We start from the raw sequence: 72089 nt of genomic DNA on the forward strand, positions 1-72089 counted from the left end.
GGACCTCTCCTACAACTGTCATTCTCTAATGAGCCCATTGATCAAGATTGTATAGAATGGTGACTCATCTCTCCCCAACTTCAGATTCTAAATGGCAGGAACTGCTCCTTAGCTAAACTGTATCAATCTCCTGCTCTGTACACTGCAGTTCTTCAATGCATGTCAGCTAAGGTAAACTGTATTGACAAGATAACACCAACTTGATTAAGGACATGAAATCTTGCCAAGAGACCCAGACCCAAAGCCAGGACCAGATCACGGCAGGGGTCAGGGTCAATATTCTAATCCCTCTCTTCCAAATCTCAACATCTGTGATTCAGTGAGTCCCTGTTCTGTTTCCTCTTAGCACTGTGGTTTTGAACAAGTCATTTCATCCCCATAGACCTGAGCTTCCTCCTCAATGACTGCTTAGATTCATTCTCATTAAATCTATGTGTGGTCTGATGTACAATCTATATGGGAACTACAATCAGATAGGAAAAACAGACAAAGAATCATGAGGGGAATTTGGAAGATGAAATATGTATGGGGGTATGATTTGAATGTGGCGTCATGATCTGGGTTTGGGATTGTTTGTCTCCTTGGTATAGGGGACTTCCTATACCAGTGAAATTGGCATGTTCACTGAGGTTGCCAGTTTTAGAGAGTTGGCTTAGACACAGTGGTCCATTGATTTGCACAGGGTCACACAGTCAGGATGTGTCAAATCCAAGTCTTCTTGACTTAAACCTGGCTCTCCACCTAACATGCCACCCTGCTGCAAGCTGTAAAATCAGTTTACTGACATGGAATTGGTTGTTCTATATTCTGGTTGAGTGTATTCATGCTCAAGGATCTTTCAAACTAAAATTTTTAGTTAATGTCTGAAACTACCATAGAAGCAGCCGGAGCCTCCTAAACCCACAAGAAATCAAGCTGAACACAGAGGTTCTGGTATGGTGGTCCCAGATGAACTCTCAAGTGATGACTTTCCTGTCCATCAACCAAAAGTCCTTTGAGTTTATCAGGAGTTTCCTATCCAATCTTGGGAGAAGAAGAATGGGTCTATTTGTTAGAACCAAAGAGAACAAACCTAATTAAATTACCCTTATCACAAATGACAAAGTTTACCAAGGCTTTAAGATCTAACTCAATATATTGTTGTCTTCACCTATATCACTAGAAATAACCCCATAACAAATCTCCAAATTAGCTCATATATGAATATAACCTTAGATGAAGTAGGCTTAAAAATGCAGATTGTCTTTAGATGAAACAAACTTGTGAATTACATTCCATATTTTGTGCAAAGATTTTCTCTTTTCTAAGTAGAAATCCTGCAACACAGGAACTCTTGATAATTACTTATGATGAATTGTTCTAAAAATGTCTACTCTTTTTCTTGGAATACAAGATTTTCTTTGTAACTCAGTGAACAAGTTTATGAGTTTCATAAGTCAAAGTCAAATTGCTTAATATGTTTCCTTTTAATGTAGACAAAATTTTGAAGTATATAATTTCTTGACCCACTCATTCTTTTTGTTTTTAACAGTACAATGAGAAATTTCCCAATGATTAGTTTATAAAAGACTTTATTGTTACGAATAATCATAGTTGATATAATTATTTGACAAATTTCACAGAATCAGTCTGCTTTGATGCGGGAACACAGGCTATTCTAATGGCCCCGCTGCCTGGACTGTTTCAGGAGCTGGCATGCTGCCCTGAGAGATAAGGTGAGCCAGAGTCTTTGGGAGCTGGTCATTCTGCCCCACAGCCCAAGGGCACAGGACATAGCTGTATTTTACCACCTCCCCCGTAACATACCCCCTTATCCTGAATGCAAGATGTTGCACATAGACCTGCTTTGCATTCCCTCAGTTTTCTTTGTTCTACCCTGGAAACCCCAAACAGTATATATGTAGAAGCTAAGAAGTAATAAATTTGAGCTGGAGGCATAAGGCAGTGGGACTTGACTCCTTATTCTCAGCTCCTCTCTGGGAGGATGGTCATCACTGTTAGGGCCCCAAGGTGAAGCAAGCTGCAACACTTTGATACCATAAACAGAATTGTTCCTTTTAAAACTTGAAAAGTCCGTAATTTAGTTAAATACATTTTCCTAATGATCTTGCAGAAAAAACAAATTACGAAATTAATAGTGACCCATGAATTACACGAAGTCTTATTGTGTAAGAGAAATGATGACAAAATCAGAAAAAAATGGAAAGCCATATGTGCAATGATGCATCTCATAGTAAATATGTACATAATAATTTATCTAGTAATAAAACAATAAAAATAAGTCTTTAAAGGTTTTTTCCTCTAAAGGCTTCAGAACTCAGACTAGGTCAGTGATAAAACCAGGAGGCCCAAAGAAGGACGATTCAAGGCATCATTCACCTTTTTATAAAGAGATGAATGTAAAAGAATGGGAAAAAAACAAGAGACATGTAAATCACAGTGAACAAAAGAAGGAGGATGAAAAAGACCAGGTGTATTTTGAATTAATATACAACTGATAGGAAAAAAAGGATGGGGTGGGGGAAGAGGAAAAGAATCAGATACCTAATTACAAGGAAGGAGGAATAAGCAATCATTGAGGAAAACTCTAAAATTTAATGGTGGAAGAGAAACAGTTGAAAGAGGAGATCCAGAGGGCGGAGCCAAGATGGCGACAGAAGAAGAGCCTCTCTTAGTTGCTCTCTCTATAATATTTCAAAAATCATAAAATTAAGATTCTAACTAAATTTTTGAGAGACAGAACCCACAGAAAGATGCAGTGAGACTGTTCTCCAGACCAAGGTAACCTGGAAAATAGTAGAAAGGCCCCACTCCACAGGGTGAGAGGGGTGGCCTGTCAGAGTGAAGGTAACTCAAACTCCTGGAGGCAGCTTCAGGGTGCCTGGGAACCTTGGCTCACAGCAGTGGGGGAAGTTTCCTGACCTTTACCCCAGGGAGCATTGGGCACAACTTGGAAGATCAGTGGAGCCTTCTGCCAGAGCAAGTGAGTGAAACCTAGCCCTCAGTGCACTCATCGAACATCTGTGGCTGAGGCAGCTCAGATTCAGGAAACTGAAGCAGGCAGAACCAGTAGGCAGAAGGCCCCAGGCAGCTGAGCCTTGAGTGCTTAGCCTACCAGAGGTAGGAGAGTGGAGAGAGACTTCCAAAGCCTGTCCTCTGTACTTGGAACAGGACTCTGGGGATCTGACCACATTCAGATACTAATCACAGTCTTGGTCCCCCATAGAACCGCAACCCCCCCCCCCCCCCCCACCTCAGCCCTGTGGCAGAGGGGGTGCACTTATGGTCATTAACAGACCAGGAGGGAAGACAGAGCTTCATACACTGAGATCCTTGTAGGGCTGGGTGTCCCAATAATATTCAAAAGATCAGGAATCGCCCCAAAACCAGGCACAGACTGGGGAAATAAGTAAAAAATGGAAAAAAGAGGAGCACCATTGAGAAGTACATTGTCTATAATCCCAAGAAGGATCAAAATATTCAATCTGAAGATGAGGAAGTACAAGATCCTGCATTTAAAGACTCCAAGAAAAATGGAAATTGGGCTGAAACTATGACAGAGCTCAAAAAAGATTTTGAAAATCCAGTAAGGGAGATAGAAGAAACATTGGGAAAAGAAATGAGAAAGATGCAGGAAAAACATGAAAAAGAAGTTAGCAGGTTAGTCAAGGAGATCCAAAAAAAATGCTGAAGAAAATAACATGTGAAAAACAAGCATAGGTCAAATGGATAAAACAGTTCAAGAAGTTATTGAGGAGAAGAATGCTTTAAAAAGCAGAATCAGTCAGATTGAAATAGAGATAAGAAAGTTCTCTGAGGAAATCAAATCCTTCAGATGTAGAATGGAGCTAAAGGAAACTTCTGACTTTATGAGAAGTCAGGATACAATGCTTCAACACCAAAACAATGAAAAAATTAGAAGAAAATGTGAAACATTGCATTTAAAAAATAACTGATCTGAAAAACAGATTCAGGAAATGTAATTTAAAAATTATTGGGATACCTGAAAGTCATGATAAGGAAAAGAGCCTTAACTTCATTTTAAAAGAATTCCTACAGGAAAATTGCCCAGATATCCTAGAACAGAGGGCAAAATAGAAATTGACAGAATCCACCAATCTCCCTGGGAAAGAGATCAAAAAAAAAAGACCAACCCCTAGGAATATTACAACCAAGTTCCAGAACTCCCAAGTCAAAGAGAAAATATTGCAAGCAGCCAGAAGGACACAATTCAAATATCGTGCAATCAGTCAGGATCACACGGGACTTAGCAGCAATTACATTAAGGGCTCATAGGGCTTTGAAAATAATATTCCAGAAGGCAAAAGAGCTCGGAATGCAACTGAGAATCAACTACTCACCAAAACTGAACATCTCTTCCAGGGGAAAAGATGGACTTTCAATGAGGGGAATTTCAATTGTTCCTGTTGAAACAACCAGAGCTGAGCAGAAAGTTTGATCTTCCAATAAAGGACTCAGGTGAAGGATGGAGAGTGAAGAAGGTTAAAATATGAGGGGCTTGATGATGATGAACTGCATGTATTCCTGCATAGAAAAATGATACTGATGATACTCATATGAAACTTCTCATTTAATAGAGCAGGTAGAAGGAGCTTTTATAGATGAAGCACAGGAGAGAGATGAATTTGAAGATATAATATATTGTAAAAATGTAGTCAATGGCTGAAAAGGAAATGTAATGGGAGTAAGAGAAAGGAGAGGTGGAATAGGCTAAGATATTTCATATAATAAGTTTTTTATTGCAATGAGCTATTGCAATTATATGGAGGGGAGAGGTGAGGGAGAATGAGTGAACGTTCGCTCTCATCAGAGGTGGCTCAGAGAGAAAAGAGCATATATACTCAATGGGGTAATAGATATTTAGAGTAAGGAGGAGAGAAGGCAGACAGGGGGAAGGGGGGATTTGAGTGATGAGGAGAGGGTGGACTGTGAGGGAGAGTGGTCAGATATAACACATTTTCTTTTTTATTTCTTGCAAGGGGTTGGGATTAGATGGCCTGTCTGGGACCACAGGGCTGAGTGGTTGCTGGGTCTTAGGGGGTGGTATGTGTGCTTGGAGTCCCTTTGCCCAAGGGCCAGTGATCAGTCTTTTGCACCACTCAGCTTCCCTACAGCACATTTAAGAAGGGGGCAGAGTGAAAGGAGAGAGAAAATGTAGTGTACGGTAGTGGGGAAATATGAATGAAGGGAGTTGTGATCAACAATGGCAATGGTGGAAAAATATGAAAGTAGCTTTTGTGAAGGACTTATAATAAAGAATGTGATCCACCCACGACAGAGCTGATGGGTTGGAACACAGACTGAAGCATGCTTTTTAAAATTATTTTTATTATTTTTATTTATTTCTCTTTACTTTACTTTATTGCTCAGGGTCTATATTTTTTGGGGGGGAGTATTATGCTTACTCTTAAACAAGAATATTTCAGTAATGTTATAAAAATATTATTGGTATAAAAATAAAAAATAAATATAATAAAAAGGAACAAAATGTCTTCAAAGGGAATTAAGGGCATTCAATTAGAAAAATAGTATAAAAGGGAAGTAATTGATTCTTTGGGAATTTGAAGAAGGAAAGAGAAAGCAGGATGAAAGGAAAAATATACTAGTGTAGAAATAAGGAAGGGGGGTGGAATTTTATATTTATCATAATTTTTCACAATTTGAGTGGGTGAGAATAAAACTATATAAACGTAAAGAAAGCAGTGGGAGTGTTCATCAGATGAACCTCACTCATATGAAGCAGATCAACAAGTGTTGAATGCACACAAACACAAATTAATGAAGATGCATCAAACTCAACAGGAAAACATGAAGAAAGGATAAGAATATAAGAAGGGAGATAATATTGAATTTGAAATAATTTCAAGAAATAGTGATGCTGTTTTTACAAGGCTATTGATTTTGAAGTGTCAATTAGGAAATTCCTAAGGAATCACAGGTGATCTGAACAGTTTTGAAAGTAATATATGGAATTTATTGCATACTTTCTTTTATTAAAGCAAATGATATAAAGTGGAAATTCATGGTTACATACACATTGCTCTTTTGTTCTTCTGTAAATGTGAAATTGTTCTCTTTTTTGATATTTAACTTCTGAATAAAAAATTAAAATTAAAAAAAAGAAATGGGAGGTCCATGGGAGTAATGCCTCCTCAATGGATATTATGCAATAATGCTTGGGAGGCTAGGTGTTGTCTCAAAAACATAAGGGGAATCAAAAATTCTAATTCAGAAAAATACTAAAGACACTAACATTGAAAATATCTACCAAATTTGGCTAATTTTACATATCACTGGATTAAAATATGCAGCAACATGAATCAGAGTGACACTTTGTAAAATTAAAATCAGATTTGAATAATTGAAGGAATACTAATTATTCATGGGTAGACAGGGCAAAAATAATTTAAAATTATAATTTTACTCTAATTTATATGTTATATGTCATCCTAATGGAATTATTAGAAAATTGTTTTATATAATGAGAAAAAATATTAATAAAATTCACTTGGAACAACAAAAAGTCAAGAATGATAAAAGAACTAATGAAAGCAATTTATCAAAGAAGAAGGTTTAGCAGTATCAGATCTTGAACTCTATTATAAGGCAGTAATAATCAAAACTAAATGATACTGGCTAATAATTAGAAAGATGGATCAATGGAACAGAATATAAATATACTTAAAACAGCAAATAAATGTAGCAGCCTTCCATTTGATAAGAATAAAGAATTACGGTTTGGGGATAAGAATGTATCATTTTATAAAAATTGCTGGGAAAATCAGAAATTCATCTGGCAGAAATTGAGCATGCAAATATATCTTACACATTTATCAAGATAAGATCTTAATGAATATATGACTTATATATGAAAAGATATATCACTAGAAAATGTGAAGAACAGGGAACGTATTACCAGAATTGTTGATAGGCAAAGACTTTATAAAAAAAAAAAAGATAGTAGAGTGAGGTATAAAATGGATAACTTCAGTTATATTAAATTTAAAAAAAGGTTTGACCAAACAAATATAGTCATGATCAAAAGAAAAGAGGGGGAAGAGAATTTCATGGATAAAAATCTGATGTTTAAAATGTACAAAAAAATTTGACCAATCTGTAAGAATATGAACTCATTTCCAAATTGATAAATTGTCAAAGGATGTGAACAGAAAGATTTCCAATGAAGAAATCAAAATAATTTATAATCTTATGGAAAAAATGGTATAAATCACTTTTGGTTAGGGAAATGCAAATTAAAACAGCCTTGAGGTCTCACTTGATATCTAATCAAATTGGTGAAAATTATTGAAGAGGAAAACAATATTTAGAAGAGAGGAAAAAGAATCCTGTCCTTCCAGGTAAAGAGATATCCCAGCTCCAGTTTGTGTTTCTTCCCTACTACAGGAACAAAAAGAGATTGGTGGACAGCTGAGTCTGAGGAGATGAGGGGGACCTAGAGGTTACTCACTTGTAGACATTTTAGGGTCAGTCCTGAAACTAAGCTAAGCAATTCACCAGCCCTGATCCCCTTGTGAACATATGAATACACATGTTGCCTAATACACATATACACATATGTGAACATGAATACACATATACACATATGTGAACATGAATACACATATATACATATTGTCTAAATCATTAATTCTAATAAAAAATTTCTCATCCTCTAACTTAAGAATTATAAATCTGAATATTGTCTGTTTTAAAAAAGTGTCAAGACCTTTTTCCTATATCAGAATGTTGACTTGACCTGTGCCAAAACTACCTGATCAGCTTTGTAATATCCCCAATATATTCCTTTACCCCTGAGTCAACAAAATACAAAATAAAAGACATCTTGAATGAAGACAGAGAAATATTATGTTTGTTGTTAACACTACTTCTACAGTCGAAGTGGAATTCTTATCAATAACTTGGAAACAAATATAACTTATGAGAGGATCATAAGGCAGATCTATGTCATCTTTATGAAATCGCATAGATTATCTAACTCAGTTTTATGATTCTTTGTGCTTTCTGTATAAAATGCCCCCCAAATTTTATGTCATGGTGTTATTTTTTAATGATACCATCCATGCGTGGTTTTGATAAGATAGTAAAGAATAAAATTTTATGGGTAAAATGAACTTTTTATTTTATTTTTAGCCTAAGAAAATTTTTAACAAATATGCATACACATATATATTTGTATTTTAAACTTTCATTTCTTATTAAAGTCTGCTTCACTCTAATAATAAAAAATTATAAATTCAAATATAGAGATGACAGCTCATTATGTTAAAATATCATCTTCCTCTTGAGAAAACAAGAAACTTATTCTAATAAAACCTATGAATTTTCCATTTGGAAGAAGATAGAGAATCCCATGTTTTAGAAGCTTGTATAAAACATTCTCCTTCTCCCGGATGGACTTCTGTTTATCAGGACATGAGGCAGACAACCCAACTCAGGGAGGAAGACTATAATATTTATTCTTATATCTTTATGAAAGATTATGAAATTTCATTGGTTGCAGTTATAATTTTATGGTTATTTGTGTTCATTCCTATAAAAGTACCGACCTATTTTCTTACTTCAGATCCAGTTTGCAACTGACTTCCCATTTTAAAGTGAATTGTTATTCATAGAGAACAACAAACTCCCATGTGTGCCTAATTGATGTTTGTCTTATTTGAGAGCAAATTCTCAAGTTTCACACTCTGAAGAGTTTGGCTTCTCCTCCAGTTTTCATATAGTCTCCTCTGTGACAAAAATGAATCATCCTCTCCACATTCTCTGAGGTGATTCCAAGCTCCCAACAATACTTCTAAGAATGCCATTTTTCTCTCTATTTCAAACTTTCCCTTACAAGACCCGATTTCTCTTAAAGTCAATAATTTCTTCACCTCTACCCTGTGTGATTCAGAATAAGCCAGAAAGATACCTTCCTCTTTCTGCAGACACTGAGCCATTTCACAGAGAAAGAAAGGCTAGTATGATACCCTACAGGGCTCAGACTTAGGCTAGATAGAAAAGGATAAAGAAAAAAGAGTAGAAAGCAGGGGGAAGAATTGGAACAATGAGAAATTGGGCCAGAGGTGGGGGGGGTGGACTATTAATTATGAGGAAAGGATGAAAAAAAGTTTGGGTCCTGGATTTCCCAAGACTTCCTGAGTCCTACTCTGTAATTCCCCAAAAGGGAGAAGTTGGAAGGGAGATGCTGGAGGTTGTATGGGACTTGAAATGTTCCTCAGGGTTCTGGGTAAGGCTCAGCTGTTGCTTCCTTCCCAGCCCCACCGCAATGAGCTGGTGATGGAGATCTGCCCTTCCCAATACCTTCTCTTTTCATGTAATAGTCAAAATTCCCTCTGGCTCCAGAGTTTGAAACACATTCTCACAAGCACTACAAATGTCCAGAACAATCAAAGTATATAGGATTTTTAAAAGTTCTTTATAAAGCCAAATACCCTCATGACAAAACAAAAAAAAAACCTTTTGCACCTCTCAACCGTAGATAGGAACTTTTTGCCTATATAGTATATCTCATATTTATACCTCTCTCCACTTACAGAGTCTAATTCTTGGTCTCACCACTCTTCCCTGATGAACTGGCTAACTGATTTCCCTGCATCTGACTCTCCCTTTCTTTAATCCATTCTTCACACAGATAGCAAATTTATATTTCTAAAGTACAGGTATGATTATGTTACTTCCTTGCTCAAAAACCTTCAATGATTCCTATAATGGCCTTGGAGGGGAGGGACATCAACCTTCTTCCAGCTCAGTACCATGGAGTCTCAGTTTCCCTTCCTGGGATTGTGGGAAGTCTCTTCCTTTCAGACAGGGTCCTGTCCGCATCTCCCCAACTATTTTCCCTTCATTCTCCTTGTACCTCCGAGGATCTCATTTGGGCACACTCACTCTCCCAGTAAAATGGAGGCTCTGCAAGGGCAGGGACTATTTCCCTTTTGCCCTTGAACAACTCCATTATTTTACAGCTTTATAAAGAACTTCTAAACTTCATAAAATAAACAAGAAAGAAGTTAAGGAGGTAAATAGATTGTTAGAAAACCTAGCTATGATAGACTTATGGAGGAGATTGAATGGAGATAGAAAGGAATATACATTTTCTTTGCAGTACATGGCACTTATACAAAAATTGACCATGGGCATAAAAACCTAATAATAAATTGCAAAAAGGCAGAAATAGTAAATATATCTCAGATCACAATGCAATAAAAATCATATCCAATATTGGGCCAGGGAGATATAGACCCAGAATTAATTGGAAACTGAATAACTTCATTTTAAAGAATGAGGGGATCAAACAAAAAATTATATAAGGAATTAATTCTTTTATCCTAGATAATGACAATAATGAAGCAACATATACCAAAACCTATGGGATTCACTCAAAGGGGCTGTCAGGGGATATATTATATCTTTAAATGCTTACATGAATAAATTAGAGAAAAAGGAAATCAATGAACTAAATATGCAACTAAAACATTAGAGGAAAGAACAAATTAACCCCCCCCCCCAAATAAATACAAATTAGAAATTCTAAAAATTAAAGGAGGAAATTAATAAAAGCAAAAGCAAAAAACTATTAAATTAATAAATAAAACCAAGAGTTGGTTTTATGAAAAAAACCAAGAAAATTTATAAACCTCTCGTCAAATTGATTTCAAAAAAAAAAAGGAAAGAAGAAAACCAAATTGCTAGTATCATAAATGAAAATGGTGAACTCACCACCAATGAGGAGGAAATTAAAGTATTATTTCAGAATTATTTTTCCCAGTTCTATAACAATAAATTTGACAATCTAAATGAAATGGATGGATATTTACAAAAATATAAGTTGCCCAGGTTAGATGAAGAGGAGATTAAATACCTAAATGACCCTATCTCAGAAAAAAAAAATTCAAGAAGCCATCATTGAACTGCCTAAGAAAAAATCTCCAGGGTCTGATGGATTCACAAGTGAATTCTACCAAACATTTAAGGAACAATTGGTTCCAATTCTATATAAACTTTTTGGAAAAATAGGGGAAGATGGAACTCTGCCTCTTTCTATGAAACCAATATAGTGTTGACACCTAAACCAGGAAGAGTTAAAACAGAGAAAGAAAATTATAAACCTATCTCCCTGATGAATATAGATGCAAAAATCTTAAATAAAATCTTAGCAAAATGATTTCAGCAAGTTATCACTGGGATAACACATTTTGACCAAATAGGATTTATCCCAGGAATGCAGGGTTGGTTCAATATTAGGAAAACTGTTAGTATAATTAATTATATCAATAACATGCCTATCAGAAATCATTTGATCATATCGATAGATTGTAGAGTGCCAGCCCCAGGGAGTGATATTCACATATCTTTGGTGATCTTCTTCATCAAAGATATGTATGGATCATTGCTCATTTTATGGATCCATTGGCTCACCAGTGAACCCTGACCTAGGATAATAAAGTCTGAGTTTCCAAAAATAAAGTTGGTAGATTTTCACTTCCCACCCTTTTGTGTTTGGATATGGTTGTCTACCCTACCTGACTCTCAGAAATTCATGTCCAGAACCACACCAGAGCTATTGTGGGTGATAGCTGGTGCCTGACCAAAGACTGAAGGATGGATGAACTGACAGATGGACAGACTGTCTGTCGGACAGTCGCACCTGGAGAGGACTCAATCTTGAAAGGAAAGATTAAAGTCTGGACACCTGCAGGTCAAAAGAGAGCTCATAAAGGGACAGCAGGCAATTAAGGTTATTAAGGTAAATATTTTTTTCATCAGATCTAAAACAAAGAGCATTAAAATGGGACAGGGACAGTCTAAGGATAGAGGACATTATTTGAAAGTGCTAAAGCAGATAAAGAGTTTTGTTAATAACAACAAAACAAGTGGAAAAATTTATTGAATGTGTACAAAAATGTCCTTGGTTTCCAGAAGAAGGAGTACTAAATACTGAAAAATGGGAAACTGTGGGGAAATAGGTGAGTGAACATTTTAAACAGGAAGGTCAGGAGACATTCCCTATAGGAGTCTTTTCATTGGAGAATATTGTAAAAATCTCCCTGACTCCACCTGGAGATGTTCCTTTGGTTCAGAGGATATTAAAAGTTGATGTAGGTGTTCAAACTATTCAGCTTTGGAAGATAAGAGTAAAAATGAGTGGTGGCTTTTACCTCCAACACCACCTCCAGACCGTGCCTGCATCTGGGTGGAAGGAGGGGTGTGGATGCCAAAGCCACAGGGCTGTACCTTCCCAGGAGAATCCTCCTTCTAGCTCCAGCTTTAGGAACTTGCACCAGAGATTCTCTGGGATGCCGGGCCCCACCCGCTCAGGCTGCCACAGTGGCTGCTGCTCCTGAGCTTCTGGAGGTGGTGGCTCCCCAGCCAGCTCCACCTCCTCCTCCTACCTCTAATAACCCACCTTCTGCTCCTTTAGGGTATAAAGAAGAAAATGCTATCAAAGATAAGGGGCATATGAATATTGTTCAAAATAGCGGCCCAAAAAGCAATAGATAAGGGAGAGGAGATTCCATGGGACATGAGAGAGTTATTGTTCTCTTTTCCCATACTTGAGAGACCTGATCCAAAGATTCCAGGGATTGTTTTGAGAGAATACAATAATTTAGATTTTTAAAAAATTTAGAGAATTAAAATCAGCAACAAGCACGTATGGTAACACGAGTCCATATGTTTTGAAGAAAATAGAAATATTAGGTAGACAAATATTAGCCCAAGAAGATTGGACCATGATAGCAAAAACTACTCTTATACTGGGAGATTACTTAATATGGAAAACTGAATTTTTTGAGAATTGCACTATTCAGGCTAAAAGAAATGAAGCAGCAGGGTTAAGAATAACATTTGAAATACTCTCTAGCACTGGTCCATGGACAGGAATAAATAATCAAACTGGGTATTGTTTACAGGCACAGGAACAGGCATGACTAAAATTGCCTGAAAAAAAAAAGCAGACAATGGGTGTGAGAGATCAGATAGTTTATTTGCTCATGGCTCACTTATCTAGATCTTGAAGTTAACTGAGAGAGGAATTAAGAAAAAGCAGTAGATAAGAGAGAGAGACAGAGAGAGAGAGAGAGAGAGAGAGAGAGAGAGTTGTTTCATGAAGACTTGATAAAATAAAATGTTGAATTAAAAATGCTATTTAATTTCAAAAAGACAAGATAATCAGATTCATTTTAAAATATGCAATTTGATTATTACAAAAAATAATAGGACAATTAAGGATCTAAAAAAAAAAAAAGACTCCCCTCCCAGAAAAGATTTAGGGCTGTTGAAGTTAATTGATCCACTCTAAGCTGATGGTGGACAGGGGATATTCCAATTAGGCTGAGGGATTTTTGAGTGACTGCTTGCCTTATCAGAGGTTATAGTTATTTATTGTTAAAATCAAGAAGTGTTAGATATCAAAACCTTTGAATGGAAAAATGTATTGTGAAAAATGGAAGGTTCTCTCCATTTTTTCTCTGGTTTCTCAGAAGATTTGTCACCTTTGGTGGTGTTATCGTGTTGTTTTTTGTCGTTGTGTAATGTTTAAAGGGACCCTCTAGTGTGAGAGCAGAGTGAGATTTCCCTGGATTTGGAGGGCCTCTGGTTCTAAATGCTCTGACTCTCTTTATGTGTCTATGTGTGTTTGTTTTAAAATATAGGCATAGAGAAGCTCTCAGCTTTCTCTTAGGCCTGCTGTTCTGTGTGTTCTGACTGGCCAATCTTCTTTCCATTCTTTCTTTTCAAAATTAGATTTTTTTTCCCCAGAACTCATGATTGGTGCCAAAAAAAGGAGATTTTCCTGAGAATCATGTTGTTTTTGGAGGAGAAGGGGTTCTATTATTTTCTTTTATTTTCTAATGTCTCTTTTCTAGTCTGATAGACTAATAGGATTTTATTTGCTGATTTGTAAAATTATACTTATAAGGAACCTAGGAGAAATTGAAATTGTCCCTAAAATTATTTTTGGACTGGTCTTAATTAGCATGTTTTAAAAAATATTTACATAATAAAAAAGGGGGGTGTGAACAAGGAATGATAAACAGTAAAGGTAAATACTACCTTGATATCTCAAAATGTGAGGAATCTTCAATTCCCAGAATATCAGCTTGTCAGTGAGGATAGAAAGCTCTTTTAAGTTAGAGCATTGAGAAGTTAGAATAGCATTGATACAGATAAGAAGGATTTGCAAACTTTTATATTTTGAAAAGGAAAATAATTTAAGTTAATCTGAATATGAGTTTGGAATTTATATTATTAAGAGAACTTTAAAGAAAATCTTATAATAATAAAAAAGGGATTTTAGAAACATAGTCTCAAGAAATTTTTATATATTACAGTGTTTTAGGGAGCAAAGGGAATATACATTAAATTGAAATGTGTTATGTATAATTAGTAAATTTTAAGAACAGATTCAGACAAATTTCTGAAATTTTAATAATTTGTGTTACAATAACAAACAATGAATGAAGTATCATTCATCACCTTTGTAAAGATTTGTTGTAAGAAAACTTGAGAATACTTTGCCAACAAGATTATATTTCTCAAGGTCTTTTGGCTCAGAGATTTGAAAAAGCTGTGCTCTTCCACCTTGTGTTTCCTAAAGGGAATATTTATATGTAAGATCAAAGTACCTTATTTAATGTTATTTAAGAAGAAAATATGTATAATGTAACACTGACAATGGTAAAGTTTTACATTGGATTTTTTGAAATTACATATATATATATATAAAGTAAATTCATAGAGAATCTTTTCTTTTTGAAAATAGGAGTGTATTTGAACAAGAGGAAAATAAGTTTATAACACAAAGATGTGAAAGAAATTTTTATGTAACAGATATTTAGTTATAAAATTACCTTTAAGAGAATGAGATGTTAGCATGGAAACATTATGTTTCATTCAGGTTAAGAATTTAATGTTTAATTTTTAAAAAAAAAGCAAAAATGATAACCTTTGATGAAGGTTATATAAGAAATTGGGAAGTTACAGCTTAACTGCAATTATTTCCAATAATACTGAATGAATGTGAGAGGCTTTGAAAAATGAGAGATTGAAAATTATGTAACCCATAGTTAGGTAATTTACTGATGAGCAAGATGTTGAAAAGCTATATGGTCTAGTTGTATCAGTATAAGCTATTTTACTGTAATGATGTCAAAGCCTGGAGTTAATGATTGATTGCTCTGTAGAGGTTATAAGGGAAAATATCTGAAGTTATGCCATTCTAGGTTTCCTGAAATTTTTAAACAATGTGATAGACCTTATTATAGACCTATAGGTCCAAGCATAAATGTAACCAAAAAAATTTTTTAGGCAAAACAAAAGAATGAATTATATGCCCAATTAATGATATTAATAGAACAGCTACAAACTCTTAACATTTTTATAGATCGTAAGTATAGTTATCATATGGTCAGATACATAGAAACAGCTTTTATTAAACATGGCACTGATGAAAAATTATATCAACTCTTTAAAGAGTTATGAGAAGTTATAAGAGATAGATATGATCCTTTTTGGAATATATACATTCCCACACTGCATTGCCTGGGTTCATATATGAAGCCAATCATAGGGCTGATAAATTAACCCTTCCACTTCTTAGAAGTTTAGTAGAAGAGCAAGCTAGGGAGTGTCAAAAAAAAAATTTCACTATAATGCCTGTTCATTAAGGAAAGAATTTAAAATCACCAGAGAGCAAGCAAGGAATAAAGTAATATCCTGTCAATTAAGCATCCCATATTTACCTGTCTCTCCAAATTCTAAGAATCCTAGAAGCCAAGTTCCTAATGAATTGTGGCAGATGGATGTGACTCATGATACATCTTTTAGAAAAATGAAATTCATTCATGTTACTGTAGATACGTTTGGTTCATGTGCAATGGCAACAGCACATAGTTCAGAGGCTACACAAGGTGTGATTGATCATTTATTCCATTGTTTTGCTATTGTAGGGATACTAGAATCCACAAAAACAGATAATGGCCCTGGATATAATTCTGTATCATTTAAATAACTCTGCCTATATTGCAATATAAAACATATTACAGGTATTCCCTGTAACCTCATTGGTCAAGGTTTAGTAGAAAGAAAACATAAAGAACTTAGCTTTCTGGAAGTGCAAAAGAAGGGGGGATATATAGGGACAAATGGGAAACAAGGAAGGAGAGTAAATCTCACCTTATATAGCATGAATTTTTTAACATTGAATGATAAACAACTAACACCTGCAGAAAGATTTTTTAAGGATATGTAACATGAATAGAATGGCATGGTTACATGGAAGGATCCTAAGGCATCAACAATGAAAATTACCGGATCCATTATTAACCTGGGGTTGGGGGTATGCTTCTTTTTTGTCCACAGATGGAGAAACTATCAGAGTGCCAGAAAGAAACATTATACCATGCAGAGAAGATGAATCAAGTAATACAGAAAATGAGTAATTTACACTTAAGAAATTGAAAAGGAAAAGATGAGAGGAGAACACGTCATGAACTTAAGGGGCACTTTATGATGCTTACATTACTCAAGAACAATTTGGGGACTGTAAAAGGAATTGAATATTGGACATATGTTCAAAACCCTCCATGAGTCACTACAATGGGGAGAGAGTGTATGACTGAAATTGTATTAATTGGGGAAGCTGCAGATTATTTGGGATATTAAAAAAGTTCCTACTGGAGATTTCAAAGAAGAGATGCTGAGAAGAAAAGTTAGGCATGATTTTTCAGGTTTAAATACTGTGACAATACATGTTATTATAATATTGAACCATGTGTTAAATTAAGTAAAATTCATCATTCAACTCATCCAAATATTTATTACATGGGAGCATTTAGGACCTTAGAAATATCAGGAATTCCATTTGTAGAAAGTATTGAAGGAAGAAAGATATTTTCTACAGAATCTCCTTGTTTAAAATTACATGCTTGGGACTCCAAACATAAATGATTTCCACCCTGGGTTACCTGTCATACCCCAGATAGAAGAATTTACAATCATTCTATTTTGCTACAAGTGTGGAATTCTCCTGATAGAGTTGTTCCATGGGGTATTCCAGGCTATATTAAACCAATTATATACCCAGAAATAGGGTTAGCTAATTCAGAGATATGGAAGGCTATGACAGCTATAGATGAGATAAGGTATATAAAATGGAATAAGACGGACAAAATATCTTATTCAGAAAAGAAATTGTCTGAGACTGCATGCACAGGACCAGATATTGCCTTCATGATAGGAACTTTCAGAGATGTCAATATAATGTTAACTGTTACAATTACACTATTCAAACATGTATAAATAAGGAAGTGATGGATGATGATGTTGTTTTCATGATAAGACAACCAAAATTTGCTATAATATCTACCAAGGTAGAAGGCTGGTATATGACTCCTGCTGTTGAGTTCTTAGAAAAAACATTAAAGAAAATTAGGCAAAAGAGATGTGTTAGTTGTATTGTGTTTGTGATATTAAGTATTGTGCCTGCCGTAGCAGCCACTTCAGTGACTATTTCTGTACAAGTAGGGAATAAGGAATTAATAGAAGCCAAATATACTCGAGTTATCTAAAAATGTTACTAGATCATTGGAGGTTCATGAGAGAATTAATGAAGATCTTTGTCATTTGATTAATGCATTACAAACCTCTATAATGAAAAATTGCAATGTGTTTATAGATTTTATGCTATTTGTGTTACTCTTTTAAAATATAACACTTCACTTATTCCATGGGATAATATAAAGGTTATTTGAATGGAATATGGTGTAATGATTCTATAACTATGGATAAGAATCAGTTGCATAAAATTGTTAATGATATTGCATTGGCACCTAGAATGGAAATGTATTCAAATATTGATAATTTGTTTAACCTTTGTTAATAGGTTTCATCCTATTCATTTTAAGAGCCTGTTAGAGAGCATGCTTCCTGGTATCTTTGCATTATTGTTGATATTGTGTATTATACCCATTTGTATTAAAAATCTTTGTCACTGTGACAAAACCTAGATGTCCTAACACACCTAAAGCTGCAGCATGCCTATGAAGGGGGAATCTGTAGAGGGATAGCACCAGGAAATGATATTCACATATCCTTGTTGATCTTCTTCATCAAAGATATGTATGAATTATTGCTCATTGTATGGATCTGTTGGCTCACCAGTGAACCCTGAACTAGGATAATCTGTGGCTCCAGAGGTGGTTGTAAAATGTTTGATAGAGAAGTATGCAGATCAGATTTCTAAGAACAAATATTGTAAATTTACCCAGGAAATTGTAAAACTGGTTCTCTTTAACGCATTCTTGAGATAAGTTTTTGCTATTAAAAAGTCTGAGTTTCCAAAAATAAAGTTGGTAGATTTTCACTTCCCAACCTTTCGTGTTTGGATATGTTTATCTACCCAACCTGACTCTCAGAATTTCATGTCCAGACACACACCAGAGCTATTGCAGGGCGATAATAGATGATGAAAAAGATTTTGATAAAAATACAGCACCCATTACTAATAAAAACACTAGAAAAGTGTAGGAATAAATGGACTTTTCCTTAGAATAATATTCAGTATCTATCTGAAACCATAAACAAACATTATATGCAAGTGAGATTTACTTGGGGCATTACCAATAAAATCAGGGGTAAAACAAGGATGTCCATTATCACCACTACTATTCAATATTGTATTAGAAATGTTAGGCTCAGCAATAAGAGAAGAAAAAGAAATTTAAGGAATTAGGGTAGGGAAGAAGGAGACAAAACTCTCACTCTTTGCAGATGACATGATGGTATACCTAGAGAATCCCAAAAAGTCATCTAAAAAACTCCTAGAAGTAATTAGCAACTTTAGCAAAGTAGCAGGATATAAAATAAACCTTCATAAATCCTCAACATTTATATATATATATATATATATATATATATATATATATATATATATATATATATATATATATATATATATATATATATATATATATATATATGACCAGCAAGATACAATAGAAAGAGCTAAAAAGAGAAATCCCATTCAAAGTATCCCCAGACAAATTAAAATACCTGGAAGTCTACCTGCCAAGGTAGACTCAAAAACTTTTTGAAAACAATTACAAAACTCTTCTCATGCAAATAAAATCAGATTTAAATACCTGAGCAAACATCAGCTGCTCATGGATAGGTTGAGCTAATATAATAAAAATGACAATTCTATCAAAAATAAACCACTTGTTTAGCACCGTGCCAATCAAAATTCCAAAAAATTAATGAGTTAGAAAAAGTTATAAGTAAATTCATATGGAGAAATAAAAAGTCAATAATTTCCAGGGATTCAATGGAAAAAAGTGCAAAAGAAGGTGACTTAGTCTTACCAGATATAAAATTATATTATAAGCCATCGGTCCTCAAATCTGTATGGTTTTGGCTAAGAAATAGAGTCGTGGATCAGTGGAATAGACTAGGTGCAATGGCAGGAAGTGATTATAGTAATCTGCTGTTTGATAAGCCAAAAGATTCCAGCTATTGGGATAAAAACTCTCTCCAATAAAAATTGTTGGCAAAATTGGAAATTAGTATGGAAGAAACTTAGATTAGACCAACACCTCACACCCTATACCAAGATAAGTTCCAAATGGATAAAGGACTTAGACAAAAAAATATTTTAAGCAAATTAGAAGATCAAAGAGTAGTTTACCTGTCAGATCTATAGAAAGGGAAACAGTTTATGACCAAAGAAGAGATGGAGTATATTACTAAAAACAAACTAGATGATTTTCATTAAATTAAAAAGCTTTTGCACAGAAAAAAACCACTGCAAGCAAGATTAAAAGAAATGTAGTAAACTAGGAAACAATCTTTACAACTAATGCTTCTGACAAAGGACTCATTTCTAAAATATACAGAGAACTGATTCAAATTTAAAAAAACCAAGTCATTCCCCAATTGACAAATGGTCAAATGATATGGAAAGGCAATTTACAGATGAGATCAAAACAATCCATTGTCATATGAAAAATTGCTCTAAATAATTATTAGAGAAATACAAATTAAAGCTTCTCTGAGGTACCACCTCACACCTCGCAGACTGGTCAATTTGACCAGAAAGGATAATGATCATTGTTGGAATTGTTGTGGGAAATCTGGAACACTATTACATTGTTGGTGGAGCTGTAAACTTGCCCTTTCTGGAGAACAATTTGGGATTATGCCCAAAGGGCAACAAAAATGAGCATACCTTTTGACTCAGCAATACCACTGTTGGGTCTATACCCTGAAGAGATGATGAAAAAGGGTAAAAACATCATTTGTACAAAAATATTCAAAGTAGCCCTGTTTGTGGTGGCAAAGAATTGGAAATAAAGTAAATTTCCTTCAATTGGAGACTGGCTTAGCAAACTGTGATATATGTATGTCATGGCACACTAGAAATCAGGAGGGACGGGAATTCAGGGAAACCTGGAGGGATTGAACTGATTCTGAGTGAAATGAGCAGAACCAGAAAAACACAGTACATCCTAACAGCAATATAAGGGCATGGACTCACTCAGTCCATCAGTGCAATGATCAGGGACAATTTGGGGCTGTCGGCAATGGAGAATACTATCCTGTATCCAGAGAAGGAATTGTGGAGTTTGAACAAAGAACAAGGACTATTACCTTTATTTTAGAAAAAAAAACTGATATCTTATTGTCTGATTCTGCTATCTCTTGTACTTTTTGTTTCTTACTTAAGGATATGATTTCCCTCTCATCACATTCAATTTGGATCAATGTATATAAAGGAAACAATGTAAATACTGGCAAATTGCCTTCTGTGGTGGGTGGGGAGAGGGAAGTAAGATTAGGGGAAAAATTGTAAAACCCAAAATAAATAAAATCTTTAAGTAATAAAAAAGAAGGGTAGATAGTAGCAAAAGTCCTATTAGTTCACATGTAGAATATAAATTTTACTAAATGTAATACTTTTATTCTTCAATAAATTATTTTTAAAGGAAAAAAAAAGAGTAAGCCTGGGAACAGGACTCTTCCTCCAAAGCCTGCTATCATTCCTCATTGGGTTTGTGGGGAGTTTTAGACTGCTTGTGAGGAAGGTTCTAGACTGCAGGGGTCTTACCTTTATTTAACAATTTTTATTAATTATGGATCTAAGAGCCACTGGATTTGAGGTGTTGAGTCCCCAGTTCAGGAGACCTTGTGGGGTTTTTTTTCCTAGGGTCTGGTCTGGGGTTGGGGAGCATGATTACACAATCTGTGATTTCCTCTGGCACAAGGGGTAAGGGACACATTCCTTTCGCAAAGTGAGTTGGGTTAAGTTCTCATGCCAAGTCATCAAACAGGTTTTCCATTTAGTTTGGAGGGACAATAGTGGTTAGAGTCACAAACTTGGCTTAGAAACTGGAACTTGAAATCTCTCCTTGGTCACTCTTCTGACCAGGGTAGTCACTCTTCTGACCAGGGATTGTTTTATTCTTTGGTAATTCCACCCTGAATCAGATGTCTGGCACAGAAGAGGTGGTATACCAATACTTGTAGATAAGGTGTTCAAACTCTCTGAAACTCAATGCCCTTGCCTGTGAAATGCGGGTGGGGTGGCTTTTCACCTTCTGGAATTTCTATGAGAATCCAGTGAGATCCCAGAACTCTCTAAGCCTATTCCTGTGAATACTGTTGCTGTACTTCAGATTGGCCTCCTTGTTGGGGTTGGGCAAGTGATTCTCAAGGCAGAGTCCCTGGATTCTCTGGATTTTCCTGTGCCTTACCTGATGACAACTGCTCTGGCACCTCAGGTAGACTGGGCCTGTACCTAGGACCCTTGCCTAGGACTGACAAGGCCCCATCTCAGAGATCAGCCCTGGGAGTCCACCACATCAGCAGCATGCTCTATACCTTCTTCTAGCTGGGTGGCACCTGCCCATCCCAGAAGGGAATAAACCAAGAGGAGGAGGGAAGGGGAACATGAGAGATTCTCATGGTCAGAATAACAGCTGAGCGAAAGCAGACAGGAGGCCCATTGGGGATAACTGTGGGCCCAGGTGCTAAGCCAGGCTGAGCTTGTTCTTGTGAGCCATAGGCCTGGGCTCCAGGCCAGGCTGAGCCCTTCCTCTTTACTTGGGGGACCCATCAGTTGTCTGCTGGCTTTCTAGGGCTGGGCTATCAGCCCTCCATCTCCTCCTGACTTTCCCCTTCTGTAAGGGCCTTCAGAACAGGGGCAGATTCCTTCTTGTCTCTTCCGTTGGGTAGCAGACGTTGGTGGAGCATGTACTATAAAACAGACATTGATTCCACAACACCAGGCAATGCCTGGCCCCACCCTGAAGCTCTCTGGCCATGTTGGCTTGATCTAAGCAGGTGTTGGTCCAGGAGTGCATGCTGAATCATGCCCAATCAAGGTTCCGGAATTTCCCTGAGAGTGGCAGTTGGCCCTTCCATTTTCCTTCCAACTGCCTTTGGACAATGGGGCCATTTCTGGGGGCAAAGCTTCTGCTGGGACCGCTCTCACTGTGCCTTGCTTTCCCAGCAAACTGAAGCCTTATTCCAGTGCTGAGGACAATCAAGAGCTGATGGACAAGTGTCCAGTATGTATTTCCTCTCCCTCCTCCAAAAGAGAATAATGTTCATGTCCAGGTGAGTTCTGATCCCTGGACTCCTCCTCTGTTCCATGGTTAATATTTGGGCTGAGCTTGGTCCTATATCCAATATCCACTGTGTTTCTCAGACCTAGCCTAGGTCATGTTCCTTAACCAGGGAGAAGGGCTGAGCGGGTATTACTCAGTTTATAGCCATTGTTGACCTTGTGACCAGTCCTTGGGGGCACTCTGTGCCTATGATCAACCAGTGACCATTTCTAGCAATGAACAAACCCTTCTGTGAGGAGCTCAGCTCAAGAGAGCCACATAGGGAGATGCCTCAAGTGCCCTGGCCTGTCATAGGGAGAGCCCCTACTCCTCTCTTAGAGTTCCAGCAGAAGAGCATGACCAGAGCTTACCAGACCAGACTCTCTGGTTATGGCAATGAAAGTGAACCTGGCTCAGATCTCTCCTTCTAGCTTCTCCTCTATGTCTGCTCCTGTAGTTTGTCAGACCAAGAAAAATCTCTTGGTAATATGTTAGGCATCACCCACTACAGTGGGCCTCAGATTACTGGGTCATAACCTGAGAGATATCATCTCATCTGACCCCTTCATTCAACAGGGGAAGAAACAGAGACCTCCAACTTTTAAAGGACTCCCCTCGGGAACCTCCCCTCAATCCCACTGCTGTTCTTCCTCATATCAGGCAGAAGAGGGGATCCTGAGATTTTGACACCTGCTGATAGATGTCATGAACCCCATGCATTTCTTCTCTTGGTCTCAGATGCTGTACAAGAATATCATGACTTTATAATGATGAAGCTGATGCAAAGAAATCTTTTCAAAGACATCGACCACAAGGGTATTTAGTAGACATGTGATGTGTCTGGAGAGAGTTCTGAGACCCTCTCTCCACTGACCAAAGAAACTGCCCTCCATGATGGTCAGGATTGGGGCATCATGGAACATGGCCAGACTCCTCCAAACCTCTCTGGCCTTCTAGATGGATTTTCATAGCTCCTGAGCATGGAGAGAGCTTGCCAACATGGAGAATCTGAAGGCCCTTTATGGGCAAGTGAGAAGGGGATTACCTTGGGCTCTGAGGGGCCTCTCCCCCTGAAAAGGCTAGGGAGCTCCCCCCTGGGAGGGAAAGGAGTACCAGGTCCTCCATGCTTCCTCACCTCCTTCCCTCACCAGTTCCTTGAAGGAGATGCAGTCAATGAAGGAATGGGGGAGAGAGAGAGAGAGAGAGAGAGAGAGAGAGAGAGAGAGAGAGAGAGATCAAGCTGAGCCTTCATTTACTTTTGAGTTTACACCCTCCTGATGAGTACAGGTGACCTCTAGAAGCAGGCAAACCCATAGCCCTGCAGCTGAACTGGCATTAATGAGCCCCCATTAACAAGTCACCATTGATGAGGCCCCCATTGGGATTTGGTGTGATCATGCATGAGCTCACAGAATGGATCTTAGCTCATTGAGAACAGGGATCAAGGGCTGGGCTCCCACCTAAGTCACATTGATTGTGCTTATTTTTAAAGAAAAGTAAAAAAAAACATTTTCCCAATTAACATTTATTTTCTTTCTCCTTTTGGGCAACAAATGAAAATAAAACATGATAATAAAAGTTCCCTCCCGGGCCATGCATTGAGACAGTTGCCTCATGACTTAGCTGAAATCTCTCACACATTTCTCTGGGGTTGAGGAGTACTCTTCGGTCCTGGGTCAGCATCATTCTCTTTGTCCTTTGGTGTCCCTCACCCCATCCTGTATCATTTTCTTTCCTTTATCATTTCCTCTAGAATTGTTCCATTTCAGCATGGTTCCTATATGCCACATGTTGATACTCCTGGGGACACTGGCACCCCTTAGTTTCCAGGTTTGGGGATAATTCAAGCTTGCACAATCTGGTTTAAGATTTGTCTGAACGTTGATGGGTGTCCAGAAAATACTCATCATAAGCTGAGCCACAGGCTAATATATCCATTCTGAAGATGAGGAGACTGAACTAGGGGAAACAGCTCACCCTGGGTTCCAGAGTCAGTCTAAGGCAGCATTCTAACTTGGATCTTCCTGGCTCTCTCCTCATATCACTGAGATCATGCTGCTCAATCCAAAGGGGTTTAGGGAGACAAGTTTTTGAAAAAATAGATGGATTTCTTTGAGTGTCATCATGGAGTAGTGGATAGGTGGCTGGTCTGAAAGCAATAGACTTGGGCTCCAGGGTTTGTGGAGCTGGTGCTTATTAGCTCTGAAGGTCTGATTGTTAAATTTTCAGTGTGAACCTTGTAGATCAGCAAATGCTACACTACAAAGCAGAGTATGTTATTTATTGTTGATGTTTAGACTTCAAAAAGCAATGGTTATGTAAAATGTCAGTAATTCAGATTCATCTTAGAATTGTATTTTACCCCCAAAGATTCAATTATTATACACTTTACAAGCATACAGCTGTACTGGATTCGAATATTGTTGCTGGTGTGACCCTGGGTGCAACCCTTCCCCTCTCAGTGTTAAGGAAGACCTTAAGATTTTTAGTAACAGCTCTGAATTGATAGAGAGCATTTTTTCTTTGGAAGTCCTCTAGGCCAATGAAGGGGCAGGTTTGATCCATTAAACTTTATTTTCTGATTGCCTAATGTTGTGAGAACTCCCTGGTCCTTTGCCCTCAATGGAACTCTGCCTTATAACAAAACCCAGAGATACTTAGAAAAAGTCAGCTGTCCTTGGTGTGTCCTAATGGTGTACGAACCGCTAGACATTCCCAGTCCTCACCTTCCTGTTGACAGGAGGAAGAAATGTTTCCCATTAAGTTTTCTAGCAATAATCTGAATTGTCTGTGGTTCAACATCTGAGCCTGGGTGTGAGTGCAATGAAAGTGTCTGTGTCTATATGCGCATGTGAGAGAGCAGAGACAGACACAGAGACAGAAAGAGACAGGAAGAGATACAGGGAGAAAGAAAGAGGTATGCAAAATGTTTCTAATTAGACCAGTTATTTGCCTTTGTATCAGAAACAGATATCCCTGAAACATGATCAGTTTATCACACTGGTTTCCTGACTCCATATGCCTGTGACTCCTAGTTGAGGACCCAGCAGTCCACTGTTAATGTCATCTTCTGCCTTTTAGACCTGCATGGTAAGAAGACAAGAAATCAGTCTCCTTCTACACTATTCAATTTGGGGCAGGTGGTGAGTCAACAAAGATTTGTTAGATGTTCACTTTACCCTTATAGAGATTACACTAAGGAAAAGCAATGAACCATACATAGGTAATAGACTTTAATTTTTCCCACTTTAAGTTACCCTCAGTTGCATGTAAATTTTTAACATTAATTTTTAATAATTTTGAGTTCCAAATGCTTTCTCTCCTTTCCTCCCTTCTTGTGAAAACAGGCAATTTGATATAGTTTATACATGTGTGATCATTTCTGTATTAACAATAATTGTGAAAGAAAACATACAAAATACACTATAAAAAGTCTGCTTTGATCTGCTTTCAAACTCTTAGTTTTTTTCTCTGAAAGTAAATAGCATTTTTCACCATGAAATTTTTGGAATTTTATTGTATCATTGTAATGCTATCAATAGCTAAGTCATTTACAGCTAGTCATTTTACAATATTGCTGTTACTGTGAACAAGCTTCTCCTGTTTCTGTTCACTTTTGCTACAGGACATGTAAGTGATCCCAGGTTTTACTGATTTTTATCCTGCTCATCATTTCTTAAAGCACAATTGTATTCCATTACCATCAAATACCACAACTTGTTCATCCACTCCCCAATTGTTGGACATCTCTTCAATTTCTAATTCTTGGTCACCACAAAAAGAACTATTAAAGTTAGTTCTGTCCATAAAGGTCCCTTTCTATTTTTTTGTTTTAATTTCCAACCTAGTAGCAGTAGTATTGGTTCAAAGGGTATGCATAGAGTTCTGACATCATTCCAAATTGCTCTCCATAAAGGTTAAATCAATTCATAAGTCCAGCAACAATCCATTAGTGTCTCAATTTTTCCACATCCCCACTATCATTTGGCATTTTCCTTTTCTGTCATATTAGCCATTCTGATAGGTGTGGAGTATTACATCAAAGTTGTTTTAATTTGCATTTATCTACTCAACAGATTTAGAGCCCTTTTTTCATATGATATAGGTGGCTTTGAATTCTTCTGAAAATTCCCTCTTCATATCTTATGACCATTTAATCATTGGGGAATGACTTATGTTCTTATAAATTTGACTCAGTTCTCTGTATATTTGAGAGTTGAGGCCTTTATCAGAGAAACTGACTATAGATTTTCCCAGTTTCTGCTTTCCTTCTAATCTTGGCTGCATTGGTTTTGTTTGTGCAAAATCCTTTTAATTAAATGTAATCAAAATTATCCATTTTATATCCTGTGATGCTCTCTGTATCTTGTTTGGTCATACATTCTTCCTTTATCCATAAATCCGACAGATGAAAAGTTCCATCCTCCCACACTTCACTTCTGATGTGCCCCTTTTCATTGAAATCATGTGTCCATTTTGATCTTATAGTGAATGGGTGGGTATGAGATGTTGGTCAAAACTAGTTTCCACCAAACTTCTTTTATTGAATTTTGCAAAGGCAATAAAAAACACTGGTATTCAGAAGAAGGGAATTCTCATCAGGGGCAGCTGTGGGGAAGCTGAGAAGTAAACTCTTTGCATCCCTTTAAACACTTCTCTTTGTACAGTTTATTTTGTTAGTTATTGTTGTCTTAAGGCAGTCAGTGAGTCAATCAAAGATTGATTAATTCCCCACTATAGAAGATCCTGGGGATAGGAAGAAGAAGATAGACATCAATTCCCACCCTCCAGGAGCTCCTATGTCCTCTGGGAATGGAGGTACAACAGGTCAGTGTTCTCTGAGAGTCTGAACAAGGAGGAGAGCCCTGGACACTAAAGGGGAGGAGGAACATCATGAGCTGAGGCTCTGATGGGGTTGTGAGTCCAGGGTGGGGAGGGGTCCAGGAGAAGTCTCCCAACTCAGAGGCTGTAGTGCAGAGTGCTGGGAAGCTTCTGGGGATGACACGCCAATATCCTAATAAACTTATGGGGAACACTGGGAAGCAGACTCTCCTTGTGCAGAGTTATCATGGTCCTTTCAAATTGCAGCCCAACTGGGGTCCATATGTGATCCTATCACCAAGAAGATTCTAATGAACATAAAATAAAAGCTGGAGACCAAGGATGAGAAGATGATTTAGTCCCCATCCTTCAAAATCACCAAGGTGACTGAGGCAGTAGCCTGAACTTGGAGTGGTGTCTGACCCAGGTCCCAGACAGCAGAGTATTCTTTGCCCACTGCTCTTCTCAGACAAATTGAGTTGGCAAACTTGTGTGCTGGAAGGCAGAAGGTGGGGAGGGTGGGAGGCTCCTTGATCTTACTGGGGGGGTCCCTGACTCTACCAGCACTAGCAACACCAGCACCCCCCACTACTACTTCCACTATTACTATCATTATTACAACTATTAGTACTACTACTACCATTGCTATTACTAGTTAGTATTTATCTATCATGTTAAGCTTTGTAAAACACTTTACTTCTCTTTACTCATTTGACCCTTGTAGTTCTAAAAGGTTTACTACAGTATGATCTCCATGAAGCAGCTGGAGGTGGAGTCTTTTTTCCAGGGTTACACATTTAGCCAATGCTGTGGTAGGATTTATACTCAAGCCTTTCTGACTGCAGATCCCAGGCTCTGTCTACTCAATCACCATGCTGCCATGACAGACCAAAAGGCCTCCCCCATCTAGGCTATTTATCCCCATACTGTGTAAGAACCTCCTTCATCAGTCAGCTTCTCACTGGGGAACTCAGAGGACTTTTGTCTAATGGACTAGAAGGGCATCACTTGAGATTTTGTCTGGCACTACCATTCCAGGACCACACTTTATGCTTAACTTGATTGCTTGAGGATTTGGGAGGCTTCTGCTTCTGGGTTGGGCATCAGAGAACTAGTAGAGACAGTTAGAGAGGACTGAGTTGGATCCTTAGAAGTCAGCCATTTAGAAGTCAGTTGAGAGGACCAGTGAGATTTCTGGTAGTAGGTAGTGTCCAGATACAGGGAGCTGGTAGTCCGGCTCTCCCCTTCCTTAAACCTCATCAGAATTCAAGGTGCCATATTTGAGAAAGTACATTAGGTAAACTGGAGATTGTACTCAGGAGGGCCACTAAGATGGGAAAATTCTCTAGGGCCCCCACTATATGAAGATCAATTGAAGCAACTAGAGATGTATAGCCTGGAGAAGAGAAGGCTCAGGAGAATGGGAAGGAGCAGGGAGAGGTGCCATATCCTAGTTGTCTCTATGTTCAGGGCTGTCACATGGCTGGCAGGCCTAGAAACTATGAGCAAAAATTGCCAAGAGGTCAATTCAGGCTTGATTATGGGAAAAACTTCCCCACAATGAACTCTGTCCCAAAGTAGGGCTTTGCTGTCATTGAAGATTCTGGGCTTACTGAGGTTCCTTGCAGCCCCAAGATACTGCCTTTTCTTAGTAGATCTGAGGACAGTGGGCCTCTTCAAAAGGATCACATACCTCTAGACAAAGGCTCTTGACCTTTTCTGAATCTTGGACCCCTTGGGCAGCTGGGGTCCATAGACCAACCCTTCTCAGAAGACAGGGTTTAAATGTGTAAAACAAAATACAGATCCAAATTAGACCAATGATAATTAAAGACACTTAAAAGCCAAGCTGGCCCATCTAGGTAAAGAACCTCTGCTCTGGGTTCCATTCTATGGGTGGGTAGGCATGAGACAATGGCCTTTACCTCTGGGTTCCATTGGTTTGGTTCCTAGGTGATTAGCACCAAAGCATGAAGAGTGGAGCTCATCTTTCATCTTTGGAGCACCTGAAGAGCCTGGGGGCCACCAATCTCACCCATGACAAAACAACCATTGTGGTTCAACACTTTCCTCAGGCTGCAGGAGCATGGACTGGAATTCAAGGTAGAGTGGGTGGGGTGGGTCTTGTCATTGTCTGCCCAGCTGGAAGATGGACAAAGAGTAAGGGGTGGCTGCCACTTTCAGAGTGGCTGTCACTGATGGCTCTCTTAGAGCACTGACTTTTGCTAGGGTCATGGTCTCTGTCTTTCACAGGTGCCAGAGATCTTGAGCACCTCTGTGCTTCATCTGGAAGTGCAGTGAGCCATGGTGGAAGCTGTCATCCTGCTGTTCATTCCTACCAGAAGGTCTTCCTTACTTTCCTCCTTAGGCAGCCACAGCCTATGAACAAGTAGGTAGATGTTGGCTGGGAGGCTCAGGCCCTAGTCTGGAATCTGGGTAATGGAGCTCATTTTCCCCCACATCCATAACAAAACATTTTAATTAGAAACATTCTGCAGCATCAATATACTCAACCACAATGATGGAGCCACCAGTCCTACTTTAGAAAACTGATTTCACATCTTACAAGCCCGGAAGCATGTTGGATGGAGGGGTGGCTTGTGAAAAGTCAGGAAGACCTGGGTTTGAGTCCTATCTCTGACACATCTTGACTCTGTCACCGTGGGCAAGTCAATGGACCACTGTGTGTCCAAGTCAAAAGAGAAGGTACCAACTGCACTGGTAGAAGAAGTTCTCTATGCTGACAAGACCAAAGGTCCCAAATCCAAAGCATGATCCCACATATATTTCATTCTTCCAAGTCCCCCTCAGGATTCTTTGTTCTTCCTATGTGTTTGTAGTTCCCATGTAGGCCATACATAATACCATCCATAAATTTAATTAGAAGGAATCTCAGCAGTCATTGAGGAAGAAGCTCAGGCCCAAAGGATGAAAAGACTTATTTTAAAGTCATACCAGCAGGAGGAAGCTGAACACAGATGTTGAGATTTGGAAGGGAGGGGTTAGAACATTGCCCCTGACCTCTACTTCTGCCTAGCCCTGATTTGGGGGATGGGCCCCTGGGTGAGGTCTCATCTCCTAAATGATCAGATTGGTTATTTTTTGTCAATTCATTTGACTTCAGTTGACATGTATTGAAGACCTCCTGGTTGCAGAGCTTTCTGCTAGCCACCAGAGGAGATTGATAGCAATTTAGCTAAGAGGCAGTTCCTGGCCACATAGAATCTGAATTTGGGGAGGGATGAGACACCCAAAGAACCATTCTACACAGTCTTCCTCAATGAACACATTAGAGAATGGCAGAGTTGTTGGAGAGGTTCCCAGCGAGGATCCAGGAGTATGGATGGATCCAATTGAGTTGGACTGGAAATGGAATGTGAGTCAAGGAAATGATGTGAGATCAAGGCAATGGAGTGGAGTAGTCTTAGTTAGTGGAGGGTGATGAATGTCAGGCAGAACTTAGCTAATGAGTGATGGGAAACCACTGATGTTTTCATTACATAGATATTGTTAAGGTATGGGAAGTTCTGGCAGAAGATTCTGCCTTTGGTGAAAAGATTCTAAGAGCTAGAATCCAAGAAAGGAAAGCTTTCAGTAGCAACCCATCCTGCATAGAGGACAGCTGGTGCCTGGTGGCTGTGGACCCCATTGTGGTAAGCAAGCATGGGGTGATTGGGGTTAAGGTCAGCCTCTTTTGTGTGCATATGTGGGGTGCAGCATTAGGCAGGAGCCTCGATGTGGGGGAGGTGCTTTCCTTCCCCAGATGATATATGGTCTGCTCAATATTACCAAGATTTTGGACAGAAAGAGGAAACTACAGGCTAGCTTTCTGCATGGTCCTCCAGAAGTTGAGGAGCAACACCCTGCCCTGACAGAACTCATCAACTTCAGACAACTGGGAATATCTTCTGACTGGAGACCTGCAGAAAGAGATTATGCCCCACAGGTACAATTTACTGGCTTGCTTCCAGGCTTTTGGAGGATGACAATTTTACTTTATCTACAACTCCTTGACTTATATCTTCAACTCAAGTCTGCATCCTTTTCAGATATGGGCAGTTCCCCCCCCCACCCCCGGAGAGACCCCTGTCCACTTGGGGCAAGCCAAGAACAAAAGCATTTCTGCTCTTCATCAATCCATCTATAAGGATGCATTTCTATAAAGGACTTAGCATGTATCAGAGTCTGATTGGGGGAGAAAACAGGAAAAAAATGGGAGTCACCCCATCTTCTAAACATTGTCATGCTGAGGCTGCTCCCCTCCTCTCCTGGGACTACTGATTTCCCTGGCCTCCTGAAAGGTCCACTCTAAAATCCCACATCTCCCAGAAGCTCACCCCAGCCCCTCCCACCACTGCCCATTGCTTGTTTGCAGGGTGTCTACCCTTTGACTAGCAGTCCCTTTCTCTGTTATTTAGAGCTGTGCTAATGAACTGATGGATGGATATCTTTTCTAGACTCAACCAACAGAATTTTCCAGGAGGTGCTGAGTTGAGTTGGGAGGCAGAAGATGCTTCAGAACCTGAGGCACCAGAAGGTGTGGACCCTCCTGGAGTACCCAAAGACTGATATGGGGTGAGTGGCTCTCCTGACTGGATAGCTTGGGCCACCTTCTGCTCCCTTGTAGGCTTAGCATGAAGAAGAAAAAAATGGGCCTCAGGGTGGACTGTGAGGGTGTCTGGTTAAAGGGATCGAAGAAACCTAACCATGTCCATGCTGGGATATGAGGAGTCCCTGGGATTGTTGGGAAGGTCTTCCCTCTCAGTGATTTCATCCTGCCTTGAGAAAGTCCTTTAGAGTGGGGATGGGCAGGGAGGAGCCTCTCATGAGGAAACTGAGTCTCTAAGGGACAGTCAATATCTGGTGCGATTTGGTACTGGTTCTTCATGACTGAACCTGGAGAGCTTCCCTGGGTTAAGCAGTACCTCCTGAGGTCCTGGTTCAGCTTAGTGAACAGTTTAGAATTACCATGGTAGGTGGGCAGAATCAACCAGTTAATCAGCAACCATGGCCTAAGCACCTACTTTGGGCAGTCACAGTTGGCAAGGCAAAAGTGAAGTATTTCCCACCTTCTAGAAGCTCAGATGCTAGCTGGAGGAGAAAACAGCAACCACTGTGGGCATATACTGAATAGATCCAAGATAATGGGGAAGTGGGAGGCAGCAGGACCAGCTTTCCACAGAAGGTGGTGCTGGTATCTATAGGCATATGAAAAAATTGCTCTCAATCATTATTGATTAGAGAAATGCAAATTATCTCTGAAGTACTACTTCACACCTCTCAGATTGGCCAATATGATTAGAAAGGAAAATGTTCAATGTTGGTGAGAATGTGTGGGAAAACTGGGACACTCATGCATTCTTGGTGGATTTGTGAACTGATCCAACCCTTCTGGAGAACAATTTGGAGTTTTGTCCAAAGGCCAATAAAAATGGGCTTACCCTTTGTTCCAGAATTGCCACTACTGGGTTTGTATCCTGAAGATACCATGAAAAAGGGTAAAAATCCTACATGTAGAAAAATATTCATAGCAGCTCTGTTTGTAGTGGCAAAGAACTGGAAATTGAGGGAATGCTGAATGGCTAAACAAATTGAGGTATATGTATGTGATGGAACACTAATTGTTCTATAAGAAATCATGAGGGACAGATTTCAGAAAAGCCTGAAAAGACTTGCATGAATTGATGCTGAGGGAAATGAGCAGAACTACAGAACATTCTACACACTTAACAACAAGGGATAATGGTCAACCATGTTAGACTTGTTCATATCAACAATACAATAATCAAAGTCGATTTTAAAAGATTTGCTATGGATAATACCATCCATATTGAGAGAAGGAAGTAGGGAATTTAAATGAAGACCAAAGTCTATTATCTTCAATTTTAAAAAGTTGTCTTCTGTATTATGTCATTTGTTTCTTTAACATTTTCTTTCATCCATTTAGATCTGATTCTTCTCCCTCATGTTCAGTATTGATCTTTGTTCAGCAAGGCTATAAATGTAGAGCTTATATCAGATTGTTTTTCTGTCAGGAGGAAGGGAGAGGGAAGGGAGGGAGAGAGAAAAATTGTATAACCTAGGAGGGGACCTAGGAGGTTTAAGTGAAGAGGGAGGGCACCTAGGTAGACAAATGTGTGGAGGTGTGAAATGAGACAATGGCCCCTGAGGTACTTCTTGGGCCCAGTTTGAGAGCCAACCCTTACCCTCCTCAAGCTGCCTCTCCCCTTTCTAGAGCCATCAACCTTCATACAGTCTCCTCCAGTCAGCAGTTCATAGAGCTATTTCTCCTGGGTCTGGATTCAGAATCGGTCTCCTAGAGTCAGTAGCATGAACTTTGTTATAGAAGTGAGCGCCAATCAGAGTGGGGGAAGGCAGGCAGCGTATGGGAAGCCGGGAAGCATATGGGAAGCCAGGGCTGCTGCTCCAAGACCAGGTATGTCTCCTTTCCTCCTCTTTCACTGCCCCACCACTGCTCTTTTTGTTCTGGGCTCTCCTTGGACTTATTGAATGTGGGAAACCCAAGGAGTGGGCCAGAGATGGCCAGCCAGAGGTGACCAGAAGTGACCAGAGGTCAGAGCATTGGTCTGGATTGGGTCTCCACCAGATTAATGGCTTGGCAATAGGCTTTGTGGGCAGCCCCAGGATGGGAGGGTAGGCATTTTGCCCACAGAGAGTGGGTAATGATTTCATGGAGGAGTCAGAGGCCCACACCACCCTGGCTTCCTTTGGCCGAACAACTCAACACTCCCCTCCTCCTCTGCCTTCCCCTCTTCCCAGATGGTCCTGGGCTCCTTGAGCAGATTCCAACCAGGTCTCTGAAGCCCATCTGTAGGGGGGTGAGGGAGAGAGAATAGTCTCTTTCCCTATCTTGCTTCCAGGAGACAAAAACTATCTTAAGGCAGGTGTGTGTTTGTGAGAGTGTGTATTTGTGAAACTTGTGTGTGCATGTGTGTGATTGGGAGGGAGGAAGGGAAGGGGAGACCTAGTCACATTTCTAGGTTTGCAGAAACATGGGTCAATTGAACCTCCTTCTCCAGAAGTCTTGTCCTGGGCTCAGCTGGCCCAGACACTCCCCCAACCAACAGGTCTTGATCTCTGGGCTAGTTAGTCAAGGCTTGTTTTTTAAACAAACATCCTGACATTGATAAACACTGATGAAATGGGCATTTCCACATACCTGATGACTGAACTTCCCTCTCCAGACTACTGTCTCCTCCTAGCACCCTTGAGGACTCACTGCTGGGGGAGCCCCCTACTGTCCTCAGGCCCCCTTTTTTGAACCTTCTCTTTCCTAGTTCATGTGTGACCCAGTTCTCTGCCAGAAGATGCTGAAGTCCACAGTTGTGAAGTAGACCAAGGGGATTAGCCATGTCCACAGCAGCCTGTGGCTGCTGTCCATAAGGCCTTGGGTAACATGGCCATCGGGGGTCCCAAAGAGGTGAGAAGAGGGAGCAGCTGGTGACACTCCCTGCTAGGTAGTGGGGGTGGGGGGCAGGAAACTTCATGCAGTGTTTCTTTTTCCCTCTCCAGGTGAAACACTACTAGAAGCTGTTCTTGGAGCTGTTCCTCAGTTCCCTCAGAGATCCCTTTAGCAGCCACTTGATCTCAAAGACTATAATGGCACTGACCAAGGTTCTGGCCTTATGGGCAGGTTGGACTGGAGCTGCTCCTTCAAAGTCATCTCCATGCAGTGCAGAGTCTTTTTTGAAGATGTAAGCGACCCTGAATTTAAAGGAATCTCAGAAGTCATGACTCCCATTTTATAGACAGGGAAGCTGAATACAGGGTTGTGAGATAACCTTCCCCAGGTCACGAGTTGAGGGAAAAGCAGGTTTCTCCAGGTTCAAGTCCAGACCTTCATTGACTCTGAATCAAGCAGCTTCCTTTCAGGCTGGACAGGATATTGCTACTCTGTTTTCCCACATTTATCATGCCCTTCAAAACCTTGGAGAAGACACTAAGTCTCTGGGTATTTCCCCCCTTTAGACATTGTCCAAAGTGGGAAAGTGTGTGAGGGAGACCATGAAGAATGGAGGGGGAGGTTAGTTGATGGACATCTGGAGCATTTAGTGCAGAGCACACCTAGTGAACAAAATCTGGAACCAGGAGAGGGAGGGGTATTCCCAGCCCATGGCCACATGAAGGGAAGAGGCTAAGATGGTGCCACAGTGGAGATAGTTTGGAGTCACATCCCAGAGGGCACCAAAGACCTCATAGTACCCTGGCCCATTATTCGGAGCCTGGACCCCATCAGGGAAGTTCTGGAAAAGAGCTTGGTAGAGTCTGAGGATGAGGACTAGGGTACCCAGCCAATGGGGGGGGGTACTAGAAGACAGGGGCTGGAGGGATTCCAGGGTCAAATTGGTGCCACCCCTCCTCTTCAGGAACTTGCAGCATAACAAAGTAACCCAAGGTTCATCCCAACAAGCACCATAGGTGTGGTTAATCCACCATGCCCAGGGCTGGTGACAAAGGGGTAGAAAGAAGACACTCCCTGATCCAAAGTGCATATGTTTCCCTGGGAAAGAATGTGCAGATGAGCACAGTACTAGGAAGGGGGAAAAGGGCTGGGGCTATCAGGGAGGGCTGTTTGGAGGAGGTGGCTGCTGAGATGAACCTTGGAGGGCCAGGAAGTTTCTGAGAGGCAGAAATGAGGAAGAACCTCAAGCAAGATCTGGGACACAGAGGGTAAAGCTTGGGTGATGCCTGTCCAAGAGACCAGAGAAGAGGGAGGATGGGCATTATGTGTAACAAAGTGGGGTAGGGTGGGAAAGAGTTTCCTTGGGAGATAGGTCATCACTATCAGAGGTAATAGGGAATCACAGCAGAGGAGTGACCTGGTCATACTGCACCTCAGGAGAAGCATCTTGGGAGCTGAGTGGGGATGGGATGGGGATGAATTGAACTGGGGAACAGACTGGAGTCCAAAAGATGCTCTTCTCTCTCTACTCAATTGGAGAGGGACCAAAGCCTGTCCTGAGGTGGTATCTGGGGGAAGGAGGAATGGCAATGGAGAGGGAAGATACAGAAGGAGAGGAAGACTGGTCATGTGCAACTGGATGGAGTTGATTGAATTTGGGCTAAGCTCTGGACCTGTGGATATTTAAGGTCATAGGATCATAGATAAAGCTAGAAGGTACCTTTCTGATGCCCAGAGAGTCAAGTGACTCACACAAAGTAGGTCAGTATCCCAAACAGGATTAGAGTCGAGGTCTTTCTGACTTCAGACCTACCATGTCATCATATGGCCAACTTAGCATTAAAACAGCATTCTCATGGCCTGTCCCTAGGATGGCTCCTGGACCCCTCACAATGTATGGGAGAAAAAAAGCTGACTTCGGATTTCCACCTACCAGGCCACCCAGGGCCTGAGGCCCAGCACATACTTACTACCTCTGTGCAGGCCCACCTGGTTGTATCTTGCCTCCCTCTCCCATTGCCAGTAGATGACCATCCACCTAGCACCATGTCAGTGGTTGGAACATAACAAGAAATGTAACTGTGCCTCAGGTCATGTGTATATGTGCATTTGTAAGACATACACATGAACATGCATGTTTACTCTATTCATATGCATAAGCACATGCATCTCTGTCTAGTCAGGGAACACAAGATACAGAGCATGTCTCTAGCTTCTGGGTGTGCCTTGCTACTGGCATGTTGTCTATGCCCCATTCAAGGGCAGGCAGTATGCCTGTATAAAGGAAGAGTCTAATGCTAACCTCCAGGGCTGGGATTCTCTGTCTCCTACAGCTTGGAGGCCCAGCTCAGGATGCACCTGCATCCTTCTGGGGGCCTTGATCAGTGGGCAACCCACCTGTTTGGTTCTTCTGGGTCTATCTTGGTATTGAGGTATATTTTATATTAAATCCCCCATGCACCCACTGAGATAATGGTACCTCCTGCAGAATTGAGCAGTTCTGTTTCTGCTGGGGTCTCCCCAGCCCCTCAACCTGGATGCAGCACCCAGTAGATGCTCACTAAGGAAGCACTTGTCTTGTTGGATTGGATCAAATCTAATCCTCAGCAAGTCCCAAGTGGTTTTGGTCACCAAGGAGGCCCTAGGGCCTCACTTGTCTGGCTGTCTTGTCTGCAGGAGATCGAGTCACTTCATCTGCAGGCCTTCATCCTGTTTGGGAAGCTCACCAGCTGGACTGGGAGAAAAGGAAAACTTCTTTGCAATGGAGCATCCAAGAAAGATTTTATTGCTTCTGGGGAGGGTGGACCTGATTGTGTGCCCCTTGTACAATGTGAAGATGTAAGCTGAATATGTGTTACCTAAATGAAGGAAACTGCCTCTGAAGTGACATGAAGAGGAATGATGTTTGATCTACAAGTGGGCATCCAGCCTCAGGGACATTGGGGATGTTTTTGGATCATGGGACTGATTTGGGTGCTTCCCTTTCCAAGAGGCCTGGGTAGCAGCCTCCCATCTCATTGTCTTGGCTTCCCAAAGTCTTTTGAGTTTAGAACTTGGGAGTCTGCTATTCAGAATCCTATGAACTCCCTTGGTAACCTTTGACTTCTGGAGGCCAACCATGTGGCCAAGTCATATTTCAGTTGCCTAGGCTGTCTGAAGGCTAATGGAAGGAAGGAGGGGGAAAGGGGAGGGGATAAAAGGAACAAAAGGAGAGGAGAAAGGAGGTGTGAGTACCAGGAGGGGCTGGGGGTACTGGGAGATGACCTTCTCTAAGCCAGACTCCTGCAGTTGTGTGACCAAGGCTAGGTTATACCCCCAGGCTTCAGGATTTATCAAGGGATTAAGATTTTCCTGGTCTTTGTTCTGGAGCATTTGTTCCTACCTCATCTTCCTGCTCCTTTCCAGTGATCAGAAACTCATTGCTGGGAATCCCAAGTGATTCTTTGGTTCCCAATGACATTTTCCAAGCCAGACCCACAAAAAAACCCCCAACAACAATGAATTCAGGGAACTCAGAAACAACCCCCATGGACCCAGAGCTTGGAATTGGTGGGTCAAGGAAGGATTTGAGAATTGGGCCTTTCTTCATATGTGGGACTTAATTTCTCTTCACCTCCCTCTCCTTTCTTATCTTCTTTATCTATCCTCCTCCCATCCCCTTCCTTCCTCTCTTCACCTTTCCCTCTCCTTTCCTCTTCCTCCTCTCTGCTGCCAGGCCAGCTCTCTACCAATCTGGTATCTTCCTAGAAGTTCAGTCTTATCTGAAGTGAATTTGTTTTTCCTGGAAACCAATATATGGACCAAGGAATGGTGAATTTTCAAGAGTCTCCTGCTGGTTTGACTGTGTGTGTGTGTGTGTGTGTGTGTGTGTGTGTATAGGTATGTGCATGTCTATTACTATCTGTGCATGAGTGTGTTGGAGTTGGGATTGAGAAAAAGAGGCATATTGCTGCTGAGGGAATACTGTCTCTCAGAGCCAAGAGAGCTAGGCCTCTTGAGGTGATCCAGAAGCCTGGACAAGGGGTAGATTTCACAAGTGGATGCACCAGCTTCTGGTTTAGATACTGTTGTATATTTATAAAATAGAAGTAGGTATGCAGACTCCAGGACTTAAGACTTTAATAACATTGGATCCTTACCATTCTACTGTGAACTACAATAGGTACCCCCTGATTCCCAGTTAGCAGATGTGAAGGTTGAGGCACTGTGTGGTCACATAACAAGGGTCAGAAGCAAGCCTTGAACTCTGGTCTCTCCTGATTAGAGAACAAGGACAAGGACTATCCATGGAGAAGAGTGAGGGAATGCTGTAGACAGGGAAGGACTTGTAAGCCTTGTTCAAGTCATGAACAATCTATTGAAGCCTATGGACCATTTTACCCCCTCCCCCAATATGTTGTTCAACGCAGGGAATAAAATGGGTTTTCAAAGGAATAAAAGGTAAATAACAAGGTACTCATTTTTAGATTCAAATTCATGGACCACTGAAATGTTAACTCCCAGTTAGAAATCTTGTCTTTAATAGATGTATTTTTTCTACTGAGGTATACTCTACTCTTTGTTGACATGTCATTGATTGATAGATTAGTCACTCAAAAAGACCTTTGTTCATACTGGTTTCCAGTCTACTATGGTAGAAAGTTGCTAGAGGTTTCACTAATCCTGGGGGGAGTGCAGGTGAGGTCTACCAAGCAGATGATCCTGATACCAAATATTCCAAGGTCATAGATACAGACCTGGAAGGCACCTCAAGAGTTAATGTGATCAACCCATTCAATTTCTAGATGAGGAAATTGAGACCCATAGAGGCATAATGGTCCCTTGAGGTAACAGTCATTAAAAGATCAACACCCAGCTCTTCCAACTATAAGCCAAGTATACTGTTCTCCAAAGCCTCTCAGCAGACAAAAGGCCCAGGAATTCAAAAGCACCTTGTTTGTGTTCACACAGTATCCAAGGGGGCATCCCAGAATTTGAATCAACTATCCATGAAAATCTTCACTAATAAAACCTTGATTAGCCAGAAGGTTTCTCAGAAGGAAAATCCAAAACAATGGGAAACTTGAACTCAATCATTTTTAGAACTCAGAAAATACTCAGCCTCTGTGTTACTGTTGAAATTATTTTTGCTTCTAGCATTTAAGAACTAAGCCAAAAATACTGAGTTCACATTTTTATGGGGTGCTATGGTGTTTTCCTACACATTGAAGGATCATGATCATGGGTATATGCTCAAAGAATGTTCTCATGGACAGTCAATGCCCCAGAGGGATTCATGAAGGGTCCCTGAGCCAGTTCAAATCCAGTTCTGCTGTAGGGCTGTGCTTAAGTGAAAACAAATTTAGTGACAAATTCTGACTAAAGATGAGTCTAGGGCTCAGGGAGAGCTAGAAATGAGAATGGAACTGTGAAATTGAGTTTTCTTATACCTGGACTTCAAGGGCCATGAGCCCTGTTTTGACCTGCTTCATAATTAGACATCCCATTAAGTACCTGCACTGCCCCTGACTTGGTCTTGGAATCAGAGAATAATGGGAGCTCCTGGGTGGGGGGAAGAGCAAGACGAACCACCTTTTAGGACTCTCCAAGACAAAATAAAGCAGGACCCCCAATGGAGTTCATTGGGGCTGAGCCCATAATGATAGAACATGAAGAGGTATGGAATCCCTGACTGCAGAAGAGACTGATGCTTGAGAGGAGTCAAAGTCAAAGATTTGGAGATGACTAAGAGCAATTTTTATCTAACATGCTCATTTTACAGAAGAGGAAACTGAAGCCTTGAGGGCATTTAATGACACTTGCAAGGTAGCATGAACTAGAAGTGGCAGATTGATTCAAACCCAGTTCGTCTGACTCTGAAGTGAATTCTACAGGTTTGGGTAGGTCTTGGGAGGTTTCAACCCTCAGGATAAGGACTCCAAGTCTCAACATAGACCAAAAGATTAAATCTTTTTCCTCCAGCAGAAGTCCATGTCTTTAGAGGAAGCATGGAGCTAGAACATTTTACCATGTTTTTCACATGTATACTGTCAGCAGATTACTTGACCAACCCTTCTGTTGGCATCTTCTATGGGTCTCTATTGCAGTGGACATGTGATGTTTGGTGATTTGACTGAGGTAGGTAGAAGCATCCCCCTTCACAGGGATGGCTAATGTGGCAGGAGGAAATTGACTCCTAGGACATGTGTCCAGTTCAGGCAAAGCCAGGATGGGGAGTTCTAGCTCAGGACTTGCTCCCCAGATAGTTGATAACCTCTTGTGTGACTTCCATCCAAGACAATCTTGCATGGCCAGCAGTCAAGATTCCTGAGAGCAAGAACTTTGTCTTGGAGTCTGGAATCCAACATGGTCCCTGATTCCTAGAAGGTATGGGATTACATTTCTGGAAATTACATTGAATTCACTTATTGTTGTTATTAGATATTAGATATTACGGGATATTAGATTTAAAAGTTCCTGAAATATGGCTTCCCCCAGGTTGAGGCAAGTATATTCTTAACCTTGGACATCAAATTCCACTGTTTTTTCCCCTTTTTTATAGCCATGATGTTGGCTGCTGCAGGGTCTCACTGCATGTAAGTGGGACCAGAGGGAAAGGGTCAAAGAAGAGCCCACTGACAAAACCATTATATAGCCTGCCATATATGTTCCAAAGACTGGAATGTTTCACTGTTGGTCATGATCATCTCCGGGGACAGAGGGGCCAACATTGCCCAGTCTATTATGACTTCTTACAGGGAGGGAACAGACTGGGTGTAGGGGGAGCCCTGAGGTAAGTCAGTCAGCCTTTGGTCCTCATTCCTTTGGATTTTCTGAAGTGACTATGAAGCCAGGTTTGGTTTTCATTAATGTTGGAGTACACACCTTATCTGTCACTTTTTCCACAATCATCCCCCAAAGACATGGTGCCCACCAAGTACTAATGGGATCGCTCCTTGGTTTGGGTTACCATAGGGCCTACAGAATCCACACAACAAGCATCTTTTCCTCCCAAAGGTGAATGCTGCTACCTGTAGTTGGTCTCCCCAGAATTTTAGCCAGTTCCTAGATGCCCTCAAACCGTTAGATCTGAGCCACAATTTCAGGGAGCCAGGTGAGGAGATGCTACCCTCCTTTATATCACAATCCTGGAAAGGACAAAGACCATCTAGTCCAATCCATTTATTTTGGAGAAAGCTGAGCCTCAGAGAGGGGAAGCATTAAAGACCTTATGGTCAACTTGACAGAATTGAAGGGCTTGAATTTGATGGAGAGACAGAGAGGGAGAGAAAGACAGACACAGAGAAGAGGGATAGAGATGGGAGAGAGATGTGAAGACACAGAGACAGAATGACAGTAAAACAAAATCCCCTTTTAAACAAATATGCAGATAAAGAACCTGAGATCTAGGGAATCAAGTGAGGTGCCCCAGTCTACATAGGAAGAAAACATACAAGGCAAAGATTTGAACCTTTGTCTTCAGGCCATTGCCTTCTTTCCCCACTTTCCTCACCCAGAAATTCAAGCATTGCTTTTCTTATCATTCCTCACCCCCCCACACACATACACTGACACTTCTTTGTTGAACTGTTTTCATTATATCACCAACACTAGCATTGACTATCATTTTAAAGTATACATATCTCATTTTATACTAACACAAGCCTGAGGAAGTAGGTATTACATTCATTGTCCCCATTTTACAGTTGTCAGAGATTAAGGGATTTTCCCAGAGTCAAACAATTAAAACATCTCTAGAGCCTGATCTGAACTCAGATCTTCTGGATTCCAGACCCAGCATTCTAACCACTGTGAAACTGCTTGCAAAAATGTTTGCAAGCCACTTTACCAAGCTGACAACCTTTGGTCCTCCCAGCAACTTGGATATTTTTATGATACCTCTTTTAGGGGAAGGCAAACTCAGACTCAGAGAGGGCTCAAAGACAGTAACAGAGGTAGGATTCAAATTCAACTCTTCTTGATTTCAAATATACTTTCCAATTGAAGTTTTATCTAGGCTTCCATTTTAAGGGACTAACCTGGGTCAATCACACTATCACCAACCTGTAATACTCCAGGTCCAGATGTTACAGCACTGCCATCTTGTGATCAAAGCCTTGAAAAACTGGACTAACCAACCTACATTGAAAACCAGTCTGCTTGGGGAGGAGAAACTTCTTTTCATCTGTGCTCTCATGAAAAGAGCACAAGGTTTAGACTAATAGGAACCAAGTCTGAATCCAGGCTTCTCTATTTACTATTTTCTTGAATTTGAACAAGTCACAACCTTTTGGTGACTTAGTTTCCTCATTTGTAAAATGAGATGGAGAAGAAAATGGCAAACTATCCTAGTATCTTTGCTTAGAAAATCCCACCAAAAGGAGCCATAAAGAATCAGTCTTGATTGAAATGATTGAACAGTGGAAATTTTCTGAGCAGCCCCAGGTTTCCTTTTGATCTGGGCAGGAAGGTATCTTTGGGGTAGAAAGCTGTATGGTGGGATTCTCCAGTGTTGATTTTCTGACTCTGCCTTTTCTTTCTTCCTGCTGAGTCTCCAGGAAGGAGTTACGAGTTCAGATAGCATGGGTGCAGCCTTGTTCATTCTGATGAGGTAGAATGAAGGCTGCAGTTAGAGACAGAGAATCTGACTTCTTACCTTCCTTGATCAGTGCCATCTTTAACAAATCAGTTAATCTGCTTGGATCTTCATTCCTCATCTATAAAATTGGTGTTGGATTAACAGGTCTTAAAGGCCCCTTTGAGCTTTGGATCTACAATCTGTGATCCCTAGCCCATAATGAGTTTCCTCCCCAAATCATATTCCTATTCTACAATGAACTGGCATCTTCTTTGGTTCTCAGATCTTCTTTCAGCTGTATTCTGTCTCATATCTATTGTTCAACTCCCTATCGTTGGTTGACTTCTTTTCCTGTTACCTAAAGTCATCCCTTGCCAAGAGTCCTTGCTTTATGTCAAATTTTCTAAGAGCCTGGGTTTCTCTACCTCTAAGCTCCAGTTTCTCTTATCACTGGGTCCCTGGCCCTAGAAAGCACATTCTCTGGGCTTTACTCCTTAGATCACTACTTATTGCCTGGTTTGTTTCTGCCAGACCTCACATTCTGGACTTAGCTAGACTTTGGTCATTGAGCCTGAGGATTTTGCCTCCTTTGGCTTTTCTCTGGTCTTTAGACTCTTCTTGGCCTCCCTCTACCAGTTCAAAAATTACATGACACTACATTACAAGACCTGCCTGGACTGGGTCCAAGACCTCAGTGCTGGTTCTTCCCATATGCCCTGTGGTTGCTATCATTTTCTTTCCACTCAGTTTTCAAGAGTAGTGGAGTAAAATCCTGCTTGGAAAGAACTTTAGAATAAGGAATGTCAGATCTCAAAGGAATCTTAGGAAGATATCAGATTCAGAACTGAAAGGACCCTTAGAACTTATTCTTTGGGCATAGCTCCATATTGCTCTCCGGAATTGTTGGATCAATTTACAACTCCAACAGCAATGCATTAATGTTCCAGTTCTCTTACAATCTCTCCAACATTGATCTTTTCCTCTTTTTTGCCATTTTAGTCAATCAAATAGTTTTTTAATTTGCATTTCTCTAATCAATAGTGATTTAGAGAATTTTGTTCATATTTATTTATATAAATTTAATTTCTTCATTTGAAAAACTGTCTGTTCATATCCTTTGAATATTTGTCAATGGGGGAATGAATTGTTAACTCTAACAATTCTTTATATATTTTAGAAATGAGACCTTTATCCCTAGCTGGGAAAGTTGTTTCCCAGTTTTCTGTTTTCCTTCTAATTTTGATAGCATTGATTTTATTATTGCAAACCCTTTTTAATTTAATATAGGCAAAATCATTTCTTTTGCAATTTATAATATACTGTGTTTCTTGGTCATAAATTTCTCCCCTTTCCATAGATTTGACAGAGTATTCCTTAGTCTATTAATTTACCTATAGTGTTGTACTTTATGTCTAAATCTTGTATCCATTTTGACCTTACTATGGTAGAGGGTGTAAGATGTGGGTCTATGCCTAGTATTTTTCCAGACTAATTTCCAGTTTTCAAAGCAATTTTTATCAAATAGTAAGTTCTTACCCCAGAAACTAACATCTTTGTGTTTATCAAATTGAAGATTACTGTAGTCATTTACTGCTGTTGCTTTTAAACCTTTCCTAATCCACTGAGCCATTATTCTATTTCTTAACCAGTACCAAGCAGATTTGATGACTGCTGCTTATAGTAGAATTTTAGATCTGGTAGAGCTAGGACACCTTCCTTTACATTTTTTTCATCAGTTTCCTTGATATTCTTGATTTTTTTGTAATTCCAGAAGAATTTTGTTACCAGTTTTTTCTAGCTTTATAAAACAGTTGTTAATTTAATTGGAATGACATTCAGTAAGTAATATAAGTACAACTGTCTTTTTAATATATTAACTCAATCTAACCATGAACAATTGACATTTTCCCAATTGTTTAGATCTGACTTTATTTGGGTTAGAAGGGCTTTGTTATTGTGTTCATACAGTTTTTGGATTTGTCTTAGAAGGTAAGTTTCCAAGAATTTAATGTTGTCTAGTTACTTTAAAAGGAACTTCTCTTTCTATCTCTTGCTCTTGGACTTTGTTGTTCAAATATAGAAATGTTGATGATTTATTAGGTTTATTTTATATCCTGCTACTTTGTTGGATTTGTTAATTGTTTCAAATAGCTTTTTTAGATGATTTTCTTGAGTTCTCTAAGTATACCATCATATCATCTGCAAAAAGTGAAAGCTTTAGTTCCTCATTGCCAATTCCTATTCCTTCAGTTTCTTTTTCTTTCTTATTACCAAAGCTGCTTTTTTCTACTACTATATTGAATAATACTGGTGACAATGAATATACCTGTTTCACCCATGATTTTACTGGAAGTGCTCCTATTATACCTTTATTGCATATAATATTTCTTTGTGGTTTAGATAGATTCTTGCTTATTATTTTAAGGAAAATTCTATTTTTTCCTATACTTACTAGGGTTTTTAATAGTTTAGAATCATTAAATGCCCGGAAATTCTCAATTTTTTATTTCTCCACATGAATTTACTTACAATTTCTTCAAATCCAATAAAGTAATTTTTTTTTGGAATTTTGAGTGGTAGGCAATAAATAAGTAGTTTAATTTAGGTAGAAATGTCATTTTTATTACCTCAGCCTATCCATGAGCAGTTTATATTTACCCAGTTATTCATACCTGATTTTATTTGTGAGAATTGTTTTGTAATTGTTTTGAAAAAATTTCTGAGTCTGCCTTGACAGGTAGACTCCCAAGTATTTTTTATTGTGTTAAGCTACTTTGGGATTTCTCTTTCTCTTTCTACTGGATCTTGCTAGTCATATATAGAAATGTTGAGGCTTTGTGAGGGTTTATTTTATATCCTGCTACTTTGCTAAAGTTGCTAATTGTTTTTAGTAGTTTTTTAGATGATTTTTTGGGATTCTTTAGGTATACCATCATGTCATCTGCAAAGAGTGAGAGTTTTGTCTTTTCCTTCCCAATTTTAATTCCTTTAATTTCTTTTTCTTCTCTTATTGCTGCAGCTAACATTTCTGATACTATAATGAATAGAAGTGGTGATAATGGGCATCTTTGATTCACCCCTGATCTTATTGGCAATGTCTCTAACCTATCCCCATTGCATATAATGCTTGGGGATGGTTTCAGAAAGATACTGCTTGTTATTCTAAGTAACAATCCATTTATTCCCATGCTCTCTATTGTTTTTAGAATGAATGTATGCTGAATTTAAGGAAAGGTTTCATCAGCATCTATTGAGATAATCATATGATTTCTATTATGTTTGTTATTGATACAGTCAGTTGTACTAACAGTTTTCCTAATATTGAACCAATCCTGCATTCCTGGGATAAATTTTGCTTGGTCATAGTATATTATCCTAGTGATAACTTGCTGTAAACAATTTGCTAAGATTTCATTTATGATTTTTGCATCTATATTCATCAGGGAGATAGGTCTATAATTTTCTGTCTCTGTTTTGACTCTTTTTGGTTTAGGTATCAGCACCATATTGTTGTCATAGGAGTTAAGCAGAGTTCCATCTTCATCTATTTTTCCAAAGAGATTTTAAATAATTGGAACCAATTGTTCTTTAAAGGCTTGATAGAATTCACTTGTGAATCCATCTGACCCTGGTAATTTTTTCATAGAGAATTTCAGTGATAGCTTGTTGAATTTCTTTTACTGACATAGATAGGATTATTTAGATATTTAATTTCCTCTTCATTTAACCTGGGCAACATTTTCATAAATATTCATCAATTAAACTTAGATTATTAAATTAATTGACATACAGTTGGGCAAAATAATACAAAATTATTTTAATTTCCTCCTCAATGGTAATGAATTCACCTTTTTCATTTATGATACTAGTAATTTGTTTTTTTAAGTAGATTAAATATCTAAACAACCCTATCTCAGAAAAAGAAATTCAACAAGCCATCATTGAACTTCCTAAAAAAAATTCTTCAGGGCCTGATGGATTCACAAGTGAATTCTACCAAACATTTAAGGAACAATTGGTTCCAATTCTATATAACTCTTTGAAAAATAGGGAAAGATGGCACTCTGCCTAACTCTTTCTCTGAAACCAATATGGTGCTGATATATAAACCAGGAAGAGTTAAAACAGAGAAGGAAAATTATAGGCCTATCTCCCTAATTAATATAGCTGCAAAAATCTTAAATAACATCTTAGCAAAATGATTACAACAAGTTATCACTGGAATAATACATTATGATCAAGTAGGATTTATCCCATGAATGCAGGGTTGGTTCAATATTAGGAAAACTGTTCAGAAATTATATGATCATATCAATAGGTGCTGAAAAAGCTTTTGACAAAATACTGCAACCAATCCTATAAAAAAAAAAACTAAAGAGTGTAGGAATAAATGGACTGTTCCTTAGAATAATTAGCAGTATCTATCTGAAACCATCAACAAGCATTATATTCAATAGGGAGAGCTAGAGGCATTTCCAACAAGATCAGGGTGAAACAAGGATGCCTATTATCACAAATACTATTCAAAATTGTATTAGAAATGTTAGCTTCAGCAATTAGAGAAGAAAAAGAAGTTGAAGGAATTAGAACTGGGAAGGAAGAGACAAAATTCTCACTCTTTGAAGATGATATGATGGTCTACCTAGAGAATCCCAAGAAATCATCCAAAAAACTACTAGAAACAATTAGCAATTTTAGCAGATTTGCAGGTTATAAAAATAAACCCTCATAAATCCTCAACTTTTCTATATTTGTCTAGCAAGATACAGCAGGAAGAGCTAGAAAGAGATATCCCATTCAAAGTAACCTCAGACAAAATAAAATACATGGGAGTCTATTTGCGAAGACAGACTCAGAAAATTTTTGAAAATATTTGTAAAACACTTCGCACACAAATTAAATCAGATGTAAATAACTGGGGAAACATCAACTGCTCATGGATAGGTAGAGCTAATATAATAAAAATGACAATTCTACCAAACCTAAACTACCTGTTTAGTGCCCTACCAATCAAAATTCCAAAAAAAGTACTTTAATGAGTTAGAAAAAGTTGTAAGTAAATCATATGGAGAAATAAAAAGTCAAGAATTTCCAGGAACTTAATGAAAACAAGTGCCAAAGAAGGGGGCTTAGCCCTACCTGATCTAATATTATAAAGCATCAGTCATCAAAACTGTTTGGTATTGGCTAAAAATAGAGTGGTGGACCAGTGGAATAGACTAGGTGCAATAGCAGGAAAGGATTATAGTAATCTGTTCTTTGATAAATGTAAAGAATCTAGCTATTGGGATAAAAACTCTCTCTTTGATTAAAAACTGCTGGGGAAATTAGAAGTTAGTATGTAAATAACTTAGATTAGACCAACACCTCACACCTGTTACCAAGGTAAGATCCAAATGGTTATAGCATTTAGACATAAAAAACAATACTATAAGCAAATTAGAAGATCAAGTTTACCTGTCACAACTATGGAAAGGGGAACAGTTTATGACTAAGAAAGAGATGGAGAACATCACCAAAAACAAACTAGATGATTTCGATTATATTAAATTAAAAAGCTTTTGCATAGATAAAAACATTGTAACCAAGATCAAAAGAAATGAAGTAAATTGGGAAATAATCTTTACAACTAATGATTCTGACAAAGGATTCATTTCTAAAATATACAGAGAACTGTGTCATATTTTTTTTAAAGAAAGTCATTCCCAACTGACAAATGGTCAAAGAATAGGCAAAGACAATTTACAGATGAGGAGATCAAAGCAATCCATAGCCATATGAAAAATTGCTCTAAATCATTATTAGAGAAATGCAAGTTAAAGCTTCTCTGAGGTAATACCTTACACCTCTCAGACTGGCCAATATGACCAGAAAAAATAATGATCATTGTTGGAAGGGTTGAGGGAAATCTGGGATACTATTACACTGTTGGTGGAGCTGTGAAGTCATCCAACCTTTCTGGAGAGAAATTTGGAACTATGCCCAAAGGGCAACAAAAATAAGCATACCCTTTGATCCAGCAATACCACTACTGGGTCTATATCCTTGAAGAGATGTTGAAAAAGGGTAAAAACATCACTTGTACAAAAATATTCATAGCAGTCCTGTTTGTGGTGGCAGAAAATTGGAAATCAAGTAAATGTCCTTCAGTTGGGGAATGGCTTAGCAAACCATGGTGTATGTATGTATATATATATATATATATATATATATATATATATATATATATATATATATATCACAGAACACTATTGTTCTTTTAGAAACCAGGAGGGATGGAATTCAAGGAAGCATGGAGGGATTTGCATGAACTGATGCTGAGTGAGATGAGCAGAACCAGAAAAAAACTGTACACCCTGACAGAAACATGGGGGTGATATTCAACTTTGATGGTCTTGCTCATTCCATCAATGCAACAATCACGGACAATTTTGGGCTGTCTACAATGGAGAATACTATCTGTATCCATATAAAGAGCCATGGAGTTTGAACAAAGTTGAAGGACTATTCCCCTTAATTTAGGAAAAAAACAGATATCTTATTGCCTGATCTTGTTATCTTGTATACTTTTTGTTTCTTCCTTAAGGATATGATTTCTCTCTCATCACACTCAAATTGTATCAATGTGCAACATGGAAACAAAGTAAAGACTAACAGATTGCTTTCCTTGGGTGAGTGGGGGGAGGGAAGTAAGATTGAGTAAAAAATGTAAAACTCAAATAAAATCTTTAATAAAAAAATAAATAAATCAAATTAACCAAAAGTTTATCAGTTTCATTGTTCTTTTCATAAAACCAACTCCTGACTTATTAATTCAATAGTTTTCTTGCTTTCAGTTTTATTGATTTCTCCTTTCATTTTTAGATTTTTCTAATTTGATATTTATTTGGAGGTTTTTGACTTTTTTCTTTCTTTAATTCATTGATTTCCTCTTTATTTTATTCATGTAAATGGTTAAAGACATAATATATACTTAATAACTGCCTTGGCTATATACCATAAGTTCTGTTTTCTTGTCTTGTTATTGTCATTATCTAAGAAATCATTAATTCCTCCTATAATTTGTTGTTTAATCTACTCATTCTTTAAAATGAGGTTATTTAGTTTCCAATTAGTTTTAGGTCTGTCTCTCCATGACCCATTATTGCATGTGATTTTTTTTTTGCATTATGATCTGTTTCTGCCTTTCTGCATTTAATTACAAGGTTTTTACACCTTAGTACATGGCCAATTTTTGTGTGTCATATACTGAAGGAAAATTATATTCCTTTCTATCCACATTCAATTTTCTCCAAAGATCTATCCTCAACTTCCTTCTTGTTTATTTTGGTGTTAGATTTACCTAAATTTCAGAGAGGGAGATTGAGATATACCACCATTATAGTTTTGCTGTTTATGTCTTCTAGTAACTCATTTGGTTTCTCCTGTAAGAATTTGGAATCTATGCCACTTGGTGCATTCATATTTAATATTGACATTGCTTCATTGTCTATGGCACCTTTTAAGAGTTATAGTTTCCTTATCTCTTTCAATGAGATCTATTTTTGTAGCTGCTTTCTCTGAGGTGAGTTGCTACTCTTATCTATTTTACTTCATTTGAAGTATAATATATTCTGTTCCAACCTTTTACAATTACTCTCTTTGTATCTCTCTGCTTCAAATGAATTTCTTGTAAGCAGCATATTGTAGGATTCTGGTTTTTAATCCACTCTCCTATTTGCTTACATTTGATTGGAGAGTTCATCCCATTCACATTCAAAATTATAATTACTTTTTATTTCCCTTCATGCTATCTTCCCTCTGTTTGTATTCCCCCCCCCCTTTTTTTCACTTTATCCATATTCCCCAGTATTTTATTTCTGAATATCATCTCCTTCATTGTGTTTGCCCCCTTATATCCATCCCTTCCCCATCTTTCCCCTTTCCTTTTGCCCATTCTTCCTTCCCTTCCTCCTGTTAGTTCCTCTTTTCCTCCCCCTCCCCCTTTCCCCTTTAAATATTTGAAATGTAAGATAAGTTTCTTAACTAACTTAGTGTGTGTATATGTTAATCCTTCTTTGAGCCAAATCTGATGAGAGTAAGATTCAGGCAGTTCTCTCCTCTTTCCCTGTTCCCCTCTATTGCAATAGGTCCTTTGCACCTCTTCATGTAATGTAATTTACTACATTCAGTCTCCTCCATCCTCCCATATCTCTACTGCCCTCCCTTTTAAAAAAGATATTGTTTTAAGTCATTCTTTCTGAGTCACAGAGAAGTCATGTATGTCCCTTACTTCTGGCTAAGTGTATTCTCTCTGAGTTACAATTCTCAAGAGTTATGAGAATCTTTCTCCCAGGTAGGGATATAGCCAGTTTCATCTTATTGGATATCAATAATTTTTATTGTCCATTTTTTAACCTTTTCATGTGTTTCTTTAGTCTCTTTGATCCCTCAATGTTGATGCAGCCAGGGCTTTTGTAATGCTTATTGTGGCTCCTTGGTATCTAAATTGTTTCTTTCTGGCTGTTTGCAGGATTTTCTCTTTTATCTGATAGTTCTGGAATTTGGCCACAATATTCCTTGTTCTTTTAATTTTGAGATCCCTTTCAGGAGGGGATATATGTATTCTTTCAATAACTATTTTGCCCTCTGGTTCCATGATATCAGAGTAATTTCTTGCAATAAATTCTGAAATATTAAAAACAAGCTTTTTTTATCCTCAATATGATCAGGAAGCCTAGTGATTCTTAAATTGTCTCTTTTTGATCTATTCTCTAGGTCAGTAGTTTTGTCAATGAGGTATTTTATGGTTTTTTCCTATTTTTCCAACTTTTTGGATTTCTTTAACAGATTCTTGTTGTCTCATGAAGTCATTAGTCTCCATGGATTACATTCTTTTTTTTAGAGAAGAATTTTCTTCATTTACCTTTTGCAACTCCTTTTCCAGTTGGTCATTTCTATTTTTGAAGGAATTTTCCATTTGCCCAATTGTGGTTTTGAGAGAATTATTTTCTTTTTGCACCTGTCCAATTGTATTTTCCAAGGATTTTTTTCTTGTTGCAAAGTATTAATTTTCTCCTGGGTTTCTTTTCCCAATTTTTCCAATGGATTGTTTTTAGTTTTTTTTTTTTAGTTTTTGCAAGGCAATGGGCTCAAGTGGCTTGGCCAAGGCCACACAGCTAGGTAATTATTAAGTGTCTGAGGTTGGATTTGAACTCAGGTACCCCTGACTCCAAGGCCAGTGCTCTATCCACTGTGCCATCTAGCCACACACAATTGATTTTTAAACTCCTTCCTGATCTCTTCTAAGAACTCTTTCTGGGCTTGGAGACCAATTGAAATTCTCAACTGAAGTTGTAGCTCTCTCTGACTTAGGGTCTTTGTCTTTGAGGTAGCTTTCAATGGACTCTCCTTTTTTTGTTTTCCTAGGATCTTGGTTGGGCAAGGGGCTGGTTTACAGACCTTTGGTTTTGAAAACCTTAAAGGCTTTGCTCACTGGGCTTAGTAAATCCAAGTGGGCCAGCCAGTAGGGAGTGCTAGAGGCTTTCTCTGGAGTTTGACCATGATTTGTAGCTCATTCCCCAGGCCTAGGTGCTGGGTGGGTGCAGCAGTGTCTGAATTATCCCTGAACAATGTGTGCTGGGCCCCTGGACTATATAGTTAATCTCATTAATCACTCAGTACTGAGAGAGATTGGTTGCCCATAACTGAGCCTTGGGTGGGGGGAGGTTGTTACTGTGCTTACTCTGGAAGGAGTCCCTTTCTCTCACAGGGATTGGGGGGGAGGAGTGGACTGGAAACTGGACTCTTCTGAAAAATATAGGAGACTCAGCCCTTGTTTTCAAGGCCAGTGGAGCTGACCAGATTGATGTCTAGCCAGTGTGCTGGAGCTTTCTGGCCCAATGTGCTGAAACTCTCCCTCCAACCTCACTGGAGCTTTCCTGCCCACTTACAAAGCCAAAATATTTCACAGCTGTTCTGAGGTTAGACCCAGATCTCACCCCACTGCCTCTGTACTGGGTCTCTGCTCTCTGCCCCCAGCTTAACCACATTCCCCTGAGACAGACCTTGTTGGTAGATGTTCTCCTTTGTTCTTCCTGGATTTTGTGAGTTTGAATTCAGTTAAGAAGCTTGATTCATACTCGTTCTAAGGGAAAGCCAGTAAGCCTTAGGACAGTGTCTGACTTCTCTCTGCCATCTTAGCCACAAGTTGAGAAGAACGAAGTGGAAGGGGTTAAAGTAGAAAGGGTAAAAGGATAGATCTTTACCATTATCATTGGTCATATTGGTAATGTGATGAGGACATATTCATCCATCCAGATCAGTTATTTGAAATCATACTACAAAGCTCATATGTGAGAAGGTGAAAGTGGTTTTGGGACAGAGTCACCAAGGTATCACTGACCATTGCCACCAGTAAAAAACCTTCAGTCTGCAAAAAAAAAAGGTTAGAAACCACTTCTACAGCCAAAAAAGGCCTTCTTTGCTATGTACCCATTCACATTCAATGTTATAACTGCTCATGCTGCCACAAACCCTGGCACCCCAGAGACTCAGGTATGGCATGGGCTATTCCTGGAAAGCTGGAACTCATTTACTTCAGCACAGCACTGCCCTGGATATGATGCAACCCATTCCAACCAGTGGAATAGAGCCTTCCAGTGAATCTTCCAAGTTATTTTAGGAAGAAAAATTGTTTCACTCATTCTTTCTGTGGGTCCCACCACTATAGAATTTGGTTAGTTATAATTTTAAGCAAATTAGAGTGTTCTGGAAGAGAACTTCTGGTAACTCCTGCTTCCATGCAGGCATATTGGCTTTGCCCTCCCCCCCACCATCAAATCACTTAAAAAAACTTTACTTTTTACTCCTACACTTATGATACCATTAATTTGGACAGTTCCTGGTGAATCCACTACCTCCACCAAAGCAGATGGTTGGTGTTATTCAGCTTATTTAACATCCCGGTACCCAGAAAACTCCAACTATGCACTTGGCTTTATCAGTCTCTCACCTATGGAGATGTTACTCTCACATCCAATGACTTAGCTTGTACAACCTGAAGAAATCTCCCATTTCTAGCAATGGTTAAAGTGATAAAAATGTTCACCAGAAAGAGACCAATCATAGAGCCCTGGGGCACTCCACTAAAGATCTCCTTCTAAGGAGATAAACTATCAATTAATTTAGGGTCCTACAATCCAACCAGTTTTGAATCTATATAACTTTATTGTCACATAACCCATTTCCCTCTACCTTGTCTATAAGAACAGTGTGGAAGAGTTTTTTTTCCCCCAAATGATATTCTAAAACCCCAATTTACTAAACAGCCTAGGAAAACTAAAGTTCATCTGGATTGACCTCTTATTAAAAGTGGAGTTCACATATAATCCTTGTGATCAACCACTTCCTTTTCTAAATAGTCACCAGTTCTCCTTTTTCTCTTCTTATCCTTTGTATACGTTCTGGGAATCAACATCAAAAGTTTATAGGGTCAACTCCCCTACCCCCAACTTCCCCACCAAAAACCCACATTTCATTTACAAAAGGGGAATATTTCAGAAATTTGCCCTTTCATACTATAGCAACTCTATTCTTTTGGTTCTCTAGTAGTCAGTTTTCTCAGTTTTCTGCAATGCAAAATGTCTGGGCCCAGATAATTGACCCTATTAGCGGAACAGGCAGACAGACAGAGACAGACACAGAGGCAGAATGAGGTAAGAGAGAAACAGACAGGGTGAGAGAGGGAGAACAAGAATATGTGTGTGTGTGTGTGTGTGTGTGTGTGTGTGTGTGTGTGTGCGTGTGTGTGTGTGTGTGTGTGTGTGAGAGAGAGAGAGAGAGAGAGAGAGAGAGAGAGAGAGAGAGAGGAGAAAAGGAATATCAAACTGGACAAAAACTAAAAAAGACTCAATCAAATGGTATTTTCCAAGTAAAAGAATCAGCTCTGCTATCTAGAAATATAGACTAGTGAAGATGATGCTCCCCACTAAATCCCCACAGCCTACTTGCACTATTTTATTGGAGAGGAGTTCCTTATCACTTGGTTGTCACAAAACATGCCTTTGTGACTCATTTCCATTCTTGAGGAAATAATGATTTTCTCTTTTAAAGGAGAGAAAAAATAAAAGAAATAAAACCACTGACCTCGAGAATATATTGAGAAGGGACAACCTGAGAATTATAGATCTTTCTGAAAACATTGAAGAGAAAAAAATTCTAGACTTAATATTAAAGGATTTAGTGATGGAAAATTGCCCTGACATCATGGAACCAGAAGGAAAAATACTTATTCAAAGAATACAACAGCAATCCCCTCTGGAAAGAGATACTAAAATAAAAATACCAAGGAATGTTGTGGCCAAATTCCAGAACTATCAGATAAAAGAGAAAATCCTACAAGTAGCCAAAATGAAACAATTTAAATACTAAGGAGCCACAGTAAGGTTTATGCAGGACCTGGCTGCATCAACATAAAGGGATTGAAGGGCATGAAACAAGATATTCCAAAAAGCAAGGGAGCTTGGAATGCAGCGAAGAATCCATTATCCAGCAAAGTTGAGCTTTCTCTTTCAGGGGGAAAGATGAACATTTAATGAAATGGAAGACTTCCTGCAACAATTCCTGATGAAAAAAACAGAGCTAAATAGGAAATTTAGATATCAAATAGGAGGTTCAAGAGGCACATAAAAAGGTTAAAAAAAGGGTTAAGCAAAAAAAAACTGCTATCCAATAAAATGAAACTGGCTATATCCCAGCATGGGAAAAAGATTCTCATAACTTTTGAGAATTATAATTCTATCAGAGAGAATATGCTCAGCCAGAAATGATGGACACTCATGACTTAGCCATGAAACTGCTGCCCAATGGGAGAAAACTGGCTACATCCCGACTCTAAAGACTCTAATAACTCTCAAGAATTATAACTCTATTAGAAACCATATACTTGGGGGCTAGGTAGCACAGCGGTTAGAGCACTGGCCCTGGAATTAGGAGTTCAAATCTGACCTCAGACACTTAATAATCAACTTGCTGTGTGGCCTTGGGCAAGCTACATAGCTGCATTTGCCTCACACAAACCTAAAAAAAATAGAAAGGAAGAATATACTTAGCCAGAAGTGATGGATACTCAGGATTTTCTGCAACTTAAATAGAATGATTTAAAAACACTTTCTCCTTAAAAATGTGGACAGGAGAAAATTTCATTTGGGGCAGCTAGGTGGTACAGTGGATAGAGCACCAGCCCTGGAGTCAGGAGTACCTGGGTTCAAATTTGACCTCATATACTTAATAATCACCTAGCTGTGTGGCCTTGAGCAAGCCACTTAATCCCATTTGCCTTGCAAAAACCTAAAAACAATGGGGACAGGAAGGAGACAAGAGGAAAGAGATTATTGAATGGGGTAAATCTCATTACCTTAAGAGTTACAAAAGACCTATTGTAATAGATGGGAAGAAGGGAGGAGAGGAGAAACACCTGAATCTTCTCCTCATCAGACTTGGCTTACAGTTCACACACACACACACACACACACACACACACACACACACACACACACACTCAGTTAACTTAAAAAAACCTTACATTTCAAGCTTTAAAAGGGGGAAAAGGGGAGGGGGTTCTTAGGGAGAAAAAAAGGGAACTAACAGAAGGAAGAGAAGGGAAAAAGGGAAAGGGGACAGAAAGGAGAGGGGGTGGATATAGGAAGGTAAACACACTGAAGGTAGAGTATTCAGAAACAAAATACTGGGAAATATGGATAAAGGGGAAAAAGGGGGAAAAAGGGAAAAATACAGAGTGAAGATATAATGAAGGACAATAAAGACTTAAGAATTATAGCTTTGAATGTGAAAGGAATGATCTCTCCCTTAAAATGTAAGTGAATAGCAAACTGGATTAAAAACCAGAATTCTACAATATGCTGCTTACAAGAAACTCATTTGAAGCAGACAGATACATATAGAGTAAAGGTAAAAGGTTGGAGCATAATATATTTTGCTTCAACTGAAGTGAAAAAAACAGGGGTAGCAATCCTTATCTCAGACAAAGCAGCTGCCAAAACAGATAGTGCTAAAAGAGATATGGAAGAAAACCATATCCTCCTAAAATGTATCATAGACGATAAAGTGATTTCTATACTGAATATATATATATATATGTATATATATACATATATATATATATATATATATATATATATATATATATATATATATATATATATATATATATATATATGTATCCAAATGAATAGCATCCAAATTCTTAGAGGAGAAACTGAAAGAACTACAGGAAGACATAAACAGAAAAACTCTACTAGTGGGAGACCTCAACCTCCCGAATCTCAGATTTAGATAAATTGAATCATAAAATAAAAAAGAAAGAAGTGAAGGAGGTAAATAGATTGTTAGAACACCTAGATATGGTAGACTTATGGAGGAAATTGCATGGGGATAGAAAGGAATATACCTTTTTTCCTGCAGTATATGGCACTTACATATAAACTGATCATACACTAGGGCATGAAAACCTAATAATCAATTGTAGAAAGGCAGAAATAATGAATACATCTTTCTCAGATCACAATGCAATAAAAGTCATATGCAATATTGGGCCAGGGAGATACAGACCTAGAACCAAGTGGAAACTGAATGACCTCATGTTAAAGAATGAGTGAATCAAAAAACAAATTATTGAAAGATTTAATTATTTTATCCTAGATAATGACAATAATGAAACCACATACCAAAACCTATGGGATTCACTCAAAGGTGTTGTCAGGGGACATATTATATATCTTTAAATGCTTACATTAATAAATTAGAGAAAGAGGAAATCAATGAACTAAATATGGAACTAAAAATTAGAGAAAGAACAAATTAAAAATCCCCAATTAAATACCAAATTAGAAATTCTAAAAATTAAAGGAGAAATTAATAAAATCGAAAGCAAAAAATCTATTAATAAATAAAACCAGAAGTTGGTTTTATGAAAAAAACCAATAAAATTGATAAACCTCTTGTCAATTTGATTAAAAAAAGAAGAGGAAAACCAAATTGCTAGTACCATAAATGAAAAAAGGTGAATTCACCACCAAAGATGAGGAAAGTAAAGTAATAATTCTGAATTATTTTGCCCAACTCTATGCCAATAAATTTGACAATCTATGTGAAATGGATGAACATTTACAAAAATATAAGTTTCCCAGGTTAAATGAAGAAGAGATTAAAAATCTAAACAATCCTATCTCAGAAAAAAAATTAAACAAGCCATCATTGAACTCCCCAAGAGAAAATCTCTAGGGCCTGATGAATTCACAAGTGAATTTTTTTTTAGGTTTTTGCAAGGCAAATGGTGTTAAATGACTTGGACAAGGTCACACAGCTAGTTAATTATTAAATGTCTGAGGCCAGATTTGAACTCAGGTACTCTTTACTCCAGGGCCGGTGCTCTAATCACTGTGCCACCTAGCTGCTCCTTCACAATTGAATTCTACCAAACATTTAAGCAACAATTGATTCCAATTCTATATTAAACTCTTTGAAAAAATAGGGAAAGACAGAACTTTGCCTAACTCTTTCTATGACATCAATATGATGTGGACACCTAAACCAGGAAGAGATAAAACAGAGAAAGAAAATTATAGACCTATCTCCCTGTTGAATATAGATGCAAAAATCATAAATAAAATCTTCACAAAATGATTACAATAAGTTATCACTAAGATAATACATTATGACCAAGTAGTATTTATCTCAGGAATGCAGGATTGGTTCAATATTAGGAAAACTGTTAGTATAATCAATTATATCAACAACAAACCTATCAGAAGTTATATAATTATATCAATAGATGCTGAAAAAGCTTTTGACAAAATATAGCACCCATTCCTACTAAAAACACTAGAGAGTGTAGGAATGCATGGACTGTTCTTTAAATTAATAGCCAATATCTATTTGCACATCAGCAAGCATTATATTCAATGAGGAGAGCTAGAGGCATTCCCAATAAGATTAGGGGTGAAACAAGGATGTCCATTATCACCACTACTATTCAATATCATATTAGAAATGTTAGCTTCAGGGCCAGCTAGTTGGTGCAGTGGATAGAGCACCGGCCCTGGAATCAGCAGTACCTGAGTTCAAACCTGGCCTCAGACACTTAATAATTACCTAGCTGTGTGGCCTTGGGCAATCCACTTAACCCCATTTGCCTTGCAAAAACCTAAAAAAATAAAGAAGTTAGCTTCAGCAATAAGAGAAGAAAAAGAAATGGAAGGAATTAGAATTGGGAAGGAAGAGACAAGTATAGGATTCAGGTGATGCATAGAGAAAGTGGACACGAAGGACAAATCATGAGGATGTAATGATGCTGAACTGCATGTATTCCTGCATGGGAAGATGATATTGATAACTCATATGCACTTTCTCATTTATTAGGGCAGTTAGAAGGAGCATATACAGATAAGGCACTTGAGAGAGTTGAATTTGATGGTATAATATATTAAAAAGATGGAGTTAATGGGGGATAAAGATTTCACATTAAAGAGGCAAGGAAAAAGTTTTTGCAGTAGAGTGGTAGAGGGGAAAGTGAGGGAGAATAAGTGAGCTATACTTTTCTCTGAATCAACTCAGAGAGGGAATAACATACATACTCAATTAAGTTTAGATATCGACCTTACCCTAGAGGAAATGAAGAGAGGAAAGGGATTGTAGAAAGGGAAGTGGGGGAAGGGGAGGGGGTATAGGTGACAAAATGGAGGGAAGATTTTGAGAGAGGGTACTCAGATGCAACAAACTTTTTAGGAGGGACAGGGTGAAAGGAGAGAGAGAATAGAATAAAAGGGGTAACAGAAAAAATGGAAGGAAATAAAGTCAACAATAGCTATTGTGGGGAAAAATATTGAAAGAAGTTTCTCTGATAAAAGCCTCATTTCTCAGACTTAAAGAACTGAATGAAATTTATAAAAAAAATAAGAGCCATTTCACAGTTGATAAATGATCAAGAGATATGAACAGTTTCCAGATGAGATTATCAAATAAGTTATTTAAATATTTTGTTTTAAAATGTGCTACCTCACTATTGATAGTAGATATTCATGTTGGAACAATTCTGAAGTACTTTGGTAATAGGACAGAAGGAGAAAATGACAAATATTGGAAGGAATATAGAGAAATTGAGACATTGTTGCATTATTGGAGGAGTTATGAAAGCATTTGACAATTCTGTAAAGCAATTTGGAGCTATGCCCAAAGGGCTATAAAACCATGTCTACCCTTTGGCCTAGCCATGCCTCTAGTAGGGATACATTCCAGAGGATATGAAATATGGGAAGAATAGAATCTTTGTTTAAAGAGATATTTATAGTAGCCCTCTTCTGTTGGCAGGAAACTGGAGTTTGAGGATTGAGGAGTTTCAGAAATCTGGGTCCCCTAGTAGAAGGGGAATGACTGAACAAATTGTGGAATGAGTCTGAGATGACATGCTATTCTGTTATGGGAAATGATAAACAGGATGCTCTCTGTAAAAACTTACATGAGCAGATGCAATTGGAAATGGGCCTTATACAAAGTAATTGTAATATTGCAGGATGATCAGTTATAAATGACCTACCTTTTTTCAACAATGCCGTGAGTCAAAAGAACTCAAGGGTTTATAAAAATAATGCTGCCCATCCCAAAGACAGAACTGATCATGTCTGAATACAGCCTGAAGCATCCAATTTTTCTCTTTTTTCTTTTTTCTTCCACTATTTTTCTTGTGGTTTCTCTTTTTTGTGGGAGGAGAGAGGGTTATGTTTACTTTTACAACATAACTACTGTGGTAATGTTTTCATGGCTACATATTTTTATCCCGTACCAAGTAGCTTGCATTTTTCAATGAGGGGGAGTGGGGTGGGAGGAAGAGGATTTAAAACTCAAAATTTGGGGAAGTAAATGTTGAAAACTCTTTTTGCATGTAACTGGAGGAGGAAATTTAGAATTAAAATAAATAAAAATACATGAAAAACTGGTTTTATAAGTAATTGGGCAAACTAAAATATAATTCAAAAACAAAAAGATATACAATTTCCAGGAAATGGCAGCAAGTCTATCCAAGTAATACTCAGTTGACCACAGTGTTTACTAAATAAAGCAAAAATCATATAGCCATAGTCAATTCAAACAAGAAGAGCACAGAAGGATGAACATTCTGGTGCTCCTGGGTCCACAACAATGTCTGACTCAGGACAATAAAATAATGTAAATATAAATGCTCTAAGGAAGTCAGTTCTAACACAACACCTAAAAGGGAGGCAAATATTAAAGGATATGTAATTTTATAATGAGTTAAACAAAGGAAGCTGTAGTGCCTTACTACCAACTTAGGGTAAACAAAGATTAGGTGCTTTTGAAGGTTCCAAACATGAAGACATCATCAGTTATCCCTGGCAAGGTCAACCCTTTACACACATCCTTGATCCCATACAATACAGTTTTTTTCCAACAGATTGCCCCAATCATTCCCACATTCTCTCTACTCTTCATTTTTTCCCAATCAGCTGAATCCTTCTGCTCTGCCTACAACCTACATCTCTCCTACACCCTCAAAGTCTTCTGATTTTATTCCACAATCTCTAACATCTCTAACCTATATCTCTTGAGAAAGCTATCCCACTTCTCCTCTAAGTTATGAATCTTCTGCAGTTCAGCTTCTGATTTCATCATTTGACTAAAACTAAACTCTCCAAAGTGATGAAGGAATATAGTCAAATTTAAAGGCCTTTTCTCAGTCCTCACCCTCGTGGACTTCTCTGTGGCATTTGGTTCTATTGATCATCTCCTTGCCCTGGATGCTCTACCCTATCCAGGTTCTCCTGATACTGCTCTCTCTCTATTAATTATTCCTTCATTCCTAACCATTCTTTTTCCATCTCTTTCACTGATTCTTCATCCAGGTCACACACACTAACCATGGATGTCCCCAAATGTCTGTCTTGTGACCTCTTCTATTGTTCTGAATTATCTTACTTAGAAATCTCATCATCTCTCATTGGCTGCTGATGTAATAATCATTTCCATATAGATGATTCCCAGATATGTATCTATAGCCATAAACCCCTCTTCATCTCTATCTACTGTCTTCTCTGACATCCTTCAAGTCCCAACTCCAATCCCACCTTCTGCAAAACCTCTTTCCTGCCACTCCACTTCTCCCCCCCTCCACTGCCTTCTCCTTCCCTTTAAGATTCTCTAATTCTCTTGTATTTATACACTATTTTGATAATTCACTCCCCCTCTCCCACAAAAATTCAGTGACTATTATTAAGAGCAGGAATCGTGATTTTTACCATTCTTGCTATTCCTAACACTTAGTACAGTGCTTACTGTATGATATGGATTTTATCAGTACTTATCAAATACATTAGATGTTAAATTCAGGGTTATTTTAAAGTCACTTTACCTGTCTCTATCCTCATGTCCTCACCCTTATCCTCTACTCCAACCACCCTGATTTTCTGGAGTGAAGGGGCCTTATCTAAGTAGCTTGCATTATTATTTTATGAAACTTTTCAGTGATAATTTATAAACTGTTGATTAATATTTCTTTGGCACTTTTCACCAGTGTCACATCTAAAAATCATCTGTGTTCTAAAAAAATCATGTCAAACTTCTATTAAAAGGTAGCAGTGGGGGTGGCTAGGTGGCGCAGTGGAAAAAGCACCAGCCCTGGAGTCAGGGGTACCTGAGTTTAAATCTGGCCTCAGACACTTAATAATTACCTAGCTGTGTGGCCTTGGCCAAGCCATTTAACCCCATTGCCTTGCCAAAAATAAATAAATAAATAAAAGGTAGCAGTGTAGAAAGCAATATATACATATATATATATATATATATATGAAATCAAATCTAGATTTTCATTTAGTCAATAATCAATTATTAAGCACTTTCTATCCATAAGACATTATGCTAAGTGCTAGATTTTGCAAAGGACAGAGAACATTTTAAAATATTTTAAAATCCATGACACTTCTAAAGCTGAATCAGATCACTATCATTCTAATCACTGATTGTATAGTCATTTTGGATGAATGATACTCATTCCTTGAAATGTCTTCTGCGTAAATGAATTTAATGAAACTACTGCTAGCATTTAAATATAAAAAGCAATCTATGATATTTTCCACAATTTATTCATATTATAAAATTTAATGAGTTTCCAAATCCCAATCTACAAAATAAAATAATCTTCTGAAAAATACTAAAAAATACTAAATTTCTTTTCTATATGACTACAAAGCCTATTTTCTATAAATAATGATATACTAATTTGTTATCAATCCATATCCTTCCATTTAAAATTATGTGTTTATATATTTATATATCTAACTTTTTTTCTTCAGACACTACAGTGAGGTAGATGATACACTCCAGAAAATTCTAACTGTAGTTTGTACCTGAAGAGACCAAGAACATTCAGTTCACCTGGAAATAGTTTCTTACCTTTGAATCTTCATTGCTCCCTCCAAGTTCTAATACAGATTAAGGAGATTTCAGCTTTGCTTAATTAGACTGTGTGATTAGAAGGTTAGGCTGCCATCCAATATTCTTAGGGTATAACAGACAAATATAGATGAAAAAATCAGATGTTCAAAAGCAAAAAACCAGAAACAGTAGACTTGAGATATGTCTCCCCTCATAGGAACCAATTAGATTCCTCTAGTACCAATCTTGAGTTTCCTTCACTATTCAGACTCTACAATTCTCATTCTACTGATAATTGGCTTCTTGCCAGGCCTCTCAGCATCAGCAAAACTCACCAGTTTATTCTAAAAAGTCATGGTTCTTTATAGTGGCCCAATTAACATCAGTAGACAGATAAAGAAAACTACCTTTCTCCTCTTGGTAGAGTTAGCAGGCCTGTGGTATAGACTGGTGCCATCGATTGTCAGACAGGGTCATCAATGCATCTGTCTTGTTAATTTGGCCTTTGTAATATGTGAAGTCTCTGTGGTAGAAGGTTAGAGGGAAATGGCAGGAATGTGAAAGCATGTCAATATTAATAAAATATTCTTAAAATAATAGATCAGAAACTGAAGGCAAGTGTACAAGAAAGTCAATTACTTTCTGGCATATTTAATGCCTTTCTCTGATAAATTCAAAGCATATTAAAGACACTTCAATGACTTCAGAATGCAAATAACAGTTGTCAGTACTATGCTATTTAACACATTTAACACAAAGGTTTTGCAAGAAGTCAAGAAATATAACAATCCGGTGCTTCCTCATAACACTGCCTTTAATAACACACAAACATTGTTTTCCATGAAATATAAATATATTTCATGATTATAAGGCAGTAATTTCTGAAAAACTATGGTTATTAATTTTTTTCTTAATATATGAAAAATTATAATTGTGCTTTGAATAATTAGTCACTGATTTTCAGTTTCATCTCTATTATTCACTGCTCTTTCAGTATAGTCATTTAATCATTTCCAAATCTATCAACATGTCCTATTAACTACCCTACATTTCTTCATCTTATGCCCTAGAATATTATGAGAGATTTTGTCAAATATCTTGATGACATCCAAGTATCCTATGCCTCTGGCATTCCCCTGCCTCTATATAAATACACTTAGCATAACACTTAAATGAATGCCTTGTTTTCTACCTCTTGTTGATCTTTTTCATTCATAGCAAATCAAATAATCATAAACAAAGAAGGGATACGCAGATTTCAGTATATGTCAATGAAGGTATTATTCACAATCAAGAAATAAGAAATCATCCGATGTACTAAAGTCATAATTACAGTTGAGGTTAATCCATGCAAAGTTCTTTAATTTTTGTCTATGTCCTTCTCTTAGATCATTACAAACAGTCTAGCCCACATGCTAGGAATTTTTTCACTTTCTTTGACATCAGGATAACAAAAGATTCATTAGTTTTCCCATCCTTTCATCACATTCTCATCAGACTCTTCTTTTTGAATCTCATGATTTTGAGAAAATTCTTTTCTCTGGTTCTCCTTGTTTACAATGTGTTATAAATTACTGTAATTAATGACAAATTATACATTGCCCTCTGAGTGATACTCATTTTCAATCCTTCAGGGACTATAGTATCCTATGATCCTTAATCTGACCCAGGTGGGAGGCAACCCTTGGACCCTTGCCACTGCTGTCCTTCTAGTGTGAAGAAGGACCTTCCAAGTTAGGGACCCAGCACAGGAGGGAGGGGAGACTGAAGTGTCCTCCTCATCTAGGGTTCAGGGGGTTCTGGTGGAATGTCTCAATTACCCTGAAATCAGCTTTCCTTGGGCTCCACTACTTTCAGTGCCAGAGATGAATAACAGGACCCTGAATATTGCTGTCAAGGTAATTAAAAATGCTAAGGTGAGATGGGGGGGCAGGGAGAGGGAGAGGGGAGGCCTGGAAAGGAGTTGGGCCCTATTAAGTCAGGCCAGACAGATGCCTCAGGTTTCACTACGGTTGAGTAGCTGTAGCTCGGCAGGAAGCCCTTCACCAATGACCCCAAGAATCCTCCCTCTGGATGATGGCAACCCCAGGTAACGTGGTCTCCCAACTTGGAGAAAGGACCAAGTGTGCTTAGGCTGGACCAAGGAAGACTCAGTATTAACCCCAGAGCCGGCTCCAAGAATCTGAAGGCTGTATATGGGGGAACAGATGTGAGAGGGAAGAGTGGCCCATTGTGGTTTGGCTGCTAGGAAAACCTGACAGAATGCAATGGGAGAGAGTGGTGGGAGTTCCCTATCCCTGACAATCTTCAAGTCGATCCTTGATGACAAGAACATAGAATCCCTGAACGAAAGATCCTCCCTGACCCAACCCTCCCTGACTCTGACTCATACTAGCTCAGGGATGGGGAACTCCCACTAATCTCTCCCATTATATTCCAGAATTATCTCTAAGGGGCAGGAATGGCTCTATTCTTTAGTCCTAATTGGCCTTGACCATTGTTTTCAATGGCAGAAGAAATTCTTTTTTTAATATTTTATTTGTTTTCTAATTATATACTATAGCCATTTTCGCCTATCATTTTTGTAAGGTTTTGAATTTTACACTTCCCCCTCCCCTCCCCCCACAGAAGTAAGTCTGACAGTCTTTACATTTTTTCCATGCTATATATTAATCAAAATTGAATGTGTTGAGAGAGAAATCATATCCTTGAGGAGAAAATAAAATATTACAGATAGCAAAATTATGTAGTACATAAGGCACTTTTTTAAAAATTGAAGGTAATAGACTAGTCTTTGTTTAAACTCCACAATACGTTCTCTGGATACAAATGGTATTCTTCCTCAAAGGTACTCTAAAATTGTCCCTGATTATTGCATTGATGAAATGACCAAGTCCATTAAGGTTGATCATCACCTCCAGTGATGATGTTACTATTAGGGTGTACAATGTTCTTCTGGCTCTGTTCCTCTCAACCAACAGCCATTCATACAAGTCTTTCTAGGCTTCTCTGAAATCCCATCCCTCTTGATTTCTAATAAAATACATATACCATAATTTGTTCAGCCATTGCCGTATTGATGGACATTCACTTGATTTCCAATTCTCTGCTATCACAAAACAGGGCTGCTATGAATGTTTTTATACTAGTGATGTTTTTATTCTTTTTCTTTTCAGGGTATAGACCCAGTAATGTTGGCAATGGAAAACTCTTGATGGGTAATTTCTTTCTGTCAAGGTCAATCAGTAGCTTTCCTGCATCCTCCCCATCTGTGAAATGGGGACAATATTGAGGGTTTTGGGAGTCCCACCATTGTGTCTGTGATGATGCCCCTCCCTGAGGCATCTCATCCTGGGATTGGGATGGGTGGGAGGGGTGGGGGATGGGAGGTGGGGAGAAGCAATTAGACCAGTCCCACTTGGTCAGGTGTGGGGGTGATAATACAAAGAAAGCCCTGTATCTTGGAGAAGGGAATAACTAAAGTGCATCTTTAGTGGCCCTGCAGGAGCTGTCACCTGAATCTCAATGGTATCTTCTCCTCCTCATCAGATGAATCTAGCCATCCTGTGAGTGATCATAGAGCTGATCATTTCAGGTTACCAGGAGAAGATCTGAGGCTGGGGTCTGAGATAAATATCCCTGAGGCTCATACAGTACAACTACAGGGTGGTGAGGTAGGAGTGAAGTTGTCCTCTGCTTGTTCATATATGTGAGTGTATATATCAATCTGCTCTTTTCTTCCAAGGAATTCTGAGTTCTTTCATATTTACAATTTTTTATTATGAACTTGTCAATAATTAAAGCATTTTGGCAAACAACAAAGATTTTAGCCAGTCAGCAAATATTTATTAAGCACCCATTTTATATTGAGAAGTATGCTAAGAGAACTTGGTATAGACTCTTCTATTACCAGTTTGTTTTGGAAATGTGCATATAATTTAAAAAGGTAGTGACACAATTTTGATCACCTGAATTTCCCTTTTCCTTTTCATTTCCCCTTTCCTTTCTCTTCCCTTTCTTCCTTCATTCCTTTCTTTATTATTTCAACCCTTCATTCATTCCTTCAACTCTATCTCTAATTTCGATCCAATCATATTCTCTCTCTCTCTCTCTCTCTCTCTCTCTCTCCATCCCTCCCTCCTTACCAGCTAAGGGGGTGGTACAATAAGTCAGTGGACTCTTTGCCCTATGACTTACCAATTTTCTTCTTGGTTCACAAGGACATCATGTCCATGTAGACACCAGCCAATCAGAATAAGGCTTCATGATAAGAGTCTAACTTTGGTCTTCCTGGGCTTAGATTCTTTTTCTGACACTTCTTTGACAAGTCCCTTGCCCTGTTTTATCCTATGATTCCAGAATGGGTTTCCTCATTGCCCAAAAGCCACCTCTCCTTCCTTGATGCTTTTGTCATTGTGTTCTTTGCTCCAGATGAACCATATCACTGATCTGGAAGAGAAGGTGGTTCACTAGGTAACCATGGACTCTGTGAGGATCATCATGGCCTCTGTCAGTAGGATGACCAATGTGAGTGCCTCCAGTTGTGTAGGACAAGGAAGAAGCTTATTTAATATCTGAAGTCAATGAACCATTATGGTACAGTGGTACATGGAAAGGAAGAGTCACAGTTCCTTAACTGCAGTCATGATCATGATTATACCATGCCAAAGGGCTATCTAACTGATGGGACTAGGTTTTATCATGTACCTAGTGGTGACTGCTCAGATTGTGAAGCCTAGGAGAAAATAATTTGTCAGTCAGAACAAAGGAAATGAGAACAAATATCCTGGCAGGAGAAAAGATTGTGGAAGAACCCAAAGATACTCAAGGCTATCCTATTCCTAAGCCACAGAGTGGTGTGACCAACATTGTTATGTCATAGATTCAACATTATTAAGAGTGTGAAGAGTCCTTAGACTGTGGGTCTATCTGCAATCATTGCTTTCAGAACCCCTAAGAGGGGTTTCCCAGCCTTGGCTTCCAGACTTCCAAACAAGGTAAAGGACTTGGGGTGACCTTGAGGTAACTGTTCTGCCTTGGAAGAGTTATAAGTGCTCATGCACATCTGGAAAATTAGAATAAGGGAAAGTTAGCTATCCCTCCTAACTTGTAGTCATCTCCAAATTTGATAAAGATTCAATCTATGCCTTTCTCCTAAAAAAAGTCTTTTCAACCAATTTTATTTGTAGTTTTCATGTCCTTTTTTTTAAATCAGTTTCAAATTCTGTACCTCTCTCTATTCCTTTCCCAACCCATTGTGAATGCAAGAAATAACAATAACTGTTATACACAACAGATCACACAAAATATATTTACACAATAGCCATGCTTTAACTAGATCCAATTACCTCTTTAGCTTCACAACAAGAATATTATGAGATACTTTATCCAATCTTGGCTAACTTCTAGATAAACTACATCTAAAACATATCCTTGTTCATTCAGTTTAGTAAGACTCTCAGACAAAGAAATAAGATTTTTTTTCTAAAGGATCCTTTTGTTTTCTTCCTAGAAAGATTTTATTTATTTTGAGTTTTACAATTTTTCCTCTAATCTCGCTTCCCTCCCCCACCCCCCACAGAAGGCAGTCTGTTAATCTTTACATTGTTTCCATGATATACATTGATCTAAGCTGAATGTGATTTTTTTCCTTAAGCAAAAAAAAAATAAAATATGAGAAATAGCAAAATTACACAATAAGATATCAGGTTATTTTTTTTTAAATTAACGGTTATAGACTTTGGTCTTTGTTCAAACTGCATGATTCTGTGGATACAGATGGTGTTCTCCATCTCAGAGACCCCCAAATTGTCCCTGATTGTTGCACTGATGAGATAAGAAAGTCCATCAAGGTTGATCATCACCCCCAAGTTGCTGTTAGGGTGTACAATGTTTTTCTGGTTCTGCCCATCTTGCTCAGTATCAGTTCATGCAAATCCCTCCAGGTGTCCCTGAATTCCCATTTCTCCTGGTTTCTAATAAAATAACAGTGTTCCATGACATACACATGCCACAGTTTGTTAAGCCATTCCCCAAATGAAGGACATTTACTTAATGTCTAATTCTTTGCCTCCACAAACAGGGCTGCTAGAAATATTTTTGTACAAGTGATGTTTTAACCCTTTTTCGTGATCTCTTCAGGGTATAGACCCAGTAGTGGTATTGCTGGATCAAAGTGTATGCAGATTTTTGTTGCCCTTTGGGCATAGCTGCAAATTGATCTTCAGAAAGGTTGGATGAGTTCACAGCTCCACCAACAATTGTAATAGTGTTCCAGATTTCCCACAACCCTTCCAACAATGATCATTATCCTTTCTGGTCATATTTGCCAGTCTGAGAGTTGTGAGGTGTTACTTCAGAGAAGCTTTAATTTGCATTTCTCTAATAAGTAATGATTTAGAGCAATTTTTCATATGACTATGGATCGCGTTAATTTCCTCAACTGTAAATTGTCTTTGCATATCCTTTGACCATTTGTCAAATGGGGAATGGATTGTTCTTTTGAAAATTTGACTCAGTTTTCCATATATTTTAGAAATGAGTCCTCTGTCAGAAATACTAGTTGTAAAAATTGTTTCTCAATTTACTACATTTCTTTTTATCTTGGTTGCAGTGGTTGTTGTCTGTGCAAAAGCTTTTTAATTTAATGTAATAAAAAGTATCTAGTTTGTTTTTAAGAATGTTCTCCATCTCTTCCTTGGTCATAAATTGCTTCCGTTTCCATAGATCTGATAAGTAAACTACTCCTTGATCTTCTAGTTTGCTTATAATTTTGTTTGTTATTTCTAAATCCTGTATCCATTTTGATCTTATCTTGGTATACATATACATATACATATATATATATATATATATATATATATGTGTGTGTGTGTGTGTGTGTGTGTGTGTGTGTGTGTGTGTGTGTATGGTGCAAGGTGTTGGTCCAATCTAAGTGTGTTTCATACTAACTTCCAATTTTCCCCAACAGTTTTTATTGAAGAGAGAGTTTTTATCCCAATAGCTGGCTCTTCGGGTTTATCAAAAGGTAGATTATTATAATCATTTCGTACTATTGCACTTCGTCTGTTCCACTGATCCACCACTGTATTTTTTAGCCAATACTAGGCAATTTTTATGACTGATGCTTTATAATATAACTTTAGATCTGCTAAGGCCAGTCACAATCTTTTTTACTTTTTTTCAACAAATCCCTGGAAATTCTTGACTTTTATTTCTCCATATGAATTTACTTACAACTTTTTCTAACTCATTAAAGTAAATTTTTTTTAAATTTTGATTGGTAGGGCACTAAACAGGTAGTTTAGTTTTGATAGAATTTTCATTTTTATTATAGCAGCTCTACCTATCCATGAACAGTTGATGTTTGCTCCATATTTAAATCTGATTTTATTTGCGTGAGTAGTGTTTTATAATTGTTTTCAAAAAGTTTTTGAGTCTGCCTTTGCAGATAGACTCCCAGGTCTGATACCTCCCAGGGTTCTGTATTTTGTCAGAGTAACTGAGGTTACTTTGAATGTGATTTCTCTTTCTAGCTCTTTTTGCTGCACCTTGCTAGTCATATATAGAAATGTTGAGGATTTATGAGGGTTTATTTTATATCCTGCTACTTTGCTAAAGTTGCTATTTATTTCTAGTAGTTTTTAGATGATTTTTTTTGGGGGGATTCTCTAGGTATACCATCATGTCACCTGAGAAGAGTGAGAATTTTGTCTCTTCCTTCCCAATTCTAATTCCTTCAACTTCTTTTTCTTCTTTTATTGCTGAAGTTATCATTTCTAATACAATATTGAATAGTAGTGGTGATATTGGACTTCCTTGTTTCACCCCTGATCTTATTGGTAATGTTTCTAGCCTATCCCCATTGAATATAATGCTTGTTGATGTTTTCAGATAGATACTGCTTATTATTGTAAGTTACAGTCCATTTATTCCTACACTCTAGTGTTTTCAGTAGGAATGGGTACTGTATTTTGTCTAAAGCTTTTTCAGCATCTACTGATATGATCATATGATTTCTGATAGGTTTGTAGTTGATATAATTAATTATACAAATGGTTTTCTTAATAATGAAGCAACCCTGCATTCCTGGGATAAATCCTACTTGGTCATAGTGTATTATCCAATTGATAATTTGTTGTAATTGATTTGTGAAGATTTTATTTATGATTTTTGCATCTATATTTATTAGGGAAATAGGTCT

At 38.3% G+C, this 72089-nt stretch overlaps 1 long non-coding RNA gene across 8 annotated transcripts; it reads left to right on the forward strand.

The window, feature by feature from the left end:
• The first annotated feature begins 21691 nt into the window (after positions 1 to 21691).
• On the forward strand, positions 21692 to 38078 carry LOC141491156 (uncharacterized). 8 transcript variants are annotated; one of them, XR_012469488.1, is made up of 10 exons: positions 21692 to 21812; positions 22544 to 22650; positions 25605 to 25730; positions 27381 to 27467; positions 27729 to 27844; positions 29415 to 29564; positions 29715 to 31407; positions 31919 to 32036; positions 33697 to 34902; positions 34995 to 38076. It is a non-coding gene; the product is annotated as an uncharacterized LOC141491156 (long non-coding RNA). The 8 variants fall into 8 exon arrangements; XR_012469491.1 differs by lacking the exon at positions 21692 to 21812 and having other exon boundaries at positions 22446 to 22650; positions 33697 to 33897; positions 34760 to 34902; positions 34995 to 38078; XR_012469494.1 differs by lacking the exon at positions 21692 to 21812 and having other exon boundaries at positions 22446 to 22650; positions 29715 to 29850; positions 30966 to 31407; positions 34995 to 38078.
• The last annotated feature ends 34011 nt before the right edge of the window (positions 38079 to 72089 follow it).

Source organism: Macrotis lagotis, chromosome 6 (genome assembly GCF_037893015.1).
Source record: "Macrotis lagotis isolate mMagLag1 chromosome 6, bilby.v1.9.chrom.fasta, whole genome shotgun sequence".
NCBI classification, from domain to species: domain Eukaryota; kingdom Metazoa; phylum Chordata; class Mammalia; order Peramelemorphia; family Peramelidae; genus Macrotis; species Macrotis lagotis.